At 34.2% G+C, this 72,089-nt stretch overlaps 8 protein-coding genes and 1 pseudogene across 24 annotated transcripts; 7 read left to right on the top strand and 2 right to left on the bottom strand.

The window, feature by feature from the left end:
- Positions 1-788: 788 nt before the first annotated feature.
- On the top strand, positions 789-3,881 carry LOC142532435 (uncharacterized). Its single transcript, XM_075638735.1, has 4 exons — positions 789-968; positions 1,038-1,919; positions 1,986-2,837; positions 3,003-3,881. The coding sequence occupies exons 1-4, from the start codon at positions 789-791 to the stop codon at positions 3,879-3,881; spliced, it is 2,793 nt and encodes a 930-aa protein (XP_075494850.1).
- A 5,080-nt stretch (positions 3,882-8,961) lies between these two features.
- Positions 8,962-9,732, top strand: LOC142533285 (glutaredoxin-C1-like). The gene has a single exon (XM_075639997.1). It carries the CDS (start codon positions 9,130-9,132, stop codon positions 9,520-9,522), a length of 393 nt encoding a protein of 130 aa, XP_075496112.1. The 5' UTR covers positions 8,962-9,129; the 3' UTR covers positions 9,523-9,732.
- A 4,147-nt stretch (positions 9,733-13,879) lies between these two features.
- On the top strand, positions 13,880-14,392 carry LOC142532436 (auxin-responsive protein SAUR32-like). The gene has a single exon (XM_075638736.1). The coding sequence runs from the start codon at positions 13,880-13,882 to the stop codon at positions 14,390-14,392; it is 513 nt and encodes a 170-aa protein (XP_075494851.1).
- Positions 14,393-19,656: 5,264 nt separating this feature from the next.
- Positions 19,657-24,253, top strand: LOC142533236 (photosynthetic NDH subunit of lumenal location 5, chloroplastic). Its single transcript, XM_075639925.1, has 7 exons — positions 19,657-19,795; positions 19,895-20,086; positions 21,596-21,746; positions 21,824-21,912; positions 22,581-22,635; positions 22,729-22,814; positions 23,779-24,253. Exons 1-7 carry the CDS (start codon positions 19,772-19,774, stop codon positions 23,929-23,931), a joined length of 750 nt encoding a protein of 249 aa, XP_075496040.1. The 5' UTR covers positions 19,657-19,771; the 3' UTR covers positions 23,932-24,253.
- Positions 24,254-24,564: 311 nt separating this feature from the next.
- LOC142532438 (transcription factor TCP20-like) lies at positions 24,565-26,679 on the bottom strand (annotated as a pseudogene).
- Positions 26,680-29,281: 2,602 nt separating this feature from the next.
- On the bottom strand, positions 29,282-33,438 carry LOC142532755 (glucose-6-phosphate 1-dehydrogenase, chloroplastic-like). 2 transcript variants are annotated; one of them, XM_075639182.1, is made up of 10 exons: positions 33,054-33,438; positions 32,327-32,559; positions 32,074-32,168; positions 31,847-31,961; positions 30,930-31,135; positions 30,668-30,817; positions 30,459-30,579; positions 30,139-30,368; positions 29,843-30,043; positions 29,282-29,742 (listed from the first exon to the last, which is right to left on the bottom strand). In XM_075639182.1, exons 1-10 carry the CDS (start codon positions 33,244-33,246, stop codon positions 29,493-29,495), a joined length of 1,794 nt encoding a protein of 597 aa, XP_075495297.1. In that variant the 5' UTR covers positions 33,247-33,438; the 3' UTR covers positions 29,282-29,492. The 2 variants fall into 2 exon arrangements, with proteins under 2 accessions (XP_075495297.1, XP_075495298.1); XM_075639183.1 differs by having other exon boundaries at positions 33,073-33,346.
- Positions 33,439-38,773: 5,335 nt separating this feature from the next.
- Positions 38,774-39,850, top strand: LOC142532824 (uncharacterized). The gene has a single exon (XM_075639321.1). It carries the CDS (start codon positions 38,893-38,895, stop codon positions 39,631-39,633), a length of 741 nt encoding a protein of 246 aa, XP_075495436.1. The 5' UTR covers positions 38,774-38,892; the 3' UTR covers positions 39,634-39,850.
- A 13,365-nt stretch (positions 39,851-53,215) lies between these two features.
- LOC142533749 (putative WRKY transcription factor 75) lies at positions 53,216-55,917 on the top strand. The gene is made up of 2 exons (XM_075640627.1): positions 53,216-53,681; positions 55,499-55,917. The coding sequence occupies exons 1-2, from the start codon at positions 53,314-53,316 to the stop codon at positions 55,674-55,676; spliced, it is 546 nt and encodes a 181-aa protein (XP_075496742.1). The 5' UTR covers positions 53,216-53,313; the 3' UTR covers positions 55,677-55,917.
- Positions 55,918-63,646: 7,729 nt separating this feature from the next.
- Positions 63,647-67,064, top strand: LOC142533466 (teosinte glume architecture 1-like). Of its 16 annotated transcripts, none has more exons than XM_075640233.1 (4): positions 63,883-64,346; positions 64,433-64,540; positions 65,321-65,435; positions 65,809-67,064. In XM_075640233.1, the coding sequence occupies exons 1-4, from the start codon at positions 64,271-64,273 to the stop codon at positions 66,575-66,577; spliced, it is 1,068 nt and encodes a 355-aa protein (XP_075496348.1). In that variant the 5' UTR covers positions 63,883-64,270; the 3' UTR covers positions 66,578-67,064. The 16 variants fall into 16 exon arrangements, with proteins under 16 accessions (XP_075496361.1, XP_075496348.1, XP_075496362.1 ...); XM_075640247.1 differs by adding an exon at positions 65,010-65,177 and having other exon boundaries at positions 63,885-64,566; positions 65,809-67,059; XM_075640248.1 differs by adding an exon at positions 65,053-65,177 and having other exon boundaries at positions 63,885-64,540; positions 65,809-67,059.
- The last annotated feature ends 5,025 nt before the right edge of the window (positions 67,065-72,089 follow it).

Consider the following 72,089-nt stretch of genomic DNA (forward strand, 5'->3'; position numbering starts at 1 on the left):
TTCTGACCATACCAATAAAGTAATCGGATGGATCGGCACCCGAGTCATGAAATTACCCGGGATAACGAGAGGATGGCTGGAAGAACCCACGGAAGGGCCGGTCAATCAGAGGCCAGGCCACGAGAGCACCCGAAACATAACCTCCCTGAGAAGTTATACACTTATATTCTTATAAGGAATCCCGAGGAATACCTCACCCTGACCACTTCGATATGAGTGAAGTATTTAATGCCGCCGATAAACAGTGTTTATAGCCGATTTATCTCTGACATTATTACAAGTGGCCAATAAATCAAGTGGCCTGGATGTGACAAGTGTGCGATTTGACATGTCAGAACAATAGGGTATAATCAGCCACCCTATTATAATTAATGCTCTCACACGAAGAACGAGGTCATCATTGTATCCTCTACTATAAATATCAAGTTCTTTACTTGCATTTACTATCTTTCAGATATTAATTCACATTTAATACTCTCATTTACTACACATCAATCATCACAGCCATCACTTGGCTACATTGGTTTTATTGCTTGAGTACCCTGCTGACTTAAGCATCGGAGTGGCCACGCCGGACTCCCCTCGTGCGCCCATTCACGTGGTTATTTTCTTGTTCACAGATCCTTCAAGGAGCTCGAGAAATTACAATCCAAGTCCAGCGTCTAACTCCTATTTCCTTCCATATCTTGATAGTTTACCCGGCAGAGTTCCTAACCCGACTCGTCCGTTTCGCCCGGGTTGCATCATTGGCGCCGTCTGTGGGAAATTCTGAGTTCTAAGACGTTGATATGGCTCCTACCAGAAGAACAGCAAATCAAGACACTTTTCGAGTTCAGGGAGAAAACAACACTCATGTTCAGGGAGAAAACAACACTCGTATCTCTGGTGCTGGTGGTCCTCCCCCTAATGGTCCTCAGCCTACCATTCATTTAACCCCCGAGGAGTTACAGAAGATTATAACTGATGCTGTTAAGATGGCCACGACAAAGAAGGCCACTTCTCACCATGCCAGTCATCCCGAGCAACAACGTGAATAGCCGCAAAGGGAAGAGAGAAGGGAAGATGAGGGGGAATCAAGTGCGGGTTCTAAGTCTCCCACTGTTGCGGAAGAATTGGAAGAATTGAGGAAAAAAGTGAAAGTGTTAGAGGGGCATGTTGGTTCTAAAGGCAGCGCTCCAGTTGCAAAAGGTTGCCCATTCTCTGACATCATTGCTCGGGAACCATTACCCGGGCATTTCAAGTCGGCAAAAATCAAGGACTACGATGGGAGTTCTGACCCCGAAGAGCACCTCGCTCGTTTCGAAAACATGGCTATGTTGCATTGTTATGGGGACCAAATTAAATGCAAAGTGTTTCTAACCACTCTGATTGACTCGGCTCAAAGGTGGTTCGAGGGTTTAGCTCCTCAGAGTATTCTTTCTTTCGAAGATTTTCAGAAGGTGTTCTTACATCAATTCAGCAGTAGCAAGAAATATAAAAGAACCGCCTTTAGCCTATTTGAGGTAAAGCAGCGCCCGGAGGAAACTCTAAGAGCTTATATCAAAAGACTCAATCGAGTAGCCTTAGACGTGCCTGCTTGCGCGCCCGAGACGAAAACTACTGCTTTCACGCAAGGATTGCTAGAAAGGGAATTCTTCCGCTCCCTCACCAAAAAACTGCCCGGAGATTTCGAAGATCTTTTGTCCCGGGCAGAAAAGTACATCAATATGGAAGAATCCCAGCACCAGAATAGAGAAGCATTGAAGAGAGCAAGGGGAGACCGGGCTGTCAGGCCTAAGGAAAGAAGTAACAAGAGGAATGGTTCCGGGCATCTTTCTCATGTTCCCCTGAGAAATGCCCGGGGTATGGAGGTTCAAGAATGCAGCTCAGATGTGGCCCCACTCCCTAATCTCACAGTCCGATCGGTCCGATCAGAAAAGGTCGGATATTGCACCCGACATAAAGAGTGCTCCCACAACACGAATGAATGACGATCCCTAAGGAAGGGATTTAAGAAGCATACTGAGCCGGAATCTCGCCCTACTCGGGAGGAGCCCAGGTCGCCGCCCTGGGTATCGCGACGACCTGGACCGAATGTTCCTAGGAGATCGGCTGACATCCCCAGTGGAAGCAGGAGAACAGAAGGGAATTCTCGGGAAGAAAAAAGCAGACAAGTGGAACGAAAAGACCTTCCCCCTGTCCGGGGAGTGATCAAAATGATTTCGGGAGGATCTACTGATGGTGATTCCAACCGAGCCAGGAAAGCAAGGGGTAGAAGAGTGTGCTTAGAAGTTGATGGGAGGGATCGAAGTGAGCCGGTTATTAGTTTTGGCCCGGAAGACCTCAGAGGAGTCAGCCTACCTCATAATGATGCTTTGGTCATTCAGGCCCGGGTCGCTAATTATGACGTGTTGAGAGTTTTTGTGGATAATGGGAGTTCTGTTAATGTTATTTTCAAGGAAGCCCTGGTCCAGATGGATTTACATGAATATCCGCTGGAAGTAGTTGCGACTACTCTGTTCGGCTTTGCCGGTCATGCTGTATACCCTGAAGGGGAAATCACTCTACCCCTAACAATTGGAAGTGGAGATTTGAGGAAGACAGTTATGACAGTTTTCACCATAGTAGATGCCCCATCTTCGTATAACGTAATCCTTGGAAGGCCAGCTATGAACGAGATGAGAGCTGTAGCCTCCACTTATCACCAGAAGATCAAGTTCCCGATACGAGGGCAGGTGGGAGAGGTTAAGGGAGACCAACCCTCCTCCCGGAAATGCTATGGTGAAATAATCCGAGTAGATCAGAAAAGGGCGAGAAGGGAGGACAGGGGAAAGAAAGTGGCTCAGGGAGCAAAGGAGGTAGAAGGGAATTAAGTAAATTTTGTTGCAGAGAACGAGCAAGAGGTGGTCGAAATAAAACCAGGAAAAAGTATTCGAGTGGCCCGAGACCTGGAAGACTCCACCCGTGTAAAACTCCTAGCCTGTTTAAGAGCTAATATCTCTATTTTTGCATGGTCCCAACAGGAACTTGTGGGAATATCACCCAAAGTAGCCGAGCACAAATTAAACATCATCCCTGGATCCCGACCTATAAAACAGAAGAAAAGGCACTTCGGGCCCGAAAAAGACAAAATCATAGAAGAGCAGGTGAAGGAAATGTTGGGAGCCGGCCACATCAGGGAAGTCCAATTTCCCACATGGTTCTCTAATGTGGTCCTTGTTCCTAAAGCCACAGGGAAGTGGAGGATGTGTGTAGATTTCCGGGATCTGAACAAAGCTTGCCCGAAGGATTGTTACCCACTTTCTCGAATCGATCAGTTGGTGGATTCAACTTCCTGCTTTGAGTTACTAAGTTTCATGGATGCATATCAGGGTTATCACCGAATCCCCATGGCCCGAGAAGATCAAGATAAGGCCAGCTTCATCACTTCTGGGGGCACCTTTTGCTATGTGGTCATGCCATTTGGATTAAAGAATGCCGGGGCCACATACCAACGCCTAATGAGTCAAGTCTTCCAAAAGCAGATAGACAGGAATATCGAGGTATATGTGGATGATATCTTGATTAAGACTCGAGAAATGTCTTGTTTTATTGATGATTTGACAGAGACTTTTGCCACGTTGGGAAAGTATGAGATTAAGCTCAACCCGGCCAAATGTGTGTTCGGGGTCAAGAGTGGAAAGTTTCTGGGTTTCATGGTTACAGACAGAGGAATTGAAGTCAACCCGGAAAAGATAAAAGCTGTGATTGACATGCCCTCCCCTCAATCTACTCGGGATGTACAGAAATTAACCGGGAGGATTGCTGCTTTGTCCCGATTCATCTCTCGATCTGCTCACCGGAGCTATCTTTTTTTTCAAGTCCTCAGAAAGGCCCAGAAGTTTGGTTGGAATGAAGGGTGAAAACAGGCTTTCCAAAACTTGAAAAAACACTTATCCGAGTTACCTGTTCTGGTAAAGCCGGAGCCGGGGGAAAAGCTGTGGATTTATTTGTCTGCCACTGAACATGCTGTCAGTTCTGTTCTCATCAAGAAAGAAGGGACACATCAGAGGCCCGTGTATTATGTTAGTCATGCCCTCTGAGGAGCAGAGTTGAAGTATAGTGAAGTGGAAAAAATAGCTCTAGCCCTGGTAATGACTGCCCGAAAATTGAGGCCATACTTTTTGTCTCATCCGATAGTGGTCCTCACCAATTCTCCACTCGGAAGAATAATGACACATTCGGAAGTTTCAGGAAGAATGGTCAAATGGACAATAGAGCTGGGGGAATACGACATTGAGTATCAACCCCAGGCCGCTATCAAAGCTCAGGCTCTGACAGACTTCTTGATAGAAATGATCCAACCGACAGAGGAGGAAGTATGGAGAGTCTTCGTTGATGGCGCTTCAAATCTATCCGGATGCGGAGTTGGAGTGGTCATAGTCGCCCCATTCGGAGAAAAGATAAAATTGGCCCTGAGAATCGATTCCCGGATTACAAATAACGAAACTGAATATGAAGCTGTTTTGTCAGGATTACAAGCCGCCCAAGAAGTTGGAGCCTCCCGAGTAATTATTTACTCCGATTCTCAGTTAGTGGCACAACAAATTAAAGGTGCTTACGAGGCCAAAGATGAAAAAATGCTCAAATACTTGAAACTCATAACAACCCGAGCTGCCACTTTTACCGACTGGAGCATTGAACAAATCCCCCAAGGAGAGAATGGGGAAGCTGATAGTCTGGCCAAGTTAGCCGCTTCTATGTCCGAAGTAAGTACCCGGGAAATCATGTGTTTTACCCGATTGGTACTATCTGTTGATGAGGCATCACCTACCCAAATAACTTCATGGATGACTCCCCTGATTGAATACATAGTCCATGCCAAGCTTTCGATTGACCGAGTTCAGGCTTTAAAGATAAAGAAGCAAGCACCCAGGTTCACTCTATTGAACAACACTCTTTACAGGCGATCATACCTTGGTCCTCTATTGAAATGTGTCTCAGAAAGTGAAGTAGAGTACATCCTCCGGGAAATTCATGAAGGATGCTGTGGAGAACACTTGGGAGGGATGGCCCTGTCTCGGAAAGCCCTATTAGCAGGATTTTGGTGGCCCCGGATGGATCAAGATGCCGTCAGACTAGTCCAAAAATGCCAGGGTTGCCAACACCATTCCAATTTTCACCATCGCCCAACTGCAAGTATGCAACCAATCTCTGCCTCATGCCCTTTTGATCAATGGGGTCTAGATATAGTGGGCCCTCTTCCCATGGCCCGGGCACAAAAAAGATTTCTTCTAGTGGCTATTGATTATTTCTCCAAGTGGGTGGAAGCTGAGCCATTAGCCAGGATTACCAAAGACGAAGTTATGAAATTTCTTTGGAAAAGCATTGTTTGCAGATATTGCATCCCTAGGAAACTAATTTCCGACAATGGAAGACAATTCCAGGGAAAAAAGATCACCTCCTGGTGTCATGAAATGAAGATTATTCAATCCTTCACCTCAGTAGCCTACCCTCAGGCTAATGGCCAGACGGAAGTAACTAACAGGATCCTCGTGCAAGCACTGAAGGTCCGGCTCCATGGGAAAGGAAAAGATTGGGTGGAGGAATTGCCAAGTGTCTTATGGGCTTACCGAACTACTCCTCGATCATCTACTCGGGAAACACCCTATAGCCTTGTCTATGGTTCAGAAGCAGTCCTGCCGGTGGAGATCGGGCAATCTTCTATTCGGATAGAATCCTACCCGAATCACAATGATCAGTCCCGGGCCATTGAACTTGATCTGGTTGAAGAAAGGCGAGACAGAGCTAGCATTCGAATGGAAGCTTATCGTAGCCGGGTAATGAAATCCTATAATAAGAATGTTCGGGCGCGAAACTTTCAGATAGGGGATTTGGTCATGAAAAAGGTGAAACCGGTGGGCGATGTAGGGAAATTGGAAGCAAAATGGGAAGGACCCTTCAAAATAATTCAAAGAGTCAGTTCTGGTGCAGCTTATTATCTTGAAGATTCTCTGGGACAAACTCTCAAGAGGCCATGGAATGCTTTTCATTTAAAGAGATATTATGTGTAGAAAATACTTGTATCTACTGATTTCTACATCAAATAAAAAGATTGTTCGAGAAAGCGTTCAAATATTTCAAAGCCCAGGGACCCGTACCCTGGCCCGGTGGACCCGTACCCCGGTTATACTTTCAAGTCCAGGGACCTATACCCTGGCCCGGTGGACCCGTACCCAGGTTATACTTTCAAGTCCAGGGACCCGTACCCTGGCCCGGTGGACCCGCACCCCGGTTATACTTTCAAGTCCAGGGACCCGTACCCTGGCCCGGTGGACCCGTACCCCGGTTATACTTTCAAATCCAGGGACCCGTACCCTGGCCCGGTGGACCCGCACCCCGGTTATACTTTCAAGTCCAGGGACCCGTACCCCGGCCCGGTGGACCCATACCCCGGTTATACTTTCAAATCCAGGGACCCGTACCCTGGCCCGGTGGACCCGTACCCCGGTTATACTTTCAAGTCCAGGGACCTATACCCTGGCCCAGGGACCCGTACCCTGGTTATCTACCAAGTCCAGAAACCCGTACCTTGGTCACCTATCGATCTTAGTAAAGATTAATGTTGTATCGGTCCCGCAGGTTTTTGTTTTGGAAAAAGAAAATTATCGGTTAATGATTGATGAAATTCAGAGTTAATACAAAGTTTGAGATAATGCGGGCAATATCGGGGAAGCCATTATCAAATGCGATGAAGAGATCTCATTAACAAGGAAGATATTTACAAAGTGCCCGGAACCCGGAAGTAAAATAATAATAATAATAATAATAATAAGCGAGTAAGCAAACAATTTTCTGACCAGGCACACGAGACTAATCGGGACAACGAGTGGACTCTAGCCCGACTAATTAAGGAAGGAGTGATGATGCCCCGAGATATCCCGGGTCATAGATAAATCATGGGACTTCCCGGGTCATGGATAATATCCATGGTTAGTGCCCGGGTCAGGAGAATAAAAGGTTCTGACCATACCAATAAAGTAATCGGATGGATCGGCACCCGAGTCATGAAATTAACCGGGATAACGAGAGGATGGCTGGAAGAACCCACGGAAGGGCCGGTCAATCAGAGGCCAGGCCACGAGAGCACCCGAAACATAACCTCCCTGAGAAGTTATACAATTATGTTCTTATAAGGAATCCCGAGGAATACCTCACCCTGACCACTTCGATATGAGTGAAGTATTTAATGCCGCCGATAAACAGTGTTTATAGCCGATTTATCTCTGACATTATTACAAGTGGCCAATAAATCAAGTGGCATGGATGTGACAAGTGTGCGATTTGACATGTCAGAACAATAGGGTATAATCAGCCACCCTATTATAATTAATGCTCTCACACGAAGAACGAGGTCATCATTGTATCCTCTACTATAAATATCAGGTTCTTTACTTGCATTTACTATCTTTCAGATATTAATTCACATTTAATACTCTCATTTACTACACACCAATCATCACAGCCATCACTTGGCTACATTGGTTTTATTGCTTGAGTACCCTGCTGACTTAAGCATCGGAGTGGCCACGCCGGACTCCCCTCCGACGCCCATTCACGTGGTTATTTTCTTGTTCACAGATCCTTCAAGGAGCTCGAGAAGTTACAATCCAAGTCCAGCGTCTAACTCCTATTTCCTTCCATATCTTGATAGTTTACCCGGCAGAGTTCCTAACCCGACTCGTCCGTTTCGCCCGGATTACATCAACGGATAACAGAAAATTGTAGAGGAAAAAACGACTTAAAATGGTCGATCACTTGTCGCATTTCCATCACTAAAATGTTGTGGAAATTAAACAATTTGCTTCAAGTATGATATAATCGAGTGATTCCATTCAAAACGACAAGGCTATGTACCCATTTTCCCCCTAAAAACCAAAATTTCTGGTTTGTGCTAATGAGTTAAAGCTTATCGTGTGTTATATTGGACTTACAGATATATATTTACTGCCTGCTGACTACGACAATTGCACTAGGCTGCGCCCCAAGCATTAATTGACGGCAAGCTAAGATCAGACATTAAATTGTCACACATTATTTTATTATTATTACCAATTGGATTTACGATACATTAATGTCCGTACGTACATTGTTATGTTATTTATAATAATAATAAAAATAATAAATATTATTGTTACCTATTGATATAATATCGTTCATTAATTGAATGGATGCATTCCCTTCTTTATAAATACAATCCATCTCATTAATGTTGATGACTACACATGACCTAATTTATCTCGTCATGCTTATGAATCTTTGGCTTCCCACGGAAGAAATGAAAATTCTGAAAACGTCTGCCAAAACCATGACCAAGTTAAGTGATTTTAAAAAAAAATATTTAAACCACTTTATAAATTATCCTAGAGCGTAAAAATTATAAATATAAATGAGTTGTTTGTCAGCTTATAAGTTTTTTTTCACCGTTCGCTTACACATCAACTCAATAAGTCGAGACATTAGGAGCGTTGGGAAACATAATGGCTGTGGCCATAGTTATCAATTATAACTAAACGTGCATGCATTATTTACCAAGGTTGCCTCATTGATTATATATCATAAGTAGACCCGACAGCCAGTACTGCTGCTGTGCATATAATTCTACCACCATAATGGTGCATCACCATATTTAAGAGGTTACTATAGTATGGTAAATCTTTATATATATATATATATATAGTTTACCTTTTGAATTAAGTTTTCACAAAAAAAATAAATTAATTAAATTGCAGTTTCGGTGTTGTAAATTGATTCTTATTTTCACAGTTGGTTCATTTTCAAGAAATATTGTTGTGACCAATTTTTTTTTTATATAAAAAATATTATATGTTAAAAACACCGTTTAAAAGCTGAAAGCATCCCCACGGCGACCCCACCCAGTATTCCAAGGCTATAAATATCATCTTCCTGGATATCATTTCACACATCATCCATAATCCGAAGAATCCTCGGACGCACACGTTCCACTTTTTCCTGCTCCTATACCTCTTCTTCTACTTGCCTTTTCACGCACTACTCCTTGCCTTTTTTCAGCTGCTTTTATCTGGGCTTTTGCACACTGTTAATTATCGAAAAGCAATTGAAAAGAGGAGAATTAATATAGTAACAATCATGCAATGCCAATCGGAATCACAAAGATACTACTCATCCTCCTCTCGTGGAGGCGGCGGCGGCAATGCCTCATCTGAGCCAATGGAGACGGTGTTGAAGCTGGCCTCCGGTAGCGCGGTGGTGGTGTTCAGCGTCAGCACGTGCTGTATGTGCCATGCAGTGAAAAGGCTGTTTAGTGGTATGGGAGTAAGCCCTACGGTTTACGAGATCGATCAAGATCCTAAGGGCAAAGAGATTGAGAAGGCCCTCGCACGGTTGCTCGGAGGCAGCTCCGCCGTGCCGGTGGTTTTTATCGGCGGCAAACTCATCGGAGCAATGGACAGAGTTATGGCTTCACATATCAATGGCACTTTGGTCCCACTCCTTAAGGAAGCTGGAGCACTATGGCTTTAATGAATCATTTCTGTTATTTACAACGTAATTTTGTCTATGTCACTTTTTCAATCAAGTTAAAAAAAAAAAGTTAGTGTTGTTTCTAATGACTGCTTAGGTCTTGTATTTGGGAGTTAGTATCAGTACCTGTACAGAGGAAGGAGTTGTTCGGTTCCTCCATGTTATGGATGAACTTATAACTCCAGCATGAGGCACTCCTTTGGTACAGAACGAGGCGTATCACGTATTCTGAAACTTATTGGTTTTTATGTCTCATTTTTTTCGGAATTAAGCCAATTCATTGTTCAACTTAACTGATAGATTATATAATACTGCGTACATAAGATAAAGGCCACTTTTGAATTTGTTGGGCTCAATTTGAACAACAAATGTTTCTTGATAAAGAACCTCAAATGAGAAAGAAAGCTGAGACTGGAACCGACATATATATAATTTTCCTGGCTGTGATTAATATTCATATAATAGCCAGGCATGGGCCGGTGCCACTCAATGCTATGCTTTCTTTGAGAATAGACCCAATTTGCTGCATTTACTGGGCCGCATCGCAAGTCGATGTGTTAAAACATGTTTTTTTCCTAAACTAGTATAGAAGGGAACTGATTTTGTTATATATATATATATATATATATTTATTTATAATATATTTCTTGCGTGTGTGCATGAATGTAATGATATTAATTCAATCATCTACTATGGGATCGATTCTTGGAAAAGAAACGAGTGTTCTAGACCAATAAATTGAGAGTATTTTGTATTACATGGTTCTTTTTCTACTTTCACATTTAATTATTACCTATGTTTTTTTAAAAAAAAGGTGATCCACACGTGAAGTAATAATTAATAAGAGATGGTATTTTTTCATGATTATTTATTGATACCCTCGGGATAGTCCGGGTTGTGCTCGAGTCATGGACGATTTTTGTGCTCGGGGCATGGACGACCCAGGATACTGGATGGATGGCCAGAACATGACAAGTCGGCAGGAAGGGTTCATCAGGAGCCGGGCGAGTGAATGACCGGGACGTCTCCTCCCCGAGCCACCGGACGCCCGAGCTCTCGTTCAAGCTCTCGGGAACTTTCTACCCGGGCCACCTCGATATGAGCACCGCACTCGAGTATACTAGCAGAATAGGATGTGGGCGACTGTCTCATCTCTGATATCGATCCAAGTGGTTGACTGAATCAGACAGGCAGGATGTGACTAGTATATGATTTGACATGTCAGAATATATGGTATGCTCAGCCGTCCTACTATAATTAGTAGGTAGCACGGAGAATGAGGTCATCATTACTTCTCCTACTATAAATACCAGGTTCTCTCTTTACATTTACATTCATTCATTCACACCAATATCACAACCATCACTTGGTTACATTGGTTCTTGGCTTGAATCATTCACTGACTTAAGCATCGGAGTGGCCACGCCAGACACCCCTCCGGTGCCCATTCACGAGTTCATCTCCCTGTCTGCAGGTCACAGTGGATGCAATAGCTCATAGATCCATCTACCTTGCTCATTTTCCTGAACAACATTATTCATTCGATCCGGTGGAGCACCCGACCCTACTTACTCATTTCACCAGGATCGCATCATTTATGATTCGAGTTATGGTTAAATATTTGCAGTTTCTGAATTGATCTCGGATATAAAAAAAAATCAACTAGCAAGAGCTTGACAACACACGACTTTTTCTATCCAAAGTGCATCTGAGAGATACGGAAAATATGAAAGTTTGAAATATGAATGAAAGGTTGTGAATGGATTTTTTTTATAAGGAAATGCCATAAATTGTTTAAGTTCATTACCCTCACATAAATAAATATTTATATGACGAGGTTTGCTTCGAAATGAGATGATTTCCCCATTTGGATTAATAGAAATCTCTTTGTATTATTACTGAGTATGACATAATTTACAGAGATGTGTTTCCACTTTTTCTATCAGTCATGGGTTTCGTAGGCAACGGTTCTATCTTGGAATTCGTGTGATACGTATGTATCTTGCACACAAGGCTCAACTATAGCTGAAATTAAGTATCAAAACTGTTGCACACAATTTTGAAAGGTATGGCAAGTTGGTTAAAGTATTGGCCATTTCGGGCAACGTTTATTGATACTCACGGAAAATTTTAGGGTCTGTTTTAGCAAGTGTCACTAGTCCAGACACAGGTTTTGAAATTACCCTGAACCTGAAATCACGAATAAGATCGTTAGAAGGGGGCCGGGAGGATGTCCCGGCGTAGCCCCTCCGACGCTCAAGTCAGAGACTGAGGATATATGGAGGGAGTAGCTAAGGGTGTTGCTGAAAACAATATCTTGAATCAGCAAGTGTTACTAGTCCAGCCGCAGGTTTTGAAATTACCCCGAGCCTGAAATCACGAATAAGATCGTTAGAATGGAGCCGGGAGGTTGTCCCGGCGTAGCCCCTCCGACGCTCAAGTCAGAGACTGAGGATATATGAGAAGAGCAGCTAAGGGTGCTACTGAAAACAATATCTTGAATCCCCTAACTGAATACTCAAACCTGATATTTATAGGAGAATACATGGGCACTTGATGAGCTTGTCTTCCATTTGAAATAGGGATGAGTCAGGAGTAGTGGACTCATCCATGAGATATCATTTATCCTTCAATATTCATTCATATTACCATATGGTTAATGTCCGTAACTATTTTTCATCCAATGACTATATAAAAAAAACCACGTTTATTTTTTCACGTAATTTAATATGTGAGTGCATGTGAAGAAATAACCTTTGGATGAAGGGTGTATTGTTACCCACAGGGTAGGATCGATCTTTAGTATGAACTGGATTTGGAGGCTAGAAAAGCTCGCCAGACAACTCTCACCTTTATATTGAATAGAAAATGGAATAATTTAGAGTTGGAAAGTCGGTCCACCATGTACTTATTAGATTAGAATAATTTCGAGATAACAAATCCAATAAATACATAAATATATATATATAAATAAAATATATCACTCTTGAGTTTAATATATTGGACGATTGCAACCGCTGGTCTTCGATGTGTAATGAATAAATCTTCAAAGAAATACAATATCTTTCTATACACATTGATTACGCGCTTACATAATCTACCAACTCGAGCACATCAAGAAAGCAAAAACAAAATAAATTATCTTGATACATAAGCTAGCTACTGTTGAATTAATACAATAATATATAATTTATCTAAAGCCACGTATAATAAATTTTACTAGAAATTTCATTTTTTTTATCTAATTTTAATCTTGTGTATTTATTTTTTCAATAGTTGAAAATTTGTATCATATGGCATATGACGAATGTGTGATTTCATAATTTCTTCTACATGACCAGTTAGGTTCTAATATCAGACATCCGAGACATTATTCATCCAAAAAAATATATACGTTAATGTCACCTCTAATTTCAAATTCAAAAATTGTGTTAGGAACTGACTAAACACAATGAACTTAAATAAAATAAAATATAATTTGATTGCACCAGTATATATACATACATACATACATACATACATACATATATATATATATATATATATAAAAGTTTATATGTGAGGAAATCTTGAGAAATTGAATTTAATATTTAATTTTAAATTTTCAGAATTTCATAAAAAAATTTGAAAGAGAAAATTTATATATATTTTTCCCCAACACGCACTTTAATAATTTTCATGAAATTATAAAGTATGTAGAGATAATATGAGAAGTTGCATAGGCAATGGAACCTAGCGTTGACCTTTTCCTCGTGTTTCTAACTCAAAATTAACGTTCAGAATTATCCAAAAAATAAAAAAATCGATGTTCAGATAATAATAAAGTAAACTAAGTCCGCCATTAACGAATACTTGACAACTGCTGAATATTAAATGATGTATAGCACAAGTTAAAATATTAATTAGTATTATTAATCCATATTAATTAATTATATCCTCTGCATGCCTTGTATATTCCTTACACTTTGACTATATATATACACACACACAGAGAGAGAGAGCTCAGCCCATTACAAAGGCCAACAGCCAGGGAAAAGAAGCACTTCTCGTGAAGCCTGCTGTTCCCTACCCTTCAGAGCCAGCTTCTTTTCCAAAGCATTAATTGTTATTCTGCACTACAAATTTGTTAACCGTTCACCTTTTCTCTTCTTTTTGTTTCATATATGTTGGGATTTTCTATGCACGATCATGAGTAATACAATGAGGCCAAGGATGAAGGTTATGTTCAATTTAGTTTATGACAGAGGTTGATCACTTTCCTTAAGTTTTCATCAGTTGTTTTATCGTGTACTTGACTGAGAAATAGCTAAGTTCTATCGTGTTTGTTTTTTTCTTGGATATATATACACGAGAACATATGGAATATCGTGATAGTCCTAGAGGTGGCAAGGGTAAGAGAGGGCTTATCTCCAAAACATGGGAGAGATGCAAATCCTTCAGTGGCGGCATTGCAAGAAAGGGTGGCTATTCGAATGGTACTGCTCTAACGGTGAAGAGCAAATCTTGGCCACGAAATCTGATTTTCGACTTCCCGAATCAAGGAAAATTCAACGAAAAAAAATCCTATAAAGTGGCTCCCGACGGATGCTTCTCTATCTACGTTGGATCCCAAAAACAGAGGTTCGTGATCAGAACTGAGTACGTGAATCATCCCCTTTTCAGGACTCTACTCGAAGAAGCTGAATCCGAGTACGGGTTCAGCAGCGACGGGCCTTTGGTTCTTCCTTGCAAAGTTGAGCATTTCATCCAAGTATTAGTGGAGATGGATAGGGAAGGGACGATTGAGAAAAGTCATGGGTGCAACTTTGTTACGAGGAGTCACACCCAATATCACATCCTCACGCCACCAAGATTAGTTCCTCATCAATAATTTATTTTTAGTGGCATGTTGTCCCTTTCGTGATGTTACTATTCTTACATGATCATAATTGAAATCATGTAACATATTCTATCTATTGGTCGCAACTGTGCGTATGTTGATGTCACATTTTTAATAATATTATCATGTAATCTATAAATAATATATGTGTGATATATAAATCAATCTTTTTTTTTTTTGTTATAAAATCTGTCCTTATTAGTAGACTTTTTGAGGTGTTTAATTTCCATCGTACGCGTGACCAACTTGACATTTATCATATATTCTCAAATGGAGAAATTTACCATAAGAGACAAAGTAATTTATATAAAGAAAACCAAAATGTAGTCAATTAAAAAAAATAAATGACACATGATTCTTGATAATAATATAATATAATAATAGGAGCTGATCAAAATAAGCTCACTTTAGCTTTATGTACCAAATAGGCGATTGTTTTTTTTTAAAAAAAATAATAATTATTCCATCAATATGTCAAATCCATCTGTACAACTCCTTAAAAAATAATGGCATTGAATCCTTCAATATGTAGCCTCTGTTTAGTTTGAATGCATATACAATCCAGCATTGTTCTCGATTGTCGACTAAGTAGCACATGGTTGGCTAGAATAAACTTACATTCTAGTAGACACTTAGATTTTGAGAATGCAACTCCGTTGTTTCTCGGGTCATACATAAAAAACGATCTTTGGGTGGTTTAATATAATTGTTGTTGAGGGAAACGAGAATAATTTCGAAATATTGATTATGGATGAATTGATGTTACAATTATAAATTACAATACGATTAAAAATAAAATAAATTAGACTTCATATAATGTTTGCACCAATGTATACTGATTCTACAAAGTTAAAAGAAAATGAAATCAAACTGAGACTTGTACTATACTACAATTTCTTTAAAACATATTCGTCTTCTCTTACAGTGCTCTATTTTCATTATGGACGATTGTTTCACATAATACATTGGTGATATCACAACAACTTAGCACAGAGTCTGATACAACATCCAGGCCAAAAGAACAAAATCCAGGCCAAAAGATTTTTCAACTTTATTTTTTTTTTGGCTTAATTGCTATTACATTGAGCTTAAACAAGTCATAACTAACATAACTCTTTCCAACAAACATTCCACATTTTGACAAAACAATTTGTCTCACTAAAAAACAATACGAAAGTTGTTTTTCTTCAAAATCGAACCAGACATCAAATTTTTCCGAATTTCTAGACCAGACAACATATTGTTGAGAGTCAATTTTTTTCCCAGAATTCATTTTCCAGATCAATTTTCCTTGACCTTCCCATGTATACCTCTTCACCATTCTCGATTTTTTCAAGATTCGAAAACCTTATCGGAGACACACGGTGAGTGCCACCAGTATCAAGATCACTCCTGTGGGTTTGAACCCACCAAGTTTACTTCAAAAATAATATCACATGGATTCATATTATAAAGTTCTTGAAACATGGCCTCAATCATATTTATCTCTATTTTTTATTTAGTTTCTTGCATTCAGAAGCTCTATGACCCGGACTGCCACAATTGAAGCATTTCCCTGAAATTTTTTTCTTGAATGCATTTTCTTGGGTCCCAACTTGACACTGATACCATCTGACTCAGTCAATTCCTTGACTTTCAAGCTTTGTCTATGCTCGACGATTTTGGATTTAGCCACAGAATGATTGAAAAACATTATCTCAGATACCTTTTTTTTCCTATACGAAGTCTAACATCCAGTTATTCCACATTTATATCTTTTCGTTTATGTTTCAGATAATTATTGAAATTATTCCAAGCCGGAGACAGTTTTTCAATGATGGTTGTCATTTGAAAAGTTTCACTCAACATGCCTTCTACATGAATATCATGCAATATCACTTGGAGTTTATGACCTCACTGATCACTATTTTGGAGTCAAGCATTTTATAGTCCAAGAATTGGGCGATGATAAATTTTTTTGACCACGGCATCCTCGGTTTCATATTTCTGATCCAGAGATTCCCACAAATCTCAAGCCTTTTTCTTTTTACTGTACACTTTATATAGTGAATCAGCCAAAGCATTCATTACATAATTTCAACACAAGAAACCTGAATGGTGTCATGCATCACTAGCAATAAGATTCTCCGCCTTCAACAAGGTTGGGAGCATCCTCAGTCAGAAACCTTGGCATGTTCAAGGTAGTGAGATAAAATAACATCTTCTGCTGCAACCTCTTGAAATTCAACCCATCGAATTTCTCTGGTTCTTCATCATGGTTCACTGGCATTGCAACAGCAGAAGCAGTGACCTCAGACTTAAAGAGAATGACTTTTGGCTCATTCGAACCAATAATCATATTCGAAACACAAATCATGTGATGAATACTTCAAAACAGAATATGTTTTATGATTATTGAGGGAAATGATGATAGTTTTGAAATATTGATTATGGATGAACTGTTGTTACAATTTTAAATTACAATACGATTAATAATAAAATAAATTAGACTTCATATAATATTTGAACCAATGTATATCGATGTTGCAGAGATAAAGTTAAAAGAAAACGAAATCAAAATTGAGGCCTGTAATATGTTAGAGTTTTCTTAAAACATATTCATCCCCTCCTCCAGTGCTTCGAGATTTACTGTAGGAGATTGTTTGATACTTGCGAACTGAAAAATATCTTTATTTTATCACCATTTAGAATAAATAATATTGAATGAAAACGTCATTTAATATTTCAGAAAAGATTATTTGACATTTTAGTAAATCAAATGTTATTTAATATTTCAGAAAATATTATTTGACATTTCAAAAAATCAAATTTCATTTGCCCTTGTAAAGATTATTTGACCTTCCAGAATATCAAAGATTATCTGACGGTCATCTGACAATTCAAAAAGCTAAATATTATTTGAAACTCACTTTATATATACATATCATTTAGTTAAAATTGAAATTATCCAAAGCACATTATGTGAGCTAATTAATTTTTCATTCACTGTATATAAAAAAAAAATCAACAATTGGATCATCTTTAAAAAAAATCATTAAATTCAATGTCTGTCTTGAGAAGCATTTCCTGGTATGTGCCACATGATTTGCACTCGTTGACACAAACTGGATACTAGAAATAGGAAAAAAGCCACACATACATATTATTTTCAAGACTCTTTCTTGAAAATTTTAATTATATCGATAATTTATAACTCATCTGATATCAAAATCTAAAATTTGATACGAGGCCTTGGAGCTTTAATCATAACAAAGAGCTCTAATCATAACAAATCCTCTCCACTTAATTTTATTATTATTATTATTATTATAATTAACATATCTCATTTTTTTTAGATTACACCGGAGAATATGAGAAACTTCCAGCATATTATCTTTGGAACTATAGTGGTTGATAGATCACATCCAACGTGATAATCATTTTAATGCCGTGCACCAAAATTTGCAATGATATAAACAATCAGATAATCAAACAAAGTTAGCTTTTGGTCCACATGACCTTGGGGCAATATTTATTTCATTCCTTTTGTGCTGCTAGAATAATTCGAAGAAGTCGAATATGAATCAATAATGATCGGAATAAATTCAGTTGCAATAATTAAATTACGACAAAAACTTGTGTAAGACGGTTTCACGGGTCGTATTTTGTGAGACGGATCTCTTATTTGGATCATCCATGAAAAAGTATTACTTTTTATTATAAGAATATACTTTTATTGTAAATATCGGTAGGGTTGACACGTCTCACATATAAAAATTCATGAAATCATCTCACAAGAGAGCTACTCTTAAATTATTCAACCTTACGAAGAGCCAACAATAAAGTCACCTCGATTAGAAAACCTTGGATTACCTCTTAAGATCAACCAAATAATTCACATTTCAAATAAATGTCGTCGTGCTACAATTGACTTTACTCCAAGTTAAACACACATGTTTAAATCCCAAAAATTTGATTTGGTTTTATGCTTGGCACGCCAACCTTGATCCAATTTGAAAAGAGTGTTACCAAAATCCAAAAACGTTTAATTATCGAAAAAACAATCATTACCTTCTATAAAATAAATATTTTATCACAATTTAAAAATAATGAGAGACTCTTGAATCCAATTACTCACTTGCATATTTGAACCAAACACGAGATGATCATTAAATTTTTTGGCCCATCCAATAACAAGATTGAAAATGACTGTTTTAGCAAAAATTATAGTTGATAGTAACATACTAACGTGGATACATATTATAATTAACTAGCAGAATGCTTGAATTCAATTTGAAAAATGGTGGAATCCAAACATGAAAATATGTTAGTGTCAATGCTTGAAAACATAGGTGAAAATATGCTCAATATATAATAATGATGTCTCGATGTTTGAAAAATCAACCAAGTATATATCCGACTCATAAAAATCACATAAATCATATTGCACATATAACTACTCAAATTGAAAATAATTATTATTATGCAAGATGCATGGATCTCTTATTTGTCAGAGATTGTGTCCTACCTTAATCTTAAAAAGAAAATTTGATGAGACGGGGCTACTGCTTAAGTGGTCTCACCCGCTTTCATCATGTAAGTGGCTCAAGTTCGAGCCTCCCTCCTCATAGTTTAGGAGTTATAAAAAAAATAAAAATAAAATTGATTATAGCTTTTTTCAAAATTCTAAGTAATTAGGAATCTGAAATGTGGACACATATTATAATTAACTAGAAGAAGTTGAATGGTTGGAGTAGATTTTGATCGAGAAATGCTAGTAGGGAATTATCAGAGAATTTGTCTTGCAATTTGTACTAGAGTTTCTCTAAATTTTAATTATTATTAATTATAAATTAAGAACAACTATAATAGTATTGATGTTAATATCCATAGAATTAGTAATCAAAATATTAATAACAATAAAATTTATTTAATAATTATTTTTATTGGATAGTAATCGATTTATATAATTTTATACGAATGCATGTTTGAAATATTATAAAATATAATTTGCTTTTTTAAAGACATTCGAATAAATTTAAAAAATAAATTGAGGATACTCAATTTTTTTAAAAACGAAATATAAATTGTCAAACAAAATTTTTTTTTTGATAATTTGTATAAAATCGGTCAAATACCGTCTTGTTGAATAAATTTATATTTTGTAAAGAACAAAGAAACTAATGCTAAGTACGTTGTTAATTGAAAATTTCAAAAGATCAAAACAAATTTTTTTATAGTTAAAATTTTGAATAAATAAATAGTAATACAGAAGTAGATTTTTTTTTTTAATGAAATCCTATCAATTATTTCTCGTCATCTCCGTCACTCATCACGTTTCCTCCTTTCCCCAAAATACTACCACTGTCTACAAACCCTCCTCCCCTAACAATGGCGGCTTATTGCTCATCTCTGGTAAGTTTACTATTCTGAAACTTAATTTTCTCCAATTTTATTATTAATTATCTGCTTCGTATTCAATTTTTGCTTTTGATTTTTTGGATTTAATTTCAGTCTGCCATTAGCTCGGTTTCAGCCCCGAGAAGTATCTCATCGCCAAGATCAGTGCTTCGGAATTCAGCTGCATTGTCATCGTTTTCATCTTCACACACTTTCGCCGGTTCTTTGAGCCTCTTTTCGTCGTTTCAAAACCGCCCGGTCCAGAGAGCTGTATTTACTCCGTTATCGGTTCGGGCTATGGCTGAGGTATGTCTTTTGCTGTCTTCAATGATGTGTTAGCGTATTATTGTTGGCTCCTTAATTGTTCCTTCAGATATTGGTGGATTAATCGGTTTATCCCTGGATTATGTCTCTTTGGATGAGCTTTTTGTTGGTGTAAAAAAGTGACTTTTGTCAGTATGAATTACCTTTTGAAATTATTTGACCACTGATGTTGACGATTGAACCATTTTGTGTTTGGATTAGTGATATGTTAAGAAACTAAAGTTGGAAAAATACATTTTATTTAAAAACTTGTATCTGCACGTATGCCATTCAAGGGTACCAGTTAATGCATCTGTTTACTCATGTTTGACATTTGTTTATGCTTATTGCTTGTGAAACAACTTAGGAAATGAATACATTGATAATGAATTCTACTCAAGTAGTAGTTTAACTTCTTATTTAAACTCTCTTTGGAATATGAATTTAAAACAGAATGCAAAAAGTTATCTGCTGGTGTTTAATTGTGATTTGCTACAATAGTTTAGAATTTTACTTGATTCTGAGAAGATATTGGTTTGACCTCAGTTCATAAGTTAGCAACTTGTCATTTCATTTGTAGCGGTGAAACTATTTGCATGATCAGTAATAAATTTTTTACCCATCTGTTTTTAAGAAGTGAACATCGACATAGGCTGACCAAATGAATTTATTTTTTATTTCTGCGTAGATATGATACCTATTGTCCCAAATCTTAAAAATTAAAGATTTAAAATAAATTTATAATGGGCTGCAATTGACTTCTATAGAAATTTGGGTTAATCATTTCCGTAAAGCGATGACAAATACGAAGTAGTTGCTATAGGGGCCCATTGTGCAGTCATGCAGGCGCGAGTTCGGGCTATGGGCGTGACAGAATGTTATCAGAGCCGGTCACAGGCATGGAACACCGAGAAATAAGTGTTATGCGGGGCAAAGTGCTACGTGCATGGGAGCCATCTCTTGAATTTGCGGGGCAAAGTGCTACATGACGGGAGTCACCTCTTGAACCTGTAGGAGCCACCTTTAGATTTTCGGCTCTGGTGGATCGAGTGGTTAGGCTGCGACAAGGACGTCGCGTTCTGAAAGAGGGGTGATTGTGATGCCTCTTGTCCACATTTTAAAAATTAAATATTTAAAATGAGTTTATAATGAGCTGCAATTGACTTCTATAGAAACTTGGGTTGATCATTTTCGTAAAGCGAGGACGAATACGAAGTAGTTGCTATAGGGGTCCATTGTGCAGTCACGCAGGCGTGGGCCCGGGCTCGGGGCGTGACAGTAGAAGTAACCTTCTTCCTTTTTGGTAGTTGGAATGAATATTTCTCTTCAAATGAATTAGCGTTGGGGGTTGATAATGCATACATAATGTGCTGTTTAATCATCTATGTAAACTAATTGAGCAACAATGGAACCTTAAAAGTTTAAAATAATTTCTTTCACCTTCTCTTCTCGGCCAAACTAAATTTTCCATGCATTTCAATTTACGATTTGCTGATTTTACTCTTTGCACAGGAAACTGCATTGCAGTCAAAGGTGACCAGCAAGGTGTATTTTGATATAAGCATTGGGAACCCAGTGGGGAAGTTTGTTGGAAAAATTGTGATTGGTTTGTATGGTGATGATGTTCCTCAAACTGCTGAAAATTTCCGTGCTCTGTGCACAGGTGCTTGTACTTAATCTGCTTGTGATTACATTAGTGATGAACATTTTACAAATTTTTGTAAACATTATATGAAACAGGGGAGAAAGGATTTGGCTTCAAAGACTCAACTTTCCACCGTGTTATCAAGGATTTCATGATTCAAGGAGGTGATTTCGACAAAGGAAATGTAAGCTACTGCTCTTTGCAATACTAGTTTAAGATTGATATTTATCGGTAAGGTCCTGTTATGCATATGATCTGGCTATCAGCGCTCAAATCCTTGCTTAGAAATTCAAAATCCAAATATGCTAATCACGGAAAACACTTGATGTGCTGTCTAAAATTTGCTCGAGGAATATGAGGAAATGTATACATGTTTCTTGCAAAAACTTTATAAGAATATTTTTAAATGCTAGTGTCCTTGTGCGCCTCTTTTGACTTCAATTTTGGTAGAACTGTAACTCCAGATGATATGAATTTGAAAATCTTGTTGTTTATTGGTCTGGGCAAAAAAATTCTTCTTGTTTGCTTCTAGTTTCTTGCTCAAAGTTAGTTAATTGCTTTTTGGCTGCATGTGCATCATTGAGCTAGTATATCGATTCATTTTATAAAGCTCAATGGACACCTTCAAATACACGTTAATTTCTGGACATTAAACTCTTCCCTAATGTTAATGTAAATGCACAGTGCGAACAATCCAGCAATTTCTGATCTGCTTTTTTTTTCCCGTTACTTGGACCACTAGTAGACTTAAGTTTGATGTTTTCGCCAGGCACAGCATTTTCTTTTGTTTTTTTAGAAAATTTTAAAGTATTAGTACTGATTCCATCAATATATGCGTATCAATGTTTTCAGGGTACTGGTGGCAAAAGCATTTATGGTCGCACATTTAAAGACGAAAACTTCAAATGTGAGTTTGTCCTTTTCCTTTTATTATTCTCTTGTCTGGAGCAGTTATCATTACCGTGGCTAAAATACAAGAAAAATTCCATAATATTTGCAGTGGTTCACACTGGACCTGGAATTGTTAGCATGGCAAATGCTGGTCCCAATACCAATGGAAGCCAATTCTTCATTTGCACTGTCAAGGTATGTAGCACCGTGATAAAACCTTGTGCAGAGCATACAATTAAAGTGTGGTGCAAAAGCCTTAAATGCAGTTAAAGTTTTGGTGCAAACCTTTTCTTAGCAATCAAATTTTATTAGACCCAACTTCACTAATTAACTTTGGCCGCTCCTTTTTAATAGACTTAGCCTGAACATCCAAGATTATTAGTATGCGCATCCCAAGACACCGGTTTGACCTCAAACTGTGTTCTCAACTTGAGGGGTGAAATTATCCACTTACTGGTTACATCATCAGTGTCATTGAAGGCAATCATCATTTTTTGTTACATGTCGAGTCATTTGAATTCTAGTTCATCATTTTTGCAATCCATGTCGACGAAGAGAAATATGAATGTTCATTATCCTCTCCTCTGGCTCCTCTTCTCTTCTCTTCTCTTCTCTGCTATCATTCTCCCCAAATATCTTATCAGTTCTTAAATTTCTCTCATCTCTCTTTCTTCCAAATATCTGGAGTAAACACTCACTTGTAGAATTATTCATGTGTTACAAATCCGGACCGTATCAGAGTTGGGGATTGATCCATGGAAAAGAAAAATTGGAACTTCTTTCTGCGTAATTAGGTCTCTGGTTTTTCTTTGCCTCTCTTTCTTCAAAATTTCTGGAACAAAGACTCACTCGTAGAAGTGCTCATGTGTTAAAAATTTGGATCGTATCAGAGTTAAAGGTTCGACACATGAAAAACAAAATTAGGAACTTCTTTCTTCATAATTACGTCCGTGGTCTTGCTTTGCCTCTTGAAAAACAAAGTAACTGTTCTTGAGCTAAGTGTGTTGTAAAACCAGAAGTTCCTACCTGCATCAACCCCCTGGTCACAGAAAGAAGATTGACGTGGAAATTAAAATTATTTGGTAGAAAAAGTGTTGTTTTTCTTGGAACTACGAGTTTATGCATATCTTTTAAATTTTTTATGTTGGTTGGAACACAGACACCTTGGCTGGATCAAAGGCATGTTGTGTTTGGACAAGTTTTGGAGGGAATGGATATTGTGAAGATGATTGAGTCACAGGAAACCGACAGAGGTGATCGGCCTAAAAAGAGGGTCATTATAAGCGATTGTGGAGAACTTCCCGTGGCTTGAAAATGATAAAAAGTATTACATATCATATCAGCAAGTTATCAATTTTTACCATTTTAACCTTTGAGGTCAGGTTCCTGATATAGAGAGGACCTGTCGAGGCTGTCTAATCACTCGTTTCGGTATCTTTTTTGGTTTGGGAAGACACAAATACTGTACTTCATGACACAAATTTTCAAGACGAACCCCTGGCAAAATGTGTAACTTTGGATGTTAAACTGCTGTTATTGTTACGATGATCTTTCTTGTATTGTTTCGCTGTTAAGAGTAATTTGGTGAATTTATTCTGAAACTCTATCATAATACAAGAATTTGAATCTGTTGACCATAATCTCATAATCAAATATTGACTGGCGAACTTACTACTGTTGTGCTCGAATGATCTTTGATCTTTTCACATGTGAAACATCATACATTGTGTGATGTTATTTCGGAATGATAGTTTTTTTAAAAAAATAATTTCGAGTGAATATTTCTAAAATGATTACATAATGACAGGACGTAATTTTATGTATGGATGAAGTCGAAGGTAAGTAGTACTGAATTTTGCGAATCGAGTACGAACAAATCTACGTAATGAAGGCTTAGTTAATCCCTGAGAATATGTGGCCAACTTGTTATAACTCATAGATATATCTTGATACACAATAAACTTTCTATATGTATATTTTCATGATTGAGTGGAAAAATTCCTCAGATTTTGCATCCAATTTTTTTTTTTTTAAAAATCCCCTCGAATTGGAACTATTTTCTTGATTCTTGAATATTTCCCTTGCTATAATCTTGTTCCTTGCTGTTGTTTGATCCCCCTAAATCCCCTGGATGTCAATCTGCCGATAAAACTGATTGAACGTGTGACGATCTAGTCCTTCCTGAGAAAGAGCAAGCTCTGGTCCTGGAATACGATAACTTAAACTCACTGAACCTGGGAACCCAATCCCTTGCAACCCAACTTTATTCTATCTTTTCAATGTCTCACTTCCAGGATTCGAGCTCGAAAATTCATAATTCTGCAACAACCTAGATCCAATATCGCTGTAAGTAGACCAAAACACCGTTGTTTTCCCCGTGAGATAATCCTCAACCATTGACAAAATTAATCGGGAATCCCGATTCAGGCACACTATCACTCAATCTTGAACACGAACCAGTTGAAACAGAGATCCCCTGTTCTGATACAAAGGCCCCTGAACCTGTCACAGAAGAAGCTGGAATAGTTCCGGTACCTGTTGTAGCATTTACCGACGGCTCGGCGTGCTGTAAAAGCCACTGGATTGTTTCATCGTCAGTTTTGTTGCCTAGTTCTCACGTTAATTGGAAAAATCTAGCTGCGCAAAGGGCGGGAATTCTTATTCTTTGGGCCCTTCTGGGGGGCTAATTGCTTCTTTATATCGTCATTTTCTGCTTGTGTGGTCCCATTTTTTGTTGTGAACTGGGAGGAAAATCTTAAGGTTTCTGCTGCCGATCGTTTGAGGTATTGGGTTCCATGAGAGGAGCCGAGAAATGGGGTATTGATTGACGGAGGAGATCATTGTACAAGTGGTGAGTAGTGAAAAAAAAAAATGTGAGTTGTTTTATGTTGAAAAATAAGTAAATATAGTTTTCTTTATTAGCTCTAAGTTTGAGCTAATAACGTATTATTTGTAGGCTATTGCTTGATGTTTATTAAGTACGCATCGAATGATAATGATTGTGATTTCCCATAGTTTTCCAATTCGGAAAACCTTTTGATGATACACAATTTTTTCAAACAATCTACTCAGATGAGAATCAGTCCTATATATGATAAGTAACTCGGAATGGTTTGGTGTAAGATTGAGTTAATTTCCAAAGTGTAATAAATCTCACAAGTAGAGTATCACCTCACATATAAAATTTAATCTGAGCTTCCAATTATGTTGCTCAACAATTAACTACAATCTCAATTTAAAGAGAATGGAGATTAAATTTTAAAATCCAAGGTCGCATAAACTTTGTACCTACAAATGTTTACTTTCAAAAAAACAATCAAAACACCAATCGCTCTAAAAAATTGCCCAATAAAAAAGTATCAATATCTTATAATAATAATTTGTTTCAATTTAAGTACGTACATATAAAAGAAAAGCATAATAATTGTTCATTGTTGTTATTTCTGTGACGCTTTTTTGGCTGCTATCCATTTGTCAAGGTGATTTTTTTTTTTTAAATTGCCATTGTACTAATTCTGGGAAGAAAAAGTTGAAGGCAATAAAAGGTCTCGTAAATTAGGGTAGGTCTCTTGTGAGACGGTTTCACGAATCTTTATCTGTGAGACGGGTTAACCCTACCGATATTCACAATAAAAAGTAATACGTAGCATATGGATGATTCTATCTTACAAAATACGACTCATGAGACCGTCTCACACAAATTTTTGCTCGTAAATATAATGCATCTGTCTCCCCTACATGTGCCATTCACTATTGCCTCAGCGCATGGCTATGTGCTCATCACCGGAAAACTTTCAAAAACAAGCTGCATAAAAATACAATTGTACATCATTTTTCTTGCATCCAGTCACATAAAATCCCAAATTTTTTCCCCCAAAAATTTGCATTTTCTCGATAGAAAAAAAGCAACTCGATATATGTATTTGTTTGGCTGGCTAATATATTTTATTTATTGATTAAAAAAAAACTACAATTATATCGTACTCTTAATGCTTACATATTTGATTTCTTGGTAATGCTTCATTTCACCTTCTTTACTCATCTTCTTCCCGAGAGTCATTTCCGATTCCACATATCCCAGCGTCACTATTGTTATGTTTATTTCTGGTCCCAATTCTGCTCTTAACGACTCGTAGAAGCTTGTTACCGCTGATTTACTTGCCTGCAATATCCAAATTCATTTAGGAAATTTAGCCTATAAATTAAGCTGACTAATTAATTCATCATTTAATCCATTAAAGATTTCAATGATGGGTCTCGGAAAATTAAAGCTAAAAACAAAAGGGACTGAAGAGAATTGATCAAAAACTTCCAAGACCCAGATTGCATGTAGTGGGATAGTCGAGTTGGGCAGTCGAGGAACCAGCTCGAGGAACCAAAGTGGAAAAAAAGGAGAACAAGACAGTTAAAGCAGTTGCAAAGAAGTGAGAAAAATGTCAATCCATGTTGTTAGTGGGGTTGTTAATGTTGCTGGTGGTGGGATAGTGGAGGAACTGATTCGATAAACCAACGCGGGAAATCAAGGTTTAAAAGGAAGAAAACAATGCAGATAAACAGAGACATCAACTTATCATCAACACTCAATCAAAGCAAATCTATGAAATTTTAATTTCAATTTACAAATTTATAGTTTTTAGTTCTACTTTTCTAGTTATATTTTCCACCATTTTGTATGGTTCCTTCAGCTTTCGAAGAATTCTTTTTCCTTGTTCTTTAATTTTAATTACATTGGTTAAATTTTTGTTTAAGTTGCATCAATATCCGAGGAGGATGTAACTCACGGCCCAATCGGACTCACAACGCCGATAGACGTTAGATTTTCGCACTTTTTTTTTTTTGTCACACTTTAACACAATCTGTGTCTGGCAAATCCACACGTAAAATTCAAGCCAAACACAAATATTAAAAACCATTTCAAATTTAAGCATGATATACATATATATATATATATATATATATATATATTATTCTTACGTTGTAGAAACCTGATCTGGGCATATTGAAATATCCAGTATTTGATGCATTGATAATAATGGTTCCTTTGGTTTTCTTGAGGTGGGGAATCGCAAAGTGAGTAGGATAGATTGATCCCCAGAAGTTGATGTCCTGTTCAATTTTTTCGAAAAAAAACTATATGACAAGAATCACAACTTTTTTAAAAAGAATTATATCATAGTTTCAATTTACCATGAAAGGAGCAAACTTGGTGATCTCGATTCCCTCGTTCACCATGAATATATATGTTACCAATCCCAGCATAATTCAACAGATGATCCACTGCGAATATTCGTAGACATGCATGATTTGTAAAACTAGTTGGAACATATATTTGGGTTTATCCAAATTAAAGAAAGCGAAAAAGAAATGGCACATACATATTCTTGCAAATATCTCCATGATTTATTATGAATGGAATGAAATCTTACATCGTCCAAAATGATTTATGGCTTCGTCAACGAATCTTCGGCAGTCGTTGAAATCAGATACATCGCCGCAGATTACAAGAACATCCGGGGATCCAATCCCTCTGGCTTTTTCTGCAACTTTCTCCGGACGTTCTTCCCTCCTCGCAACAATCACCAAGACAGCTTCTCTCTTGGCATATTCGTAAGCCAAGAACTACACAAAACCATCATCAATATATATGCTACTAATACTGATCCTGAGCAGTATGTGTTTAAATGATCAAATAACAATTTAAAATACCTCCCGATTCCAGATGAAGCACCGGTTATAAGAACAACTTTGCCTCTCATGTTCGTATCCGTGGGGCGAAACGAAAGGAAGATTTTGTACATGATTTTGAAGATCAACAAGGTTGGAGAAATCATGAGTAGGAAAACAGAAACAACATAAAAAGTTGCCACGTTCGCGAACTTGTTATCAACGAGTTTTCGCAACATGGCTGCGCTAGCTGTGTTCTTTTTGTTCTGCGATCAGGTTTAAATAGGTAAAAGAAGAGGCAAGCGTGGATGTATTTTTGTGTTGACAAGAAGTAAACAAACGGACGAAATGTGAGTGGCGGATGAAAATAAGAAAAAATAACGTAAATTTGTGAGCAACTAACTAATCGATGAAATCAAAACCAGCGCGAAAATATTTAAGACACTGAATTGGACGTGTTTGATGTTGCAGCGAACCAAGGTGTAGCAGCTACTGTCTACCCTAGATGAGTGGCGTATAGGTATGCCTGAAAGTTGTGGATGTCGGCGACGTGATTTTCTATCCCTTCTTTTTCTTTTTTCCTGGGTTTTTCAATTACATATAATAACAATAAAATAACATTCCACTTCCTGCTAAATTCGTTGATTGACAGCCCATTACTGAATTTTAATTAATATACTTTAATTTCCGTTTCTTGTTTGGAAAAAATAAGGATTTAACTTGAAATTTTAAATATTTACTAAAATAATAATTATGAGAATAACGTTCTTCAAACTTTTTAGTAAGACTAGAGACAGCTAAAACCTTAGTTCACTGGTTTGTTGTTTAGGTTGCAACGGTTGTATACGGTCATCCTAAGCCTGTTTTTTGCTTCCTGTTCTTTCGGTACATTTATATATCAATGATGGGTTGCGTATCCTTCCTCCAGTTGGTGTGTATTGTTTCATATACACACAAACATATATAGCAAAATTTGTAAATATAAAATCAGAAAATAATGAGTCTGAAAGAGATGGTCATTTATTAAGGTAACAGCCATGATCAATAAATTATTAAAACTACATTGAGTTGTGAAGTAAAACAGAAAATATTGATGAAAAACACGACTAAGAAGAGGTGGCACCTTTTTGGATTAAGCCACTCTTCTTCGTTCAAATCTAAGATACATGAAACGAGAACCCCTGAAAGTCAGGTAAAAATGATCCAAAGTTAGTCATCAAGGCCGAGATCACCCCATTTGACATCGTATCTGGCCGCAAGGTAATGGGCCCCCACTGGACCTCGGCTTCCATATGGATAGTACTCAGGAATCATCTTCTTTTCTTCGAGCTCCTTTAACACAGGTGTGAAGATTGACCAGGCAGCGTCCAATTCATCGCTTCGGATGAAGAGTCTCCTTTCCCCTTCAATGGCATCAAGAAGAAGTCTCTCGTACGCATCAGGAATCTCTTTCGTGTATCTATACCACAGGAACAATAAGTTCCGATGAATCAAGAGTATTGTACTTAGGAGTAACGAATTTTGCAGGCATTACTACAATAGATACTTTTCAAAATTACCTGGCCTTGTATAGAAGATTCAGATGACTTCGGTCCAATCTCATTCCCAATCCTGGAACTTTATTATTAATCTTCAGATAAATAGCTTCATCGGGCTGAACACGGATTACAAACTCATTCGTCGCCATATCCAGATCAGTCCCAATGTTCCGATTATATAGATTACCAGGAACATGTCTAAACTGTACCCTTATCTCAGCCCTGTGAAAAAAGAAAAGCAACGTCCAGGAATCAAACCATGCAACATAAAGCAAGTCAAGAAAGATAAAACTGTGACACTTGCAGATTTCGCTAACCTTCTATTATGTAAGGCTTTTCCAGCTTTCATTAGGAAAGGCACACCATCCCATCTTGCATTATCTATGAAAAGTGCAGCCGCAGCAAAAGTTGGTGTCAAGCTATCTTTGGGTACCGTTTTATCATCTGTGTATCCTGGGTAACTGACACTTCCTTTTGTGTGACTTTTGTACTGTCCTATGACCACATCATCAACTCGTAATTTTCTCATGGAACGCAACACTTTAACCTGTTGTTCGTCGAGAATCAAATATTGTCTTTCAAGAAAAAAGAAACCTTTTTCTAAATCACATCGAGTTCACAAAAACAGGAAAAAAACCTTCTCATTCCTGATATCTTCTGCATCCAAACTGACTGGCGTTTCCATGGCAAAGAGTGCAACTATTTGGAGAAGATGGTTTTGCATTATGTCTCTTATTATTCCATAGTGATCAAAATAACTGGTGCAACAAGAAGAAGCGTAATTAAGGTTTTTGTAACAAAAGAAATATATTATTAGCTCAACTGCTAGTTGAAAAGAAAAAGTACCCTCCCCTTCCTTCAGTGCCAAAGTCCTCGGAAAATATCAATTGAACATTCCTTATATACTGTCTTGACCATAATGGTTCAAAGATGAGGTTTGAGAAGCGAAGGACAGAGAGATTTTCAACTAGCTCCTTTCCAAGATAGTGATCTATCCTGTAAAACGAACAATACAAATAAATTCTCCATGCAAGACTTGCTGATCCCTCAACTTGTTACACCATTTAAAAATGGAAAATGCAATCAAAACCAGATTAAGTTAACTGACCTGAAAATTTGATCCTCGTTCAAGTATTGCTTGAGAGATTTAGTCAAAGAAGCCGAGGATTCAGAATCACGGCCAAAAGGTTTCTCGACAATAATCCTAGTCCACCCACTGGTGGCAGAAGCGGAGAGACTGGCACATCTTACGGCATCAACAAATATGTTGGGGGGAATCGATAAGTAGAATAGCCGGTTTGAATGCCTGCCAGCCTACAGAGGTCAATTATAATCAGCCCTTCTCACTTACAGTTGGTTACTTATTTTTAATCCCCACAAAAATATTCCATTTCACATGGAATGCGCCACCCACAAGAGAGCTATATGTATGACCACACGCTTGCTATTTTGCCAAAACCTATAGTTGTTGGTAACAATGCAACTAAAATATTTTAAACTGTGCAACAGCCCTTGCGCCACATTTCGATTTATCTATCAAGTAGAGAGAATTATTGCACCCAACAATCTACTTTCCAATAATTACAATCCTTGTCATCAATGAGAATCGAAATCTTGATATTGGATCTGATATCAATTGTAGGATCGAGTGCTTGCCGCTCTATTAAAAGTTATCGCTGGTGTTAACTGTGCAACTCAAATATTTTAAATCGTATAACATCTCAAGAATCACGTTTCGATTGTTCTACCCAACAGTGACAATCATTACAACCACTATATATATAATTCAATGCAATTCTTCGCAATGCAAAATCAAAAGGCTAACAAACTAAGCAAAGGTATCTAAACATATGGAAAAAGATATTAGTCTCGAATTTCAACAAATGAATGGGAATTCACACAAACAGACATAATTCACCATGAAATTTGAATCCAATTAACAAGCATAAAATGAACAAAAAAATCACAAAAATTAACCTCAAAGTTGAAACAATTATATCTTAATTTTTTTTCTAACTTCAATACCTCGTGCTCCTGGAGTTTTTTATCAAGTTCCATAAAATTTTCTTGAGAATCATATTGACCTGAGTGGTAGAAACATCTTTTTAAGAACTGCTCCATCTTTTCACCACAATTTTCCCTGAAAAATCATAAGAATATTCCATCTCTCAAATTCTTCGTCCAGTAGACAAGGAGAACGTGTTTTTTCATGTCAAACAAAATCACTGCTAGAAGCTGCAGAAACCAATTACCTCTTGTCAATTCTGCATGTAAGAGTCTTGCTGACCATATTCCTTAATTCAGCGTCCGTCATCTTGCTACGGGCATAACCAAAGATACTGAAATGCTGCAACCAATAATAAATACAACTACAGATCAATCCTAGCGTAATCAGCCATTATGCTTATGTAAATCAAGAAATTTTTTATACTTGCTCATTTGTTTTAAACACATTTCAAATATTTGTACACGTAAAGTGATGGTACTGTTAATATGAAGTTAGACCTCGGGGAGGCAATCCTCATAGTAAAGTGCAAAAAGAGCAGGAAATATCTTCTTTTTGGCAAGGTCCCCAGAGGCTCCTACAACAGTAATACTGACAGTCGATTTATCGCCATCTACATTTGAATCAATAGGCTTTTTCTGTTCTTCTGGAGGAGTAACTGAGAACAACCCTTCTTTCAATTTCTTGACTGGAGCTTGGTTTTCAATTGCAGACATTGCAGCAGCCAAAGCACCTAAAAATTTATTTATTCTGATGTCATAACTCAAAATGGGAGTACATTATGCAAGAAATTAAATCACCGCGGGGAAAAATTTCAAGAAGAAACATTAAATAACAAACTTCTTAATTTTGATAATAGATTGTGAAAATAACAAAACAATCAAGGTTTAAGGATTCAGCCAAACACTAATTAAAAGAAATGTTTTTCTCCTTAAATTCTTTTGGGGTCCTAGTTTCCGCCGTACTCAAATTTTATAGATACAAAAATATCTCCACCGTCAGATCGGCTGCTCAGAACGAGGAGCAAATACCCAACGAAGGTTATTTCAACAATACTGAGAACAATAATTCAATCAAAAAACTACAGCCAGCAAGAACACAAAAACGAAACAATTCTAAACAGTTGATAAAAAAATTTTAAAAACAAACAAACAAGAAATAAATCCTAACAAAGATTTGAACGAATTCAGGAATAAAGACTAAACAAGGATGAAAAATAAAATCAACCATCTTGCATGAGAATCACATTGGGAAAATTGTTGCAATCGCCCTGCAAAGAAACGCTCTTTGAGCCCCATTTTTTCGGAGAAACCAAGGAATATGGTGTGTCTCTAAGATGTTGAAGAGACCCGATTGACGAAGAATTGGAATAAGCCGACGATGAAGAACAGCATCGATTTGATGAAGGCAATGCGGCCATAGTAACAAAAACTCTCTGTTTTCCGAAAACTTCAAGGAAGACAAGATTATAAGTTCTACGACTGAGAAAGAAAAAACGAATCTTTATAATTAAAACAAATTCTCTGATTATATGGGGAAAAAGGAACAGCTTGACAGAGCTTGGGAATTGTCGAAGGGCGAGACTCCTGAGATCTCCCAAAGGCTGCTTGAGGAAGAGTTGTTTGTTCCTTTTTATAATTTTATTTATATATTTTTTAAAAAATTATAATTTTATGTTTTTAAAAATTATTTTATTTTTGAACATGACAGATGGTAATCGTGCCAAGAATAAAATAAATAAATTACGGTCTCACGAATCTTTATCTATGAGACAAGTCGATCATATCGATATTCACAATAAAAAATAATATTTTTAGCATAAAAAGTAATATTTTTTCATTGATGACTCAAATAAGAGATCCGTCTCACAAAATATGACCCGTGAGACCGTCTCACACAAGCTTTTGATTTTACTTAATTAATTTAATTTGCAAATTAGATAAATTATCGTGTTAATATGAGTATCATAAAAAATTAGCGACCAGTTTTATTATCATAAAATAGCATAATTATTATACTTAAAAAAATAAAATGACATAAATTATTTGTCCAAATCGCAAGGGGTAAAAAAGAAAGCTTCAAATTTTAGTGTAATTAATGGTATATTGACACTTGCCTAATATTTTGTATTTGTGCGGTAAAATTTTAATCCACCAAATTAATTTACACTTCTTGAACTAAAGTTAAAGTCTCCTCTGCAATGGGTTCCTTCCACGCACCGATATTTTTATTTCAGGTGTCGAAATTGGAACCCTATGTTTCATCATGACTTTGTAAATTTTAATGTAGCATTATTAAATCAAAATATGCGGATTTCTACTCATAATAACAACATAATTATAATTAATATTAAAAATCAAAGTCTTTACATACAATTTATTTAAGTACAACAGTACAAACAAACATATTAACAAGACAATCCATAACTTTGATATAATAAGGTATAAATTCTGAGCTAGATAGGATATCATGCAAGTTCCAACTATATATTTTTTCAATTATAATATTTCCTCTCTAACATCTGGCATTTATAATAATATAAAAATAATATATATTAAGATTTTTAGTAGTTAGTGAGGACATTAGTTTGATTTACTTTATATAAGAAATCGAAATATGATATAGTTGTGTAATCTTTCAGTATGTATCCTTACAGAAAAAAATGGTAAAATGATATAAATCAAAGTGAAGTCAATACTTGAACTGGTTTCTAGAGTGAATATCGTACGCACTGAAATCTGAAAATATGAGTTTAGCAAAAATTATCACTAAGAATTTTTTTAAAAATCGTTTTTAGTACTAATGTGCTTCTGTGCTAAGGAAAGTACCCCATTAAATATTAATTAGCAGTGCGCCTGTACTATTTTTTTAATGGGTTTGTCTATGTTTATATTATTTTTACCCTTTATGATTTTTGTATGAAGTGATTGATAAAACATAAAAGCATTAATAAGTTACATATCAGAAAGAAACAGATGAAAAATAATTTTTTTTTTCTTTCAAGATCTGAGTTAATCAAACTCGTTTCATTAGAATTTGCTCGAACTCTCTAAAGTCAACTTCAAATTGGATGCATGTGGATTATTAAATGATGAAAACTCTAAACGCATCGATAATCAGTGGAACAAAACTATTTATTTGTTATAAATTTAGTTTTAGCAAATTATTTGATAATCCATACATATCATGTATGTTTATAGAGATATATTCTAGTGGTTTTCGAGCGATCTTTGTCTGTTAACCCTTTCAATAAAAGCCTCCACTCTTTTGTTTAGCTCCTCCATAGGAATTTTTGTAAGATCGTCTACTTTTGTCCTACGAATATTAATTTTTTTCATCCTTTTCACAACCTTTTCATCCCTAGCAATCTCGCAAGCCATCATCTTCTCTTCTTTGTTTACTTCATTTTCATTCCTTTTCTCCTCAAGATTCAATCCCTTCACGCATCCCCCTTCTCTTTGATCATCGCCAATGGCTTCGGATTTAACCTCGCGAAAACTCTTGCTTCTTACAACATATTCATCGTAAACGTCTGAAGCTGTTGATAACTTGGATGATTGAGTTGCTAGTCTTGATTCTCCGACGAGGATAGACACAATGATGTTTCCCAAAATAAAGAAGCATTTGGCATCAAAGAAACTGGACAGATTCTCCGGAAGAGAAACAAAGAAGAAGTGCTTCGCGGAGGGTAACCAAAAGGGGTATGAAACAAACAAGAAAGTGATCAAAGTTGTTAGAGAATAGAGAACAAGATTGTAAAGAAACTGTGCCCTCTTATATTTTTTCATGGCTTCGATCTTCTCTTTGGGCCTCATTGAATTTTCCATTGATGAAAATCTTTATTTTGTTTGGTATTTTCTTTGAGTTTGGAGAATCAGACTTTCTCATACATTTCACAGAACAAAGGGCAAGAGCAAATGATGGTCTTTATATAGTGAGTGGGATATTATGGTGGATTCCGCACATGCTTCCTTTCAATAACTTTAACAAAAGTTGACACAAACTAAAAGCCTAAACTTTTCTAAAGCATTACGATTAATTAAGCATGCCAATGGCAACGTGGGAAGTATGCTCTATAATATTTAAGGGTTTTTTGTATCTGTTTCGTGTATGAAATCAAAAAATTTATTCGAAAAATGAAACTATAATATATTTTAACATACCAAACTTGTGTTTAATTATTTTAATAAAAAATAAAAATAAATGCTGATTTTGATTTGTAGTTGAGGGCAGTGACATTAATTTTCAATTAATTTAAGGACTTCACTTCCAATTTTTGAAAAAACTGTGATACAAGAAATATTCGTTGGTATTACTTACGTAGTTCATAAACAGTTTCCTTGGGAATCACTGTCAAAATAAAGTTGAATCAATAAAGACATTCATCACATTTTAAAAAAAATAGTGATTCATTGATTCTCGGCATGTATCTTTGAGTAGGTCTCTTGTGAGACGGTCTCACGAATTTTTATCTGTGAGACGGGTCAACCCTACCGATATTCACAATAAAAAGTAATACTCTTAGCATAAAAAGTAATACTTTTCATGGATAACCCAAATAAGATATCCGTCTCACAAAATACGACCCGTGAGACCGTCTCACTGTCCATTATTATGGTCACCTATGTGATCGCTTTATGGAAGGAAAAAGATCGACCGGTATTGTATACGTACAACTACGTACACCGCAATCCTGTAAGGCAATCAAGAATGTATTTGTAGGTTTCGACGTTTGTTTATCATATCCAGCTTGTTTAGATCTCTGGGATATGTTCTTTTCTTGTCGTAATTATTCAGCCCTCGAGAGGTTACGTACAAGAGCTGAATTACTAAGCAAGTGAGGGCTAATCTCTTACCGATATAAGTAGTTATGACATTACATTTATCTAACAGATGTATAAGCATCTTTTACACAAATTTCATAATACTTACTGAAACAAAAGCAAAATTGTGCACTGTGATAGCAGAGATGAGATCAGAACAATTATTCACTCATTATAACAAAGGTTTGAAAATCATATATATCAAGACAGATTAGTGCTTATTAACTTCACCACCACAATATTACAAAAATTCAAAATCTTTACTTCCTAACATTTAATTCCAAATGTCCAGCAATAATTTTCAATTCATGATTTCAAAGTCATGTTCCATGCATGAAGTAAATTGGAGAGAAAAATAGACAACAAAGCGTGGCAAATGTCTTTCATTCTCTTTATTAATTAAATTTTTTGAAGCAGTTATAGGTGAAATTAAAATACTGTCAAAGATATAGAAAAATTAAATAGATATCACTGCCATTCGTTTATATTATGTTGAACAAAATCGATCGTATAATGTAGTTTTAAATTTTTTTTTTTTAAAGAAAGGAAAAAAAGAAAAGAAAAGAAAAAGGAATGTCACCTACACATGAGGCGCCCACAGAAAGAGGAGGCTGAAATTCCGAAAGCACAAATGAAGGTTCCATGAAGGAGTCCATCAAAGTATTGCCAATACAAAATTAATTTGAGTTGTTACTTTACAACACAAGCAAAAATAAAGGAATCATTATTGTCGTTGTCGACTAGTTCTAAAATTTTCATTTGGTTAAGATTTTGATCCTAAATATCTTAAAAGATAGCTCAAGATGAGATGATCGTCCAAGTTCATACATACAACTCCTAAAGACTCAATATATCTGATGTGAGAGATTTAACATATCATCTCACGTCATGAATAAACAACTGAAACGTGAAGTTTACATGACATATCTGGTGGCTCATAAGGCAGTCCAAAGGATTTTTCAAGTATATACATTTAATTCTTACAGAGTTAATACAGCTGATGAGAGATATTTAACACACATCCTCATGTCCATGAATAATCAACTTGAGCATGATGTTTACAAGATATATTCGGTAGCTTAGAAGGCAGTCCAACACATAACAGTGTGTTTTATCTCTGATACCATGTTAAGATCGAGACTTATACCTAATTCAACCAAAAAACTATTTTAAGGTGGATGATTGTCTAAATCCATATATACAGCTCACAATGACTTAATCTAGTCGATGTGATATATTTAACACACCTCCTCAAGCCTAGCAATGAACAACTGGAGCATTGAGTTTACAAGACACTATTGAGTGACTCATAGAGTAGTTCAGCACATAACCATGAATATCGGCTCTGATACAGTATTAAAACTGAGAATTGAACATAATTCAACCTAAAAATATTGCTTAATGGGAGAGAGAATTATTTTAGTTTATATATACAACTTCCAAGAACTTAATCCAGCCAATGAGGTACAAATAACACATTTCTCGTTCCTATTTATTTCACACACCTAGCTATAGGCATACAAATATTCTTGTAAAAAAAATGTTTTCATTAGAATTCTTACATATTATTTAATGGTAATTGATGCGAGTACCATCTCATGTACTATAGGTTAGGTTTCATAATCGTGGGTGGAAATGTCCAGCTTATTTGGGACTAAATTTGTGATGGACCCCGAAGTTAATTCAGGAGATCGATATATAACAAATTTTAATTGATCCAACGATGGATGAAATCTGATATTATGTGCCCGATGAAACTTTGGGTGATTTTCAAATTGTTTGAATGTAACCTGATGAATTCAACTCGAATAGAATATTTTTAATTTGGTGCTTGCCTAATACTTGTGGATCATTTCATTGTTGGGCTTCGGAGCCCATTACTGAATTATCTATCTATAGGCCCAAACATGTCCATCAGAGCCCCATTTTACTATTGCTGGCATGTGGATTCCACATTTCCACTACAATATATATATATATATAATATATATATTTATGTGTGTGTGTGTGTGTGTGTGTGTGTGTAAATGTGATATACTGGAATTGGACCGACTTTGGACATGGCAACTAATATCTTTGCCAGTTGTAACCAATCCTGCTTCAGGATAATTACCGTTCTCTCTCACATTTATTACTAATATATATATAAGAAAACCCTAAAATTTCTTCCACACTCCATTATCAAAGCTGCAATTCCTTCACAACTCTCACATTTCTTTTTTCCCCTATCTTCAAAGCAAAGCATGAAGGTGAGAAACAAAGGCAAAGTTCACCCCTTTATTTCCTCCTCCTCTTCTTCATCTCATACTCCTGACAAAGATGACTTTCCCGTGCTGAGACTTTTACCGGCCGCCATTTTTACTCTCGTGTCAGTTCTATCTCTCGATGACCGTGAAGTTCTCGCATACATGATTACAAGATCTCTTAAATCCACCAACAACCCTTCATTTATTCACGATGAAGATAAGAAAAGAAGTTCCAAAAAACTGTCTTTTGTTACTTTGCACGGGCATAAATCGCCTGCTTTGTTCGATTGTGAGTGCTTTTATTGTTATACGAGTTTTTGGTTTAGGTGGGATTCTTCACCTAACCGTGAACTGATTCACCAGGCGATTGAGGAGTTAGAGGAGCATTTGAACAAAGGAGAAGTGTCGATGAACTGTGGAAATGGAAAGAACAAGAGAAAGGAGAAAACGGGTCGCCGGAGAAGTGAGAGAATAAGAGTCGATACTGGAGTTCTTGAAAATCCGGCGGTTGTGTTACTGCCGGAAAATCAAGAAAGTCTTGTTCTTGACCCGCCGGCGAGTGGGGTGGAAGCTGAGGTTGACGAAGCGGGAGGGCGGGTAGATGAGGCGGAGTTGGGTGACGTGGAGGCGCCGGTGGTGTCCGTGCACAGCCACAAGGGTTTCGCTCGGAAGGTGTTGCCGGACGTCATGGGTATATTCAACTCACGTTTGTGGAGTCTCTGGAATCCAAATGTGTAAGGAAAATAATGGTAACTTGGAAACTTTATTGTATTTTTTGAAAATTCAAAGGAAAGAAAGGAGGAGGAGAAGAAATTGAAAAATATACATAAAAAATTTCGGTGGATGGTCAAAATTCGAATTCCAACAGATATTTTATGGTTCCTTTCTCTTTATCAGTGACATTTGTTTATTTGGGTGTATCTCAATATATTGAAATGTAGGCCTATTTTGGTTCCCACTTCTTCATTTGTGGAGTATGATGCAATAATTCTAAAAGTTAAATATGAATCACTTTACAAAAAGTGTTAGATTAAAGCATTGCTTAGAAGAGGCCAAGGATGTAGGGTTGGTGGGATATTTTAAATTTTATTAATACGATAATGATTGTGGGTTATTTGAATAAAAGCCGAATGTTATGTCACTAAATACTGAGAATAATGCATTGTTCTGTGAATTCATATATACTTTGATTTTGTTTTTTTAATTTCATTGTCCGAAACCAAGAAAAAAGAAGCTGAACATTTTGAATGGGTCGTCTTATCCAGGTAGAAAAAATTTATTACATTAGAAATAATTTATTTTGGGTAGGCAGTCAATTTTTCCTTTATCGGTTTGATCGTCAAACTTCAAAACTTAAGCAACTTTTTAAATTTTATTTTGTTTTTGAAATGGAATTTTATTTTTAAAGTATAAATTCTTTAAAAAAATTACATTTGGACACGCGTGCTTTTGTTTCTTAGCAGACGATCATTTTGAAAATGGGATTTGTTGAAGGAAGAACATGAATTAAATAAACCATAATTTCGGACTCCTAGGTTTCTCCTCAAAGCGCAAGAAGAATTTTCGAGACAAAAACACCATGTTTGACCCAAGTTTTTAGTGTGAACAAAAGTATTTTTTTTTTTTTTGATATAATTTTATTATAAAAAATAAAGTTTTATATCAGGGGGAAATGAAGGAGGCGTGATTCTCTTGGACGGTGAAGTCGAAAAAATTTAAAAGTCAATCTGAAAATATTAATATGTATTGTATTTTTTAGAATACCGTTTGAGATTATTATATACAAGGCCTAGTCCTAGTAATTATAATCTTGTTTGCGAGGTTTACCCTAACCATAATATAATTATTATGTCTCTAGCTTAGTTACTATATATCCGTTTGCATCATCAACTTTATGTAAAGGAAGAAATAAGATCTTGACTTTATAAGTTTCCTAGCTATCTAGATTCCTCGAAAATGATAAACAATTTCTAAGTTTTGCCGCTCAAGGAGTGTGGTCCATGCCAAACACATATATCACGAAATTCTTGGATGAAAATAATCAGTATTCAATATATATATATATATGTGAGGAGGGTAAGCAGTCGGTCACACATCACCTAAGACGATTTTGTTATAAATATCTAAATTTTTTTGTTCATATCCATAGTTCTCCAACAATAATTCTTTTATATCGGATCCAAACTCAAAAGTTCATATCATATTTATTATCTTCATCAGATACAACCGTTCAGCGCTCACGTGGTCCTGGGCTGGTAATAATTAAATGTAATTTAAATAAAACAAATTTTATTTAAAATTAATTAATTTAACTTTGTGAAAAGGACTAGGTAAATTGCATCTGCTCGCTGGAAATGAATGTAGTGGGGGGATTTTGGCCAATGTATGGGACAGTTGGATCATATATACATAAATTCTAGCTGAATGGGTCTGGGACCAATGCGAGAATTGAATGCCAGCTTGTGTGTGAGTACTGTCATAACTAGAATATGATATTCAATTGAAACTGCGGCACTCATTTTGTGAACCCGTGAATACTCACTCTGCAACTTACGGTTCGTTGGAGATTCTGAAGATAGAATGATTATTACACAACAATCTCATAATGATATAAAATCTTTCACACTTATATATAAAAATAGTGTTTGAAAATAGATTATAGAAAGTGAATATCAATAATGAATCTCGGCTAATGTATATATTTCCATCTATTATCTTCAAATCAAAAAAAATTCATCAACCTAAGAAGTACACAAAATAAACAAAACACAAGAAATATTATAATAAGTAAACATGAAATAACTTTTAATTTTTAAATATTTTATTAAAAAGTATGAATAATTAAATATTTCCAATAATCTGAACAACTCGTTAATGACTAGCTATATGACCCTGTTTATGTTGAGGATTAAGGATAGTAGGACAAACAGAAAATGCACGGATTAAAATCCCACGAAGTGGACATGTCCTTTGCTGAATTAACGTGCTGCTCCTCTGTGCAATTGTGGGGTGTGTGTGTGGCTATTATAGTTTTTATAGCCACAAAAACTAGGTAATTTGATTAACGTATGAGCTCCGAGTTGATTGGTAGTTCCAACTCTTTCGACGAGCCAAAAAAACAACTAATTTGATTCAGTAAAGTGAATTGAATTGGAAGAAGAATTCATAAAAGCAACCAAATTAATTTTTCCCTCATAGATTGGAATAGACATTTGTACAAGGAAGAAAATAGGTCAAAAACAAGAAAGACATACTAGAAAATCTGTGGAAAATATGCGAAATAACTAGGCTAAAATTTGAAAGATTTGCAAAAAGATTTTTGCGCTTGAGTTGTTGATGATGATAAGTTGTGAAAACTCTTTTATGATGTGCCATATCTGTTTTTTGGCTCGCATTCCTCCAAGTAAATCTCCCCCATTCCCATGATTATCATAACTTCTGCAAGTTTTGGTTAGTTTCTCAAACGGCCAAAATTCATCTAACCTAATGGGCTCTCTAACTTGTGGGCTTTAGGGTGATTTTAGGGTGATTTTCAAAATTTGGGTCCTAAAAATGCTCTCGTAATTACTTGGCCAATGAGCCAATTTGGTTATTTATATTATTATGTTTACCTTAACCCCACTTAAATACAATTTATAAAGAGGTTCAAAATAGAAAGATTAATAAGCGAGGAATATCTTGATCTAACATAATTTTCCTTGATACATATTTTGTCTGAAATCAATGAAAACAAAAGAATGTCGGTAGAATTCCATAAATTTTCACCACCACCTGTTGAAAGTTTTGGAAATATAACCGATGTAGCTAAAATTAATGAGTCGCGTAGATTGCAGACGTGAGATCCAATTGTTAATAAACTGGTCCATTTGGCCGGTAAATGAGCTTACTTGCTGATAAATGGATACAATTGATTTGCGGGGACCTGCGTCACGAACACTCGTTAAGTGGGCGCTGGGAGGGTTCCCGGCATAGATACTCCGAAGCCCAAGTCAGTAAGCAGTTCAAAAAAAAAAACTCAAAGAACTAAAAGAACTTTTATAAAAAATGATAGCCTCCCTTGAATTGTCCGGAAATTCCTCTATTTATATATTTTTAAGAGCGTCTAATGGGCTTGGGCTTCTGCAAGCATAATAAATATTTTGGACTTCAATAATGTTAAACTCAATTGATCTCATTAACCCAATAAATAATTGTTCTTATACCCATCAATAATTCTTCTTACTTTTTCATTGGACCATATTTAAGAGCAAAATAATTTTTATATTATCAAAATATACATTTTGGATATCCTTCTCCACATTTGTGTGACATAAAGTGAATTCATAAAATAATGATTATCATATACCTAAAAATCTCCGGATAGTTCCTATATTTCTCGACGTTTTGTTTATGGACACTGCCTGTCATTCCTCGCATTGGTAATAATTTTGTTGATATTCAACAGCTTCTTCCAATCCATTCACTGTGGCCGATATGATCTTGCTCACCTTTATTATCAAGAAACTCATGTCTTCTTCTAAACGTCTTTTGACACTTGACATAATAAAATCCTAATTCTCGAGTTTCTTATAATCCAGTTCTGAAAAAACACAAAGAACTTAGAGTTTCTTAGGGATTTCGTTAAAATGCTCTTATTAATTTATGTTTATCTCCATTTGTTCCACCATGTGATGGAAAAATCCTCCAACTATTTATCATTGTTCTTTAGAGCCTTGTACTAGTACCTTATGTGAAACTCGTGTTTTTTTTTAAACATAATTTTAAGAATCAGAAATTAGGTGTGTCAATAGGGTGGGTTGGGTCGGGTTTCGGGTCAACCCGCGAAATTTTTTTATTTTTTTTCAACCCGAACCCAACCCGAACCTGAAGCAACCCGAAAACCTCCAACCCGAACACGAACCCGTATAACCCGATTCAACCCGCCTAACCCGAATTTTATTTATTTTTTTTAAATTTTTTTAAAGAAATTAATGAAAAAAATTCAAAAAATAAAATATAATAATAATATTTTAATTTAAACACATAATAACAAAATTTCCGATTTCAATTTGAAAGTTTAATCGTGAAAAATTAAAAGTATATTTACTAAATCAAATAAAAAATTGTTAAAAAAATAAAAATATGCAAAATAAATATTAGATGATGAAAATTTATCATATAAATATACAATAAATTTTGATCAAGCATACAATATATAAAAATATAGGTAATATTTTCAAAAAAAAAAGTTCGCGGGTCAACCTGCGACCCAACCCGAAACCCGCCTAACATGGCACTAACCCGAATCAACCCAATCCGAACCCGAAAAATCCCAACCCGAACCTGATTTTTTTCATGTTGGGTCGTGTCGGGTTGACGGGTCGTGTCGCATTTTGACACCCCTAGTCAGAAATCATGTACTTCCAACTATCAAACATTGCAATTTGCATTACATTTTTTTGAATGCATCTTCCAACTAAATTTTTTATCGTTTCCTTTGTAAATGAGACTTAAGTAATCCACATTTCATTTTTAGAAACAAAACCATATAAACATGAAGAATTATGATTGGCAATTATCCATGTTCTCAAGTATTTATTCGTGCATTCAGTCGATGTAATGAACTCTCTCAATAGTATTTATCATCTTCCTTCAATTTTTTCTCAAAACAACTGCTGTGAGAAATCAATATCTTATCGTGTAAAAGATCATATCTGAAAAATTAGCATCCATAGGTCTCATTGGGTGTGCCAAGCGCGAAATCATGAAATATATGAAAACGGATTTTAAAATCAAACACTGCGAACCCGAATTGGTTGTTAGTTTTAACTCTCCCTGCAATATATAAAAACTAGAAGGTGTGCCGAGCACGAAATCATGTCAAATATATGTCATATATGCTTTTACTCATATTCCTGTATGCGGTACTTCTCCCTCATTCTCATGATTATCACAACTTCCCAGATATGCAGGTTTGACCCAATTTCTCCCAAAATTACTCTAACCTAATAGGCTCTAACTTGAAGGCTTCAGTGGTTTTGTGTTTGCCAGAATTTGGGTCCAACAATACTATTATCTGACACATAACTTGTGTGCCTGTATAATTTGTTTTAATTTTCTTATTTATTTAAAAGGCCACACTAACTAAAAAATACGGTCTAGCGACGTTAGCCTTAATATTGAATAGAGATAGAGATATACATTTGTATTTTAATTTATATGAAGTAATTTGATAAGATTATAATTATTAATATTATTTCCTGAATTAATAAGGGTGAAATAGAATTTTAGCAAAATTATTTATACAAACTATATAAATGAATATATGAAATAATAGATCTGAAACTCGTAATTTCTAACACTGAAAATCCAACTTTCCAAGACGATTCTTTATTGGGCTTGGTCATTTGAAAACTATGAACCTGTTTTATGGACAAGGTACTGAATGGGTTGGGCCCATTTTTGCACTCGGCACAAGTATGACCAAGCCTACACGCTCAAATAAGAGAACTTCAAAATAAATTATATTTAAGACATTATAATGATTATCTATAAGAGAACTTCAAAATAAATTATATTTAAGACATCATGATGATTATCTCTACTGAAAAATAAAATATTGTACGATTGTAAATAACATTTAACAAAATAATGTAAAATAATAAAATAAATCGCTAAAATAAATCAATTTACTAGCGTATACGCTCAACCTCGTTGCACGATGCATATTATTTTGTTGTGATAATCATAATAGCGTGTAATTTTTATTTTGGTAACGGGATCCATATGTACATATTGGATAAATTCTTGAATTGAACATATTGCAAACTACGTCAATTAGATAAATTATATAAGACAAGTTCAGATGTGACATGCTCGTCTAATAAGTCATTAATAAGAAATTGAACTTGTGATCAATTCCCTACCAACATTAGTCACAAGTGCACTCATTCATCAACTCGATACTCATGAGACACTGATAACGCATAATTTACCCATATAATATAGTGTGTTTTACATCAATTTCTAGAACGAAATTGACTGAATTAGTCTATGCAAAGCAGCTTTGAAATTTTGGAACTTTCTTTTTTTTTTACTTTCTAATATATAAAGGTAATTAAACAATCCACATATAGAAAAAGCAAGCACGATTCCGCCATCTGCATGTAAAGTAATTTATCCCCAAAAGACAACCTTTGACCAGAACTATGGTAATAAGCTTAAATTCTACTCCACCCCCAAATTTACTTACGTATACTTGTTTGAAATTATTCATCTGACCTGAGGACAAAAACTTATGTGAGACGATCTCACGGGTTGTATTTTACGAGACGGATCTCTTATTTGGGTCATCAATGAAAAAATATTACTTTTTATGCTAAGAGTATTATTTTTTATTGTGAATATCGGTATGATATATCCGTCTCACACATAAAGATTCGTGAGATTGTTTCACAAGAAACCTACTCCTAACCGAGAGCCCCAAATTAAAGTTGGATCTACCATGCATCCGTATCAGTCGTATATAATTTCCGAGTGACACTATTCTTGCCTTCAAATTTGGTTGACAACTCATTTGAGCTGGCAAGTCAATCAGTTGTTCAAACGATATAGTTGATGACTAATGTCGCGTATCTAATTAATCAGTCCTATATATCGATATAAATTAATGCTCGATAAATCAGTAATTTTTTAAAATTTATGTTTTTTTCGGTACTAATTTGGGTTAGTTTGCTAAATTAATAATTTTAATACATTAATATAAGATAATAATTTCTTCAAAATACTATTATATAAATATATGTTCCAATAAATATTATAAATTAATTGTTTTCAAATTAAATGTAGTTAGATTTAATATATAACTTTTCTCATTGCATCCAAAAGTTCCAATGTCGAGTTCTCTAATAAAAAACTGTGAAGAGTTGTTTCTATAAGACATAGTTTGGTACATGGATAAGGGAGAGATTGATAAATAATCCTCCTTATCTCATGATAAATGTATTAATCTTTTACGCGATTGATTCCAGAAGTAATTGACTGATCATATTATCCAATGACTTTTATTTGATTAGAATACAATTAATATTATTTAATTATTAAAAACAACAAAATCAGTCACTTATTTATGTGTACATAAAATATATTTTATTTTTCTATTAATTAAAAAATACAATACATATATTAGTAAAATATATTTTTTATGTAATAAAATTTATATTAACTGAATCGAAAAAAACTATATAAAACAATAAATTATTAATATATCAATCAATAAAAATCTCTCTAAATATATCAATTAATAAATATCTCTCTAAATTAATAATATTTAATGATTTCAATATTATTAATTTATAGAGATTCTTCTGGAAAATTGAATAAATTAAGTATACATGATCCACAAAACTGTTGGTAAAAAATACAACATATGATCAATTGATTATAAATATATATAGCAAAAACTTGTGTGATATGGTCTCACGGGTCGTATTTTGTGAGACAGATCTCTTATTGTGGTTATCTATGAAAAATATTATTTTTTAGGCTTCGAGTATTAATTTTTATTGTGAATATCGGTAGGGTTGACCCATCTCGCATAAAAAGATTGGTGAGACCGTCTCACAAGAGTCCGTCTCTTTAGTTATTAGGCAAAAACTTATGTGAGACGGTCTCACGGATCGTATTTTGTGAGACAGATTTCTTATTTGGATCATCCATGAAAAATTATTATTTTTTATGCTAAGAGTATTACTTTTCATTGTGATTATCGGTAGAATTGACCCGTCTCATAAATAAAAATTCGTAAGACCGTCTGACAAAAAACATACTCAATATACATACTCCACCAATTGAGAAACTTGTCGAGAGTTAGGCAAGGACCTCTTTGAATAAATGGGGTGGGTTTTAGTCCATTCAAAGTAGAAAGAAAATCGGGGGTTATCATATACACGCAATTGTGTGTTCATTGGATATCAAAGAATGGAAATTCATTTTCGTCATTGCTGATGTCAATTCGATCACATGCATCACAATCGACGCTCTCCAATAATTTTATCAAAGTTGATTGATGAAAATTGAGATTTTTTTTTTTTTTTAGGAAAATAATTTACACGGTGAGTCGTGTGTAATATGTATACTAAAAACTAGTAAAAGTTCAAACTTTTGAAAAGTCAGTTTTCTCGAGGACCGATTGTCCACGAAATTGGACCAAGAACAATATCGTTTTCAATACTTTATTCACATCTTCGAATTATTGGTATCCCACGGAATTGGTTCTGTACCAAATATATGGCATATAATATAGTCTTATTCATGTTTATCGTGGAAATAACAGTTTATTTTTTTTTATCAAATGTGATCCTTTTTATTATTTGGCATAGCACTCCGCCTCAAATGTGATCCTTTTTATTATTTGGCATAGCACTCCGCCTATATTAAAAAATATTAATAGAAGGAATTGAATAAATGTCTTGCCATTTTTTTAATAAAAAAATTAGGCCGAAACTTGTGTGAGACGGTCTTATGAGTCATATTTTGTGAGACAGATCTCTTGTTTGGGTCATCCATGAAAAAATATTACTTTTTATGTTAAGAGTATTACTTTTTATTTTGAATATCGATAGGGTTGACCCGTCTCACAGATAAAGATTCATGAGATCATGTCCGAAATGAAAAAAATTATGGGTTGCGTTGTCGGTAGGGGTTCTAATTCTATTCCATCTAAATAACTCATACACGTGATACTTTGACAGAAATATCTTGTCCTCAATTACATTATATCTTTTTTCCCCAAAAAATTTAGGAAAAAAATATCTCCTTGTCCGCGTGGGGTTGGTACAATAGTTAAAAAAACTGCTAAATACATATTATTATTATTATTATTATTATTATTATTATGAAATGTAACAAAATTCCATAATAGGATATATTTCCGATTGGTGAAAGATATTCAAAATATGCGATAAAATGGATGTTCATATTAAACAGGTGTTGGAGAAAATTCATAAACCACATAAATGTTAAATCAATAAGAATTTGACTGAAAACTTAAGTTGAAGCGTACTTAAAACCATAATTCTGAATTTTTTAGAATACGTCTTTGATTTTCCATGGCTTTGCGTTCTTCTCCTTGAGAGAATTCTTTAATTTTCTACATCATGTTGCTCAATCTGTGAACCATGACTCATATATATATAATATTTAATTATTATCTTTTAATATTTCTGTTTAACTCAACGTAAAACAGAAATTATGCATATGTTTTTATCTATTAAATGCTTACGACCTATTAGATACATTAAATTTCAATAACCCAGAACATTATTTGATCATTTCATTTTGGGCTTAACTTACTAGACAACTCACAACTCTTATAAATAAAATTAATCCAACAATGAGTCGTATGTACTATTAAACTTCAAAATTCCAAATGCACCAATATGTCTCTTTTTCACGTAAGTGATGAGGCGTTGATAAGCTTCAACAAATTTTTTTCCTGCAAATTCTCTGTCAGATTAAAAAATTCATCACCCGTAGCCACAATTTGGCGTACTGTATGATTCGATTTACAAAGTATTCAAGCACAATCCATAAGCCCCTTAAATTGTTGACTTTCATTTTATTTTTTTCAATCATATTACACATCATTTCACTTACCACTTCCCGTGAACCAAAACTACCTTAAATTGTTTTTTTGTTTTTTTTTAAAAAAAAAACATAAACCAAAAGAATAAAACGTGAAAAAAATATTATAAATTTTATTAAAATTAAACATACAAAAAGCTTCCATCAATTAATTTTACCAAAAATTACCCCACTTTAAAATAATTACAAACTACCATAAATTATTTAAACAAAATTAATAATCCTACACATCATTAATTGATCCGAGAGATGGATTGATCGATCTATATATTAATTGAAATTAATAATTTTGGAAAAAAATAATATTTTTATATGTCAGATAAATTAAAAAATCTATTTTACAAAATTGATTTATGAAATAATTTCGATTAGATATCTTTTTAGACAAAACACACGTGCGGCTTGTAATGCACCCATTAATTGACCGTGGTTGGTCCCAGCTGACCAAAATGCTTCGCCGCCTCCAAAGCCCGCCAATCGTTTACCATATTATATTATTATTATGTAATGTTGAATAATATACTCGTAACTTAGTATATATATGTAATAAATCATTTTATATATATAAATTATATAATAAACTCAGGACTATATTAATGTTTTTTTTTTACATAGACTATATTAATGTTTAGTAACCGCTAACACTACTTTAATTTACTGAAAGGGAAAATAAATTAATTATCTTGTTACATTAAGGGGTAATTAGGGTGAGGGGTGCAGGTAGGGGCAGGTCTCGGCCCCCTCAAACATGCTAACTATTTTAGGAAGAAATTAGTATGTTTTTTTTAGATGGATTCATTAGTCCATATCTATGAAATAAGCTTCAATTTGAGCTATATTTATAGTCAAAAATAATACTTTTGGTAGAAAAAATAATAGTTTTTAAAGAGTTTTGTCGGATCGAATATCTATTTCACAAAATTATTTTGTAAGATTATTTCACGGGTAAAAATTCATCATAAACATATTCGTCTAGTTCCGTCCTTATCATGAGTTGGATATTACATTATGCAATTTATAATTTTTTCGCTATTAAATTGGTATCTGACGAAAAGAAAAAAACATTTAATCTAGTACAATGAGAAAAAAACAAAACTATAATTTAAAAATAAATAATAAAAATTTTAATTGAATGAACTTATAAGCCTACTTTTATCGTCACATTTCTGTGTAAAATTAGTTTTTTTTTTTTGAAGTGTTTAGTATATATATGGATGATTGATTTAAGATGTTGTCACAATATAATTAAGATACTGGACTGAGGGTTATGCTGGGATTTATAGATTTGACTAGAATATGGAAATATTATATTTTTGTGCATTAATTATTAATAAACTTGACCAATCTCTATCATTCTCGGGCGGTTAACTAAGAAAATTTACATGATATGTTCAAAACCCGTGCCTTGACTACCAATATTAAAAAAAAAAAAACTGAATTTAGTCCGTTCCTAACCTCTTCGGATCTGGATCCAACTAACTGAATTTAACTAATGTAATTATATAACATGGAAAATAAGTTTTCCAGATGACATGAATACACAATAATATCCTGAGAATCGAAAACAACATTTTATAGTTTCAAAAACGAAATCTGAAATCTGAAATCTGAATGAACTAGATTAATTGCTTGAAAATAGAACTAAAAAATTGAACTAAAAGTTGGCCCAACAGCCAATATATGCTTGGACATAATATCTTGAATTGACCTGATATTCCCTCAAGCTGTTGGCCCAGATGACCATGATGCCGGAGAAAACATGTTCTTTGATACTGAAGCGATGTTTCTTTGCTGGGGTGTATCGCTCCTTGGCCCTCGGGACATGATTATTCCTTCTAGCATATATTATCAGTTCTTTGATGCCACATTTTCATGGTGATAGGAATTGTTCCTTGGACCATGGGTTCCACTAGGATGTGATTGGTTCCTCGATAACCACGTCCTTAACTTTTGTACATGTATATGAATTAATTGTGCGATAAGAAAAGGTTGAGGGGGGCATGGTTCCCCCGAGTATTCATTGAAGTATGTGCTCGATTGATGGTTCCTCAAAGTGCTGCAGAGTAAATTGGGCTAGTGACGACATAATTTTGAATGACTGACACCTTATCGCTCAATAGCACTTCCTTGGTTGAGATTTATCGAACGGTACGGTGGTTATCGCTTGCTTGATAGCTCTCATTAGATCCTCCCGTTTCATTCAGCTCTTGAACATCACCGAAGTGCTCTTTCTCATTAACAATATTATGATTACTGTTTTCATAAAATTCCGACATGGAACTGATCTCACTTAGTTTGATCTTGCTCATTTCCTCAATCATGTATCTCATAGTGATTATCATAACTTTGTTTGCCTCTTCACGCGTCCCATGACATTCACCATCATCAAATTCATCTCCTCCATTTTCTTCGTGACAACGGAGTCAAGATAGGTAGAAGGAACTAATACTTTTTCGAATAAGTTGTCGGATTCACCACTTAGATGCACATTATCTTCTACAACATATATGTTATTCGATTTCCTCCGTAAAATAGGACTATAACCATATATATGAACCTGAAAAACTATGCGTACCATATATATGAACCTGAAAAGCTATGCGTACCATATTCTCTATGTTCCCAAAAACCTTTTTTTTTTTTTGAAATAATGTTCCCAAAAACCTTAAACATAATAATCAGAATTTGAAACATTATAATATGTATCTTCTTCACATTCCAACTATCTCTTCGATGCATTTCATTCCCAATTTTCACAACTTTCTGGAAAAATATCCTCGTTCGCATCCATTGTGTACCACCGGGAGTGCCGTTTGTGCTCGGATTTATATGTGCGAGCTTGCCAGACAAAGAATCATGCCAAAGTGTGATGAAAATATGATATATTTTCATATTAAGCATATGATGATTAATAAAATTTTATTAATTATTGGCGAGTTTAAAATAATGAAGAAAAATTGAGCACAATTGAAAGGATTGAATAATGCATTAATAAATAATGGTCACACACACACGCACACATATATCCTTTTGTTAGTCTAATCGTCATATTTCTAATTGCATTATAATGATGCAACTATTTTTTTTTAAATGTTATAGACTAACCATTAAAAACTTTGGCATACCTTGTTACACGTATATTTAAGCTAATCTATTTTAAATTCATATTTTTTTTTATTTTCTGTTATAGTAAATCCATATTCATTTTTATAATCATTTTTACTAGAACATTTGTGCTACTTTGCTTCCATTTCAAAAACTAAAATTACGTTTCTATCCTCACATAATGAGTTTTTTTTTTTTTTGCCCCGTCTCTGCGACCAACTACATAACATTTTAATTACATCAATTTCAAATAAACAGATTTCATATTTTGTTCGTCAAAATCAAATCCTTTCATCAAAAGACAACATCATTGGAGATTTATAGAGTTATTTTTGTCGATACAACTTATTTTTTTCAGTTAATAATAGAACCAGCTACTCTACTTTTACATTAATTAATATAAAATTTAAAGAAATTTAAGTTTAATATTGGAAAAAAATTAAATGGCCACTGTCCCCTCCATCTTAAGCTAAAAACTAAAAAGTAAAATAAGTACCCTTTTTCCTCAAACAAATATCTTTTGACTTAGCATGCCATTCACGACAAATCCATAGACACATATACATTTTGTGTGTGTGTATATATAGCCAGCCGCCTTCACTTTATTAACCTTGGGTAGTATGACAGCGATCATACGAGTAAACCACAAATTCCTAAACATTCAGAACCTTCATTTTTCTCTCTTCTCCCATGGAGAATGTATATCCGACCATGTTTCTATCTTCGTCTTCCAACCCTCAAAATCCCCATTTCTTCCTATTAAACACAGCCAATTCTCATGCACAAGATCAAGAATTACACGATCACAAACCCTACAACGATATTGGATGCAAGGGGTTGATCACAAGCATGGAGAATAGTGCAGTTACCCAGTGCTCAAGTTTCAGCAACCCTAACGCAGTGGAAAACGAGGATAGATCCAGCAAGAAAAAGGGCGAGAAAAAATCAGGGAAACCCAGGTGCGCTTTTCAGACGAGAAGCCAGGTTGACATACTCGATGACGGGTATCGATGGAGAAAATATGGTCAAAAGGCAGTGAAGAACAACAAATTCCCAAGGTTCGTCGATTTTATGATTTCTTTTGTGGTCGGCTCAAAAAAATTGGAGGCCCGGCAATTTTTAGAGAAATATTTTATATAAATTTGTTTATTAAATGTAAAAATATTACAAGATAATTAAATTCACATAATTATAATTAATATTTTACATTAATTTGTTTATTCAATTATAAAAAATACATATATAAACTGAAAATAATTCAATAAACTAACTCCTTATGCCTAATCTCACACATCATAGATGATATATATACAAATAAAATAAAAATCAACAAAATAAAAAAGCATAAATAATTGGTTTTTAATACAAAAATATAACAAAACAAATACAAATTATAATTTAAATTCTAACATCGAAAAGGAACAAATATTATTGATTGAGTAAAAATCAGTCCACAATTACAATAAACAAATTAAAAGATTATAGAATTTGAAAACCAAAAAAAAAAAATCAATTAAAAATAAAAATACTCAACCGCAACCATCAAATAGAGAAAAAAAATCACATTCAATAAAAAAAATAAAATAATATATTTAAGAAGAAAAAGGATTTTTTTGCAAATAAAAGAGTATTAAAAATACAAATAGTTGACGACGATTTCAAATTTTCAACCAAAACAAAATGGATAGACCTACTAGAGTTTTAATTGAAAAAAAAAATAAAAAAATTGAGGTCCCACAAATGGGGAGGCCCTAAGCAGCCGCCTAGGGTGCTGAGCCGGGCCTGGGTTCATCAAATTTGAGAGGAAACATCAGCCTAATGGCTATGCATTAATTAGGATATATGATTTAACGAGTAGGATTACGCATATATGTTAACGACGGACCCGAGTTATACATAGATCGCTCCTGATCAGCTCTCCGACAGTGATTTTCTTCGGGTGAACCAACTATTGCTTGTATGAGCTTTCCTTTCAGGCATGATATCCTCAATTTAGGTGAAAATTACCAATTTTTTGATGATGTTATGTCAAAAAAATTGTTCTGAGTGAAACCAAATTATTGAAGTGACTGATGCTACATTCAAACTCCGGGGAAAAGGACTATAAATGAAAATAAGCGCAAATTATTGGAATAAATCTGTGAATCGAACGACAACATGATTAAAAATAGAAAACATACAAGTTACGTAGAAGTGTCTTTGACATGACATGCAATGTTTTTTCGGAAAATTCTATCATTTAGGCATGTATTTGAGAGCATTTTCGTTCCAAGTAATATTTATTTTGGTAATAAGTTGACATAGGTTTATTATTTTGGCAAATTTTGGATGACTATTCGGTTAGTCTATGCTATAGCGAAAGTGTTTTTCTCCCTGTTTCAATATCATTAGATCACGAGTGTTCACTTTTTTTCATGGAAGTTGATATATATATTCATGGTCTGATGACAAATATTTGATTACATCATATAGAAAAATATTCAGATGTAGCAAAAGATAATCTCGATCGTTTATTTGGGAAATATCTCTTTGACCTAAGGTGAAATTTTAAGGTGGACATTTTATCTTTATCTGCGAGGTCCACACAAAAAAGTGTGAACTCCACATGTATCGATAAATATCCACTCTTTCATGTATTTTTAATGCTTTACCCCGAAGTGGTGGGATCTCATTTCCCTATTTGTTCTTCCAATTATACACACAAATTTCTGGAAATATATTTCAATTATTGTTAATTCCTACAAATGTAGAAGTGGTTTTTATTATACAATAAAAACCGAGTAAAAAGAAATTTCGGCAGTTTTTCTCTTTTTCTGTTTTTTGAATCGCAAATATTTTCCCAGACAAACTAAAGTGAATTCGTCGTTTATTCCAGAAGCTATTACAGGTGCACGTACCAAAATTGCAACGTGAAAAAGCAAGTTCAAAGGCTGTCTAAAGACGAAGGAATTGTGGTGACAACCTACGAAGGGGTACACACACATGCAATAGACAAACCTACCGACAATTTCGAGCACATTCTGAGTCAGATGCAAATTTTCACTTCCATTTAAGTTGGTATATATGGACGTGGTATTATACAACATATATATCATGCACCTGAAAGAAAAAACAGCTTTTTAATTGTTATATATGTACAATATATGAGACACACACACAGATCATATATATATATATAACATATATATGTACATATTGCTTTAAATAAAGTTGTACATGATACAATATTAGACTTAGATCCTCAGATGAAATTGTAACTTGCTGTATTTCATTTATTTTCTTGGTTGCTTCTCATTCATATGCTTATTTAATTAGCATAAATTAATGTACACATTGTGAGAACCCAAATTTTTGGGTAGGTAACTATTTAGTTAAATATAGACATATATAAGAATTTATTTTCGAGTTATAATAAATTCGAAAATATCAAATAATACATTATAATTGAAATTTCAAGTCAATAAATACATGAAATTCAAAATTCAGTACAAATCATGTATTAATTTCGAAATAAGACTGTATATCAATCAAATTTGGAATTAAATATTACATACAAAGTAGTTTTTCTCACCATAGAAGCATCCCAATATTTAAGTAATAAGTATCTCGAAATTTATGGAAGGAGCATCTCCAAATTTTGGAAATAATATCAATCGAATTATGGTAGGATTTTCATCTCACTCCTATAAATAAGAGGAACATCTCATTCAGAATTAACACTGAAATTTTCGAGTTTCCTATCCAATTTTCGAAATTTCCTCCCAAAAATTTTGCACGAGTCATCAAAATTCTGTCCAAATTCAGAAATTTGTTTCTCTCGCTCGGGTGCTCGGAATCTAATCTCCACCGTTCAGATTATGCTTCGATCTGTTTCGAATAATGTATTCAAAAGTCGGCCAAATTCAACGGTTAGTTTTTCGTTTATAGCCTTCTCAAGAAAACAGTTCAAATTTTAGGCGGAAACAGCATGCCTACGATTTTTCGTGCATAAATAGGACACAACGTATTCCAAACCCGATCACCACCGTTCATAATTCATTTGACTTATTTGTGAACGTAATATCCAAGTTTGAACCCGATCTAACGGTGAAATAAGACGCAACGAATTTTACAAGGCGACTGATTTTTCGATAGATGTGCTGCTGCGTTTTCGAGTTGTCGGTTGCATGATTCTTTTACTCTACCCTCCCCAGACAAATCTGAAAAAAAATAAATAAATAAGAGTCGGACACCAGTTTTGGGACTGATAGTGGACGCATGAAGAATTTTAATTAAGAATATGGTCTTGTGAGTTTTTAATTCAAGTTATAAACGCTTCCGCAGATTTGTATCAATTTAAGAGTTATTAATGTAAAGACGATTCTATTTTTATGGTATTTATGATATAAACTGGTTTTGGTTTATACTGTACTACGAGGCTTGTTGTTTAGCAATTATATATTTGTTGAATAACGTCGGTCTCGACTAACTCGATCTCGGGACGTGACACACATATAGTTCGATTTTTGGTGATTGTGCTGAAACTAAGTAATTTTTGGTCATATATATAATTCCTGGTCCATCGAACAAGAAGATATGTGAAAAAGAAAGATTATGTTGGCATATCCACGTACATTCTAAATATAGGAGTTTTATTCATTTATAATTTATGAAACAAAAATATTGAAACGAGATACTATATATTATCAGTACTTCATACAAAATTAATTAACCCTATGAGACTTCTTTATAAATGTACTTAATTGTTAATATTGGCACGCAGACCTAAATATGAATGGTATTATCTTACTAATTTATTTTGCTAATGTATGTAGGTAGCTATAGGTTGGAGTCGGAGTTAACAAGGCAAGGCTGATATATATATATACACACACACTATCTTTTTTTCTTTTTTTTCTCAAACATATATCATCATCGTTATTTATCCATCGTTTATATATATATATATACACACACACACACTATCTTTTTTTCTTTTTTCTTTTTCAAACATATATCATCATCGTTATTTATCCATCGTTTAATTGTTTCAATAATATAAATAATCAATGTAAATCTAATTAATAAACTAAAGCTACATAAATGTGGTTGATTGCCATGTTTGCTTCTTCTTTTTTCCTTTTCCCTGTAGAACAATGGAGTGGTCATCGATTCTTTAACTGGTCTATCATGTAAATGTATGGGCTGTCTTCTAGAAAGTTTGTTGAACTATCATTGAAGCCAGTCTAGCATTTCTTGACATTCAGGAAGCCAATAAAGCGTTCTAATTCGAAAGATCGATTAAAAGATCAGTTTATTTTATAATTAATTTAATGCTGTATTTGTATCATCGTGATTAAAGCAAAATCGTGATATCATGTGTATCTCTTATATTTTAAGAAAATCGGGATTGCACCTCATTTTTTTGGATCGAGGACCCAATGATCGACCTTATTTAATCATACTAAATATTGTAAAATTCGCTCGACTTCACATAGAGAATGGTTTCGACTGTGTTTCCCGACGACTCATCGTTTGAATACATAAACAGATTTTTTAAACTAGCCACACACATATGCATGCTTCCACGGCGAAGAATTCGTTATAACCTCTACTAATAACTAACTTTCCCAATTGGGTAATGTTAATTACCATTTCTTGTGAAATATAACCTCTACTAATAACTAACTAGCATTTTTTGGATCGAGGACCCAATGATCGATCTTATTTAATCAAGAAACGAAAACTTATTTCTTGATGAATTTCTTGTCTGTTTTTTTTTCTATGTCTTCACCACAACAAAAATGGTTTTTCGCAGCGCGCAAATTCTCTTTCCGCAGCGCACATTGCACCCTGCAAAGATGCAAGCCGTTGAAAATTCAAGATTATCCGCGGCGTACATGTGCACGCTGTTGATACTATTATATATGCACACCGATTCAAATTTAACGACGGTTTTTTTTATATATTCCGTCGCTTACAAAGTGCGGACGTGGAGCATCCGTGATTAGTAAGCACGGATTGAGGTATTGTTTCAAATCTTTTTTTTTTAAATTATTTTTTAAAAAAACCCTTAAACATGTGATAATAACAAAATCTAGAGCATTGGATTCTACAGGTAATTAGAAGAAAATATTAATTTTAATTTTTTGTAAATTAAGAAGTTATCTATTGTGCTGTATTTTATTTCTTAAAATAAAAGGTTCGGTTCATTGTCGGTTGGATTTTATTCCTGAGCAAAGATAGATTTTAGTATAGATTAATGTAGCAATATGAATCTATAAATATGAATATTAGGAGTATGCTTAATACCACAATTAATCTTATAATTCGCGTACATATGTGAGACAATGTTCTGTGCTGACATCCATAAATAATTATTCTTTTTATTGAAAAAAGCCATAAATTTATGTTTTCAGCTATCAGATACAAAACAACATCATCATCGAGTAATAAATCACTCTTCTAGGTACACAAATTAATAAATTTTTGGGTGTAACGGGGAAATGAATCCCCCATAAAATCGATCGCACCATAATTGCTAGTTATAATTTTTTTTATAAGATTGGTGATACTTAGATCATATTATTGGTATTAAACTATCTCATTTTGTTAGGTAATTTCCACAAAGTTTTTATGAGACGGTCACACGAGTTAATTTTGTGAAACATATCTCTTATTTGGGTCATTCATCAAAAATTTTACGTTTTATGCAAAAAGTATTACTTATTAGTATAAATATGAGTAGAGTTTGAAATTAATATTTTATTCATAAAAAATGTTGTCTTTTATATAGTATGAAAAATAGGTGTTTTGTATTTCTAGTCTTGCTTGACCTAATCAAATCTTGATGTTTATACGACATAATTTATTTTTGGTATTTATCCCTAGATAAATTATATAAGGTTTGAATAAAGTTTTATTTCTATTAGACTCTTGTTTTCATGTTTATAGGATTGATTTTTATGAGAATATGATTAGGTCAAAATATGAGGAAATATTCGGAGAAAAGATGTGCTCCGAAAAGATGTGCGCAGCTGCTAGAGTCTTTTTGAGCGTACACAAAGTTCAAAATTGAATATTCTCTTGTGAAGAATTTGTGTGATTGATTCCCATACTTATCGTGTTATTGATTAATGTTTACGACACTCAAAAAAAATACTGTGTGAAGTGTTGGGTGAAGAGTGGTTTTGTTTGGTTTTAAACAATACGCATTTTGTTTTATACATCTAGTATTTAGTTTTAGTTTTTGATGCATTTTAATTATTTGGAGTGTCAAGGAATATGATTTTGTTAATATCAGTATAATTGTTTTGTGTAAACGATTTACATATTTTTCCAGTGAATTTTTTTCCTGAGGCATTGCACAAGTACTTGTGCATAATTTAATATGTCTTATTCTGGTTATTAAAGTTTACACGTGTTTTAAATAATTAATTTTCGCTGCATATTGTGTGCTGTGTTGACAACATCCGAGTACAACATCAACTTCTTATACACATATCATATTTTATTTCTTCTCCTTTGATGATTAACATCCTTTTAGAGTTGATCTATTTTGTATATAAAAATTCGTGAGACCATATCAAAAATATCAATTGCATAATTTAAAATTCTGGGTCACACAATCAGCACTTTATTTTTTCACCATTTAATACAACAAGATATTTTATTTTTCATCTACAAATGTTATTAAAGTATTTATAAAAAAAAATTTTTTTCTTCTCTTTTTGTATGAGATTTCCTCATAATGGCCGTATACAATACCAAACGGAAAAAGAAATACAATATACAGAAGAAATGACAACCCACGTGGACGTGGACCGTGCCAAGGATGAAGGTGGCCTGCTCATGTAACATTCATTAATGTTTACGAGAGAGCCTTTCAAAATATCACCGACAAGGCATTATTGTTCTCCTCTATATAATTAATTCTCTATCAATCTATATACTAGTTTATATCGCACCATACAAAAATTATATATAGTATATTATATCGATAATTGATCGATATATCGAAATTTTCGATGCGTGTAACTAATATATCGATTATATCGAAATAGTACAGTATACCGATATCTCAGTACAATATCAGTATATTTTTATACCGAATAACTTTATATTTTTTAATTTTTATAAACTTATTGTTTTAGAATATAATATATTTTAAAAAAATTAATTTTTTTTCGATATTTCGGTATTATGATATATGTCTTATTTTTCAAATTTAATATCTTACCAAAATCTTCGGTATTATATATTTTTTTTGAAGCTGAAATAATTTATATATATATATATGTTGTCTACAACTTTTTTCACAGTAAAAGAACCAAAAAAGTGTAGTTTGAAAATGGACCAATTAGCATCCCAATGTTTTGTTTTTCTCCAGAAAGAATCAATGGCAGCTTAGAAAAGATACAAAGCTACAAACGTCAAATTTGTGAGTGGAATTATGATCTTGTCTGTTAGATTGTGTGATCGGAACTTGAAAATTGACTAATACAGTTTGGAATTTAACATTATTATACTAAAAATATTTTTATTTTTTTGATATATATAAGATCACTTTATAATTGCTTCCCATATATACATATATATATATATATATATATACACATATATGCATAATGATGATAATTGGATTTAAACTGAATATAATTAATGTACTTGGAGTAGGTCGAACACAACCCACCCTATGACTCTATCTAGTCATCCTAATTTAGGGTAAGTTTAAGATTCGAGATTAATTGATTCTTTATTTTTGACAATCTTACTTTCGAATTCCATTTTTCTGAACCATTTCTAAAGACCTTATGCTGATTCCATTCCTGCAGTTTAATTAATTTGCATTTATATCCCTTCTCTCTTTTTTTTTTTTTAAAAAAAAAAAAACTATTTTTACTGGTCAAATTTCACTTTCTATCCCAGACAGATATTATATATGATACAGTATAATCCAAATAAAAAGTAATAATTTTTCATATATGACCTAAATAAGATATATGTCTCACAAAATACGACGTTTGAGACCGTCTCACACAAGTTTTTGGTACTTTTTTAAAATGAGTCAAATGTTGCTTGACCCAAAAACAAAAATAAATTAAGAGATGTGTACAAATAAACAAGGATCGGAGAGAATACAACAAACACCGATCTCAAAATATTACTTATGATATTTCAGCAAGAAATATACTCTAAGGCATAGTTTGGTATATATGATAGGATAATCATGTGATATATAATATAACGATAAATTAATGATAAATAAGACGTATGATATTATATTTAATGTTTGGTATGATTTTAATAAGAGTGATTAAATTTATATATGTAAAGACAAAATTAACTTTATCATAATAAATTTTATAATTTCAAAGTTGTTGATTGAGTTCATATTTTTTATCGGTTCATGCGCCGATAGTACTCGCATGATTTATTTATTTTTACCTGATTTTATATATTATATAATATGATAATTGAGCTCTTGATTTTATGAGTCAAGTCACATATCAATTTTTAAGGTTAATCGAGTTATATTAATAATTTTATTGATATTTTTAAAAATTATTTATATAATTATCTCGAATTCGTTTGTATAATCATCATATTATATAATATATAAAAATAAATAAAAATATTTATTTGATTTTAATTTCTACCTACTAGCATAGATTTATAAAAATCATTTATAAATTGAAGGCAATTAAGTCATTTGTAGTATATTTTATCATTCAATTAAAATTATCACACCTAATAGAATGAACATTTTATCCTTCTAAAAAATTATTTATCAAAGGCCCATGACATTATCACGAGCTTTTTAAAAAGGTAACAAACATGAGATAAGAAAGATTATTTATCAATCCTTCTCTTATCCCATATATCAAATTATGCCTAAACAAGAATCAATCATAGGATGTCGAAAAATATCAATCACTTCATCCCAAATTTTATCCACTCATTAAAAAGGTTTTTTTTTCCTTAACAAAGACCTTTTTGTAATTCTAATAAACAAAGAGTGGTAGCTACAAACATCTGTCCCAGCTTTTTTGCCACTCGTCTTGGGGTATGTCCTTTTATTATTATTTCTAATATTAATTTTAATATATCTTCTTCCCAGTTAATGTCTCGGGACTCGTGATTTTCAAATGTAGATGGGATTATTTTAATCACTTGTTACCAGGTTATTATTAGCTTGAAAAGGAAGGTGAGTATACTAGTAAAACTGGTAAGCCTCTCTTTTTCTTGATTTTTGACGAGACTGACCACGATCTTTTTTTGCAGTCGTAAATTAATTTGTTTTTTTTTTAAAAATTGTAGTAGAAACCGAAAAATATAAAGGGTTCGGTTCCAATTTCAATTTCTAAAAAAATAAATTTTTATATACAATATTTTTAATATAAAATGTTGAATAACTTTAACTAGTTTAATTACCCCCAATTATTTTTTACTTGAGCGTTATCAAAATTTAAGCATAATCACTGCGGTATCAAAATATTAGTTAGTCGAATATTTTGTTTCCGCCGAGCCGGAGTTATCGGTTCTAGAATCCTCCTAATCACGTATTGGAGTAGGGACCAAAGAACACTAACAAGAGAGATTTTTATTAAACAATAATATAAATCATGATATCTAAATTTATTTTGACTATTTAAAAATACTTGCATGTGAAATTTATGTTCAATAAAAAAGAGATAAATATGTTTACTCTCCATATGCCTCTAAATTCATTTACGTTGGATTTGGACATCGATAAAATTCAAATTTATAGATTTCAAATTTATTTTCGTGGTTTTAGGAAAAAAAATATCATAACTTCATATATATATATATATATATATATATTATATATATATATATATGATTATTTGGATGTTGAATTTTGTTAAAAATATTATTTTATTAGTATATTTTGATTTATTTTTAATTTTTTTAAAAATATAAAATTTAAAAAAATGATGATCAATATATATTAATTATAATAGTTTCTAGATCGTTCGGTTGAAGGGCCGAATATGAACAAGTTACACTAGAGTTTATCAATCTATTTTCTTAAACTTTTGTTGTTTCTCTGTTTGCTCTCCATAACCCACCCATCCCGCAAGAACCCTACCTACCCAACCTCTGTTGCTACAATAATACTAGACACCCTCCTCTCTTTTCAAATGTACAGTAATCCTATCTTGCTTTTGCCAGTTGCCAACTTTACTGATCCCCTCTATAATGGAGTGACTGTCAGAGACTGAATGGCTGAGGAGACTGTGTCAGTTCTCTCCTTTTACACTTGTCTATAACTATTGTTGCACACTTGTATCTATTCTACTTTCAAAAATAAAGATATTCGTACCTCTCCTTGATGGTTAGTTAATCTATTTGTTTCATTTTGTTGCTCTTGAGGGGTCTCAATTTATACGTTGCATTATTGATTCATTTTCTGTGGTGTTGGCATGGTTAAGTTTTTGATGGACTCTTGGCTTGATTTCTGAGGTACAATTCCAGCACTTGGCTTTGGGGTCCCTTTAAACTTCCTCAAGTTCCAGTCTTTTTCATTAACTTTAACCCGCGGAGAGAAAAAAATTGATGAAAAAGATTGCTTGTGATGTTTCGCACAGTGGTCATTGGGTAGCTAATTTCGGTTAAGCCTTTTTATCTTATATTTTTTTGTGAAATGTACTTATTTGAAGTGGGTGTTCAATGTTTTCCTACTTTTCCTAGTTATCCTGTTGTGACAGACAAAAGAACCTGTGAGCTTTCCCTTTTTTTTCCCTATTTTCCCCCTGATTTAAATTGGGGCTTTGATGGATTCACACAACTGTTGTTTTCCTCTTAGTGATTCAACAAAAGTGGAGAAGGACGGCATATATTTCAGATCATGGTCTAGAATCTTTTTTCTTTCTTTTCTGGAACTGGTGTGAAGCGGGGCAATTTTGTTTTCGGGGTCCGTCGCTTCAATCAAGTTTTATCGTGAGTTTCTTGAATTATATTTTGAATATGTTCAAAACTTCCCTTCTTCAGACATTAATCAATTGGTTAGTGAATGTTAAAATTTCTCTCATTTTATTCACTGTTTTTCTTTTAAGTTTCTGTAGCTATTACTTGTGAATGGGTTCCTTAAAAATTCCTTCTCTTAGAGAAACAAGAATTCGGTGAATTACCTTGTTTTAAGGATTAATTTGGGACAACTACTAATTGTCTCTGTATTTCCCCAGGAAATTAGTGAAGTACTCGATTTTTATGCTATTTGTTTATTAGAAGGGGACAGTTGGCATTAACGCATTTATTTAGTACTCTTCCTTTGGTTTTTTTTGTTTTTTGTTTTTAAAATTTCTTGGTTATCATCTGGAGCTACGAAATGATAAGTTCTGATAAATTGGTATGAGAATAAATGCTTTGTTACTATAATGTAGGCTAATGGTTTCTTTCCACAACCTGCATGACGTGAACTTGAAGATCGCTCGTTTTATGCTAGAGATATTACTCAATTCTGAGGAGAGACGCTGTTCTTGAATCTTTCTCGCAGAGTAGATAGTCAATTTGGAGTGAGGATATAGCAGACAACAAGTTCATGCACGTAGGTTAGGGATTTGGTGCTTCGAGACTGAACGAATTTGGAACCCACGGTGCTTTCCGATGGATTCATCATCATTTCCTGGATCATCGAAAAGGGCCAAGGCTCCTGGAAGTAATACTCATTGCTTGGTTGATGGATGTAATGCAGATCTAGGCCTTTGTAGGGACTATCACCGGAGACACAAAGTCTGTGAGACTCATTCCAAGACCGCAAAGGTCACGATTGGAGGCCGGGAGCAGCGGTTCTGCCAACAGTGCAGCAGGTAGTGTAGAAATCAAGTTGTGATTGATTGTTCGTTTCTGTGATGCCTCACTTGAATCTTCACGTTTGTGTAGTCTTGAATGCTTTCCAATAAACTAATAACAATGATAAGAATCACATGGTTTCCAATTTGATATTGTGAAAAAGTACTCTAGTTACGTTGAATGTGAAGTGGGGCAAGAACTACATTTACATGTGATGGCAAGTGGATCCGTTTCAATGTTTATATTTTTTACTTGCATTGTCTTCTGCTGTTGTGTTCATAATCGCGGAATATTTGTGTGAGTCGATTTTGGGTTCAAATTCGTGTGGTAGAACTTTAACTATTCCGAAACCAGTTTGGACTTTGAACAAATCTTGCATCATATTTGTAGGTTTCATTCGCTAGTAGAGTTCGACGAGGGGAAGCGAAGCTGCAGGAAACGGCTTGATGGTCACAACAGGAGGCGAAGGAAACCTCAGCCTGACTCGCTCACCCGAAGTTCTGGACTAAATTTCTCTACCTCTCCGGCCATTGACAGTGCAAGAATTCTTTCATTTGGAAGCCCGCAGATACTTCCAAGCGCTGTTATGAGCTCTTCCTGGGCTGGGGTTGCCGAAGCAGATAGCAATCTGATGCTCTATAACAATCAACGACAGATGAAATATATCGAGAGACAAAACTCGCTTCCTCAGTGTTCTGCTCACAGCTACGAGGGAGTGGTCAATCAACTCCCATGCTTGCAAGGCAGGGACTGCTCGTTTCAAGAAACCTCCATCTGTCAGCCGTTTCTTGATCCAAATACTGCATTGGGAAGTAGTAACAGCAACCAGAAAATGTTTTGTGATGGATTTAAGCAAGTTGTTGACTCTGATCGTGCTCTCTCTCTTCTGTCATCAGCACCTTCCATCACTCGGGAGTTCTGTCTGAACCATGTTGACCACTCAGAACCACTCCCCCAGCCACATTCTTTAGTTCACAACTTGCACTACTCTGGCTTAACTCATTTTGGATTCGGCCAAGAAAGTAAGCCAATTGAGTCTGTCACAGAATCTCGTGGTAGCAATGCCTCTACTTTACATTTCTCCAAAACGATTCACCATGCTCCCGAGGGATCGTCTACTAGTGGATCCCACCAAACTCGCACATTCATGTGGGAGTAGTCTTTGAGCAAAAATATGGGCACTCTTTCAACAGAATGCGTACGGTGGTAGGTACTCCGTGGATTCTGAAATGTTGTAATGACCGAATGTTTCTTCCTAAAGGGGTGAAGGAACTCTTACACCCCACAACCTCTTACTATTTGTTCTATGCTTTTACTTTGATGTGAAAATTTAGTCACTTTTGACCCATCTATTGCTGTGGATATGGGCGTGTTTCTTGCGTGGAACTAATGATTCATGGTTACGTAAAATTGGAGAAAGCAAATTCGTTTCGGATCATGCTTTACATGGAAAGTGCGAAGTTTCGTGGATATGGGCGGTATGTGCTTGAGCCCGAAGAATCCAATATATGCAACACACGTGAAGAGTACTTAAAAAAAAGGTAGTGGAGGGTGACGCAATTGAATCTCCTAGTATTTGTGGGTTCAAATGGTTTTCTTCAGGCAAGTTGCACTGGATTTTTATTACATTGGGTGTCAAAATTTTTCCCTCACCCCTGATTGAACTCGTCTCTCTTCAATGGTTAGAGGTTTAAGTAAGCGACAAGTGGAATGAAATTTAATTTTATATTTAAATTGCATAAATTGAAACTTATACCCTGTTGTCGTTTCTTTTAAGTTATAAAAATAAGAAATCCATATCATTTGTTGTATAATTGTTAAATAATTAATATTATTTAGTTTGGTAATCTCACTGTTATATTTTCATTATTTTCTAACAAATACAATTTAAATAAATAATTTTCTATTAGTTTCGGGTCAAACAGCAACCAAATTCTAACCATCGGAAACTGTAATTAAATTTATGACAAAAATCCGTGTGAGATATTCTTACATGTCTATTTTTTTGAATTGGATTTCTTATTTGGGTCATCCATGAAAAATATTACTTTTTATATCAAGAGTTTTTTTTTTATTGTGAATACCAGTATGGTTGACCGGTTTTATAGATTAAGATTCGTGAGATTCAATTTCATCTTTTACTGGAATCAATTATATGCTAGTTCGAAGATCAAGATCAAAACTCTCATACAAAGAGCCTGATATTAAGAGAAATCCTAGATCTTAATGCAAAACGGTCGCTATTCCTCTGATCCGATATGATTTTACTCTATAAAATATTTTCCAAAGTGGACGCGAATCCGATAAAATATGAACACACGAATATATCCAATTCACAAAGATTCATTTCTATCTAAAACCTGGTAGCCCACATGAAAAAAACAACTCTTCTTGCATTATTCCTCAGGTATTAATCATACCTCTTAGCTTCTATATATTTAGATCGGCACTCATAGCCCGATTAGCAACACAGGCCTAAGTCGAAGTTTTGAATAACTTCATTGATAATGGAAGTCGGTAGCCACAAAAAAGGAGGTTCGATGAAAAGCAAGCTCATTACGTCTTTCTACCGCAAGGCTAAGCCGGCATCAGCCACCCAATACGCCACTCCCGCGGTTGTTAGGCCAGCTGTAGCTTTGGTGAAGGCAGTATCATTTACGAATCACGACGGTAAGTTTTCTGGCTCCGATGGGTATGGCCACGGTGGGGATGAACATGTGGACATCAAAGCTTCGAGTTATATTTCTCACGTCAAAGAGAGGCTCAAACGCGAAGAATCGAATTTGTTGTTGATGGAGAAAAATAACGTAGTCAATTATTAAGTATATATAGTCAAGAATGTTTGTATAAATATATTACAAATAATTTAATAATAAGGTAAATGTATTATTACAAAGCAAATTATGTGAAATAGCTTTGTTTCTTAATTTGGTTCCAATAATAATAAATATAATAAAAGTGTTGTGATCCAAAAATTTAAAACAAATTCTAAGGGGAGTCCATCCGGCAAAAGCCTACCTCGTCTGCAGTACTGGGCTTGACTTGTGAGCAAACAAAGCCCAAATTTGAATCCAATTAAAAATAGTTTGATTGTGTTGAATTTTTTTTTTTTTTCTATTTTTTCTCAGGATTTTAATGTGCTGTGGGATTTGTTCCAGATTTCAATTAAGCACAATAATTTGTTTGTCACCAAAAACAGAGGATTGGAATCTAACACCAGTTTTTTTGTATGTGCATGTCTCAACGTAGCGGTAGGCACGGACCCAGACACAGAACGAGCGTCCATTCGTCCATCGATCAAATTACTCTTCAACTAATTTTATGCACATCATTTGGTTTTGGCTCTCGATATATTTTTGTAACTTTATTTTTGTATCTCGACCATATTCAGACTTTCAGTACTCAATCCACTACTTGACTAAGGGCACCCACATTGGTTGGTTAATGGGTGTTAATAACACCCATTAATTTTTGCCCACCAATGTGGGCGCAAGAATTAATAATCTTGGCTGACATGGCAGCCAAGAAATTCATCAGAATGAACGGCGTTATTTCGAAATTTGCGACGGTTTTTCGTAAACCGTCGCAAAGTGAAAAGCGTCTGTTTTTTTAAAAAAAGGTCGCTATTTGCGACGGTTTTTTAACACCCGTCGCTATGTGTGACGGTTTTTCAAAAACCGTCGCTAATTATCACCAACGGCTATTTTCAAACGGCAAAATTATGCACCAACGGCTATATTCGATTATCGTAATTCGTTTTCTTTGTATTTTGTGTTTTTTTTAAGAGATTGTGTTGAATAATATTTTAAATAAAAGAGTCCAACTTTTTTTTCATTTCTTAATAATATTTTAATGAATATTGGAATTAAGTTATTTTTAAAATAATAATACTATTTATTTTTAGTAATATTTGTTGTAAAATTTTAAAAATATTAGAAAGATATTGAAATATTAAAAATAAAAAAAAATGAGTAAGTGGACAGTGAGATCCCATAAATAATGAAAGTTGAAATTAAATGAATGTGGGTGTGTGTTAATAATGAGGAAGTGTTAATGTAATGAATATGTGGCTCGTGGACCCCATCATTTTTGATGATATGGAGAGTTATTAACATGGATTAATTCCGACGGATGCGGATGTCCTAATACAAAACCAAGATATTAACCTCGACTGATGTGTGTCCTGGACCCAGGATGTTGGAATTCATTCCATCCGCATATGAATTATCGGTAATAAGACAAAATATATACACACATTATACATATACATGAACTACGTACTGATTATCACATCATGCATCTTTTCTTTAATTCTGATAATCCGAAACTAAAATTAACGTTTTAAATGGGAAACTTGATTCACATTTTTCCTAATTCATCCTTATAATTTTGTTGATTGATTAATAACAATTTGAACCGAACAGTTGTCAGTCAAATAATGAGACGAATTTGCAAAGATGAATGAATACCCTTAACTCCATAAGTGATATTATCATGCTAAGGATTTGGGATCATCAAATACAGATTTCCTAAACACTCTTAATTTTAAGAGTATGTCTCTTGTGAGACGGTCTCATGAATCTTTATTTGTGAGACGGGTCTAACCATACCGATATTCATAATAAAAAGTAATATTCTTAGCACAAAAAATAATAATTTTTCAAGGATGACTCAAATAATAGATCCGTCTCACAAAATACGACCCGTGAGACCGTTTCACACAAGTTTTTGTCTAATTTTAATACTATTTTGTTTTGGGTTTTCGCTTATTCTTATGGTAATCGTGTTTAAGTAGAAAAATAATTATGCTTTAAAATAGCTAGGGACTAGGAATTCCACAATCATACATGTACAAAAACAAAGTTTTATTGAAGTAAAAGTGTGGATTATAAAAATTGGATTGAACATTATTTATCGTTTTAGTAATTTATAATTAAGACGTGATAAAATTACGTTTATAAAAATAAATTTTCGAGGCTTATGTGAGTTAATTAGAGATCAATTCATGAAGAAGCAATTCAATTAAATTAAGATATAATGTATGTATTATATATTTGTATAACTATAGTAAACCATATAAAGCTAATAATAATGTCTGGCACATTGAAATTTTATTAATTTGTAGAGATATTAATTAATAGATAAATTAACAATTTGTTATTTAAGAATTTTTTCGGTTCAACAAATATAAATTTATTTACATAAAAATCATTATACTTCACTACTCCATGTATCATATTCCTTGAATTACTATTTAAAAAATAACATTCATTGTAAATATATAAATTAAGTAAATGAAACTCATTATTTTTAATAAATAAATAATATTATATTGTATTGAATAATCAAGTAAAATTCACCGGCCGTTAGATGTGAGTACAAATACTTCTATAGCCAATTATGCGAAAAGGAAGCGTTCATAAATCACATGTAGCAACAAAAATTCTTTACATTTTTTTTATTGCATTTCCACAACATATATCAGAGTTTTTGGATGCGATGAAATAAAGTTAGAGAGGAATACAACTAGATTTAATTTCAAAAATAATAAACATCATAATCAGATTTTATTAAATCGTCCCGTGTATATATATGATTTTAGGGACGGTCTCACGAATCTTTATCTGTGAGATAGGTCAATCCTACCGATATTTACAATAAAAAGTAATACTCTTAGCATAAAAAGTAATATTTTTTCATGGATGACCCAAATAAGAGATTCGCTATCTTCGTTTTTTTGGGACAATTTTCGTTCTTTTGTACCGTGGCGTTGATATATAACCAATGCAATGCTGATCTGACGCTGACATGTGTAGTGTCACATTAACATTCCCGATAAAAATATTATAATTTTAAAAAAAACAAATATAATATACTAATATTATGTCATAAGCTAATTTGAGGTCTGAGAATGCACATAATAGACCCAAAAACCTTCAGGATCGATAGATAGAGACTCATGTTTTACAATCCCTGACTTGATAGCTAGAGGGGTTTGGAAGAAAAACTCGAGCACCCCTCCATTTTATGTGTGCTTTATTTACAAGAATGGAAATTAAATAGGTTATATTAATATCGACACTTGAATATATATTTGAGATAAGTGAAAAAAAACGATCTATATATTTTGTACGGATGTATATATAATATAACATGGTTTTTTTTTTTAAAAAAAAAGTCACATGTTTGTTGAAACTAACCCTGCTTGATCTGCCATCTACAAATGCTAATAAAAGTTCACATGGTTCACTCAAATAAAGAATTAATGACCTTTTATTGGTTCAATATGAATGATATAAATGGCACTTTTTCTATACATGGAATTTGAAAATAGTAAATTAGAGAATATATTCGGGAAATAGAAAGTGAAAATTACTTAGTTTGGTGGATGTGTGGTCATCGGTCACAATAATTTCGATGTCTTTTATTTACTTTAATTTTACAGGACAAAAACATCCTGCTCTTTCTAATTAAGCAGTAATTCGATGGAGACCGATACATACTATATATATTCGTCCTGGACATATTTATTTACTGCTGTGACTTGGACCATTGTATTTATTACACTCAAGCATCAATGAATTGTACCATGCAGTATTTTATGAAAAAAATTATAGTGATAATATGCAAGTAATTAAAATAATTTACATTACTCATGATAAAAAATGTAA

The sequence above is a fragment of the Primulina tabacum genome, chromosome 18 (genome assembly GCF_025594145.1).
Source record: "Primulina tabacum isolate GXHZ01 chromosome 18, ASM2559414v2, whole genome shotgun sequence".
NCBI lineage: Eukaryota > Viridiplantae > Streptophyta > Magnoliopsida > Lamiales > Gesneriaceae > Primulina > Primulina tabacum.

Coding starts and splice junctions, on each gene's coding strand:
- LOC142532436 (XM_075638736.1), top strand. CDS start 13,880: ATGGAATATCGTGATAGTCCTAGAGGTGGCAAGGGTAAGAGAGGGCTT.
- LOC142533749 (XM_075640627.1), top strand. CDS start 53,314: ATGGAGAATGTATATCCGACCATGTTTCTATCTTCGTCTTCCAACCCT. Junction 53,682..55,498: donor AAGAACAACAAATTCCCAAG/GTTCGTCGATTT, acceptor CGTTTATTCCAG/AAGCTATTACAGGTGCACGT.
- LOC142533285 (XM_075639997.1), top strand. CDS start 9,130: ATGCAATGCCAATCGGAATCACAAAGATACTACTCATCCTCCTCTCGT.
- LOC142533236 (XM_075639925.1), top strand. CDS start 19,772: ATGGCGGCTTATTGCTCATCTCTG. Junction 19,796..19,894: donor CGGCTTATTGCTCATCTCTG/GTAAGTTTACTA, acceptor ATTTAATTTCAG/TCTGCCATTAGCTCGGTTTC. Junction 21,913..22,580: donor GTGATTTCGACAAAGGAAAT/GTAAGCTACTGC, acceptor CAATGTTTTCAG/GGTACTGGTGGCAAAAGCAT.
- LOC142532824 (XM_075639321.1), top strand. CDS start 38,893: ATGAAGGTGAGAAACAAAGGCAAAGTTCACCCCTTTATTTCCTCCTCC.
- LOC142533466 (XM_075640233.1), top strand. CDS start 64,271: ATGTACTTATTTGAAGTGGGTGTTCAATGTTTTCCTACTTTTCCTAGT. Junction 64,347..64,432: donor TGTGACAGACAAAAGAACCT/GTGAGCTTTCCC, acceptor TTTTCCTCTTAG/TGATTCAACAAAAGTGGAGA. Junction 64,541..65,320: donor GGGGCAATTTTGTTTTCGGG/GTCCGTCGCTTC, acceptor GATGTAATGCAG/ATCTAGGCCTTTGTAGGGAC.
- LOC142532435 (XM_075638735.1), top strand. CDS start 789: ATGGCTCCTACCAGAAGAACAGCAAATCAAGACACTTTTCGAGTTCAG. Junction 1,920..1,985: donor GATCGGTCCGATCAGAAAAG/GTCGGATATTGC, acceptor TCCCTAAGGAAG/GGATTTAAGAAGCATACTGA. Junction 2,838..3,002: donor TGGCTCAGGGAGCAAAGGAG/GTAGAAGGGAAT, acceptor TGGTCCCAACAG/GAACTTGTGGGAATATCACC.
- LOC142532755 (XM_075639182.1), bottom strand. CDS start 33,246: ATGGCCGCATTGCCTTCATCAAATCGATGCTGTTCTTCATCGTCGGCT. Junction 32,169..32,326: donor ATGAGGATTGCCTCCCCGAG/GTCTAACTTCAT, acceptor TATTGGTTGCAG/CATTTCAGTATCTTTGGTTA. Junction 30,369..30,458: donor AAGATATCAGGAATGAGAAG/GTTTTTTTCCTG, acceptor GACGAACAACAG/GTTAAAGTGTTGCGTTCCAT.